The 72,089-nt window shown below is 46.6% G+C and overlaps 1 protein-coding gene, 1 long non-coding RNA gene, 1 other non-coding gene and 1 pseudogene across 4 annotated transcripts; 1 reads left to right on the top strand and 3 right to left on the bottom strand.

Annotated features, from left to right (window-relative positions):
• Nucleotides 1–16,108: 16,108 nt before the first annotated feature.
• On the bottom strand, nucleotides 16,109–28,804 carry LOC120673364 (phenylacetaldehyde reductase-like). 2 transcript variants are annotated; one of them, XM_039954167.1, is made up of 6 exons: nucleotides 28,599–28,804; nucleotides 26,699–26,766; nucleotides 25,274–25,462; nucleotides 18,688–18,850; nucleotides 16,961–17,150; nucleotides 16,109–16,575 (listed from the first exon to the last, which is right to left on the bottom strand). In XM_039954167.1, exons 1-6 carry the CDS (start codon nucleotides 28,735–28,737, stop codon nucleotides 16,416–16,418), a joined length of 909 nt encoding a protein of 302 aa, XP_039810101.1. In that variant the 5' UTR covers nucleotides 28,738–28,804; the 3' UTR covers nucleotides 16,109–16,415. The 2 variants fall into 2 exon arrangements, with proteins under 2 accessions (XP_039810101.1, XP_039810100.1); XM_039954166.1 differs by having other exon boundaries at nucleotides 26,597–26,766; nucleotides 28,599–28,803.
• Nucleotides 28,805–36,775: 7,971 nt separating this feature from the next.
• LOC120674725 lies at nucleotides 36,776–38,968 on the bottom strand (annotated as a pseudogene).
• Nucleotides 38,969–54,606: 15,638 nt separating this feature from the next.
• Nucleotides 54,607–54,710, bottom strand: LOC120677132. Its single transcript, XR_005676195.1, has one exon. It is a non-coding gene; the product is annotated as a small nucleolar RNA R71 (small nucleolar RNA).
• A 4,272-nt stretch (nucleotides 54,711–58,982) lies between these two features.
• LOC120673363 lies at nucleotides 58,983–60,603 on the top strand. Its single transcript, XR_005674630.1, has 2 exons — nucleotides 58,983–59,099; nucleotides 60,310–60,603. It is a non-coding gene; the product is annotated as an uncharacterized LOC120673363 (long non-coding RNA).
• Nucleotides 60,604–72,089: the final 11,486 nt, after the last annotated feature.

Genomic DNA, 72,089 nt, shown 5'->3' with positions numbered 1-72,089 from the left:
TTCAGAAAGAAATATCGCCGCCTGTAGGTCTGCCTGGTGTTGTACGTCCGCCGGGTGTAGGACTGGTAACCCTGGCACCCGGAGGGGCTCGAGTTCTTTTTGTTGTGTGCCAAGCTGAGGAATGGTCTTGCCACATTTTTTCTTCAGATGTCTCACCTTGTGTGCCTTTGTCAGAGTACGATCATAGTCCGAGAGTAAGCTTTTAGATTTTGGTGGGTTGTCTAGGTTTGCGAGAAGCTTTTTCCCTAATTCTAGAGGTACCTTTTCCCTCGGCGGGGGGACTTTAGGCTTCAACTGTTCTTTTATATATCGAGCAGTCTCCTCTTCCAACCCCTCAGCGGTCTTCTCGTAGGTCAATTTTCTTTCGACCGTTTTCTGCTTCTTCTTTGAGGGTCTAGCCACTGGGAGGGATGATGTCTTGTTCTTTCCTTTTTCTGGTGCAGGAGGAGTTGGAGTACTTGTAGCCCTTTGCCCTGGCGGAGACAGTGGTGAGGGAGGTGGTTGTGGGGACGTCGGTGAGGGAGACCGCGGAGACAGGCGATCGGTCTGCACGGGAGCTGTTGTACTTGCAGTAAGTTTGATGTCGGCCTTGCACCATAGAACGACCCCGTGTAGTGCGTCTCCCAATGTCTTCCCTCCATCCCCTCCAACAAAGTCGAGCTCAAGATCCTCATTATTTCCATCTATCTGCTCAACTGTGACGGAGGTGTAGCTAGGGGGTATCGGCCTTCCATGAATTGTAGTACAAGGATTCAGTGGCAGGGCTGACTCATATGGTACATGAATGGATATATTATTTGCTTGCACATGTAGCTTGCACGCTGTCGGCATGGTGAAATCATCCACTGGATACCTCTGGTCATCTACCGCCGTTGGCTCAATCTGGGGGTGCTGATCAGCTTGTACGTCGAGAGCCGCCGTGGATGCACAGCTGCTGCGTCGCTGAGAGGCCAGGCTTATCACAACATCCGGGTGCGACCCAGCAGTGCCCCTTTGGCTCAGAGCTAGCTGCACTGCCTCATTGACCCTGGTGTCCATCTGAGATTCCAAGGACGCAACCTTCCTGTTCATCTCTTCTAGTAAGGCACGGAGTTTCTCTTCTTGTTCGGCTTTGCTCTTTCGACGAGTCTTGTAAGAGGAATCTCCGGCCCAAGCAACTTTCCATGGGACCACGCCAATGCCGTGAGCTTGTCCAGGGTGTTCCGGATTCTTTAATGCCCTGGTCAGTTCATCATTCTCCCTTTGAGGCTGGAATGTTCCTTGTTGGGCCTCATCTATTGCTGTGACCAGATCGCGGGACACTTCTTGCATATGCTCTGGCACGACCAAAGTTCTATCCAACTGGTTTAGTGTCACACTATTAGCAAATAACCACCACTTGGATCTATCCAGCCAATCCCAAGTCGCCGGCCTGATGCCTCTGTTCATAAGGTTCTGCTCCATCTTCTGCCATTTTTTTCTGCCTTCTTGTACCCATCAGCCCCAAGGTGGTGGCTATACTTCTTATTTGTTGCATTCCCTTGGCCTGTTGGGATTTTCTTTGGGCTTCCTCTGATAGTTTATATTGTTTGAACTCCTCCCAGTATGGTTTAACCTGAGGAAGATCATCCCAGTTTGGCTCCTTATCCTTCTTGATGTAATTGTTGTACAACTTCTTCTTGAAAGTTGCAAAGGCAAGGGCCATCTTTTTCACGGCACATTTCTTCACAAGTTATTGGTCAACTCCTTCAGGAAGAGTGAACATATCCTTGAGTTCTGTCCATAACATTTCCTTCTAATGTGGAGGCATGGCGTGTTGCTGTTCTTCTGGTTTGCTCGATTTCAATAGACTTGTGGTGATCGGAATTCTTGCATGAATAATAACCCCACGTTGGTTAACAAATTTTGTGCTAGCAGCCTCTGGAGCACTTGGACAGCCCTCTGCGTCCACTTCTATGATGACCTATCTTCCCTCCATTTTCTTGGTTGGCCGGCATCTCCCTTTTGATTGGCTCAACGAAGTCGATGCGGAGGTCGACTAAATTACAGAAAGATATGTTAATCGCAAAACTAATCTACCTAAGTCACCATGCATATATAATTAAGATACGTACTGGAACATGCTGCTAAAGATTGGGCGGCAGCGCAAAGTCATCATCTTCTTCATCAGCATCTCCAGACATATTCAGGAAGGAATCAGCTATTCGAGCATCTTCTTCACCGATTGGCTGGGTGGTGTTGGCCCTCGTATCTTCGTTTATTGCGTCCAACATGTATTTCCTGGCGGCCTCATCATCACCGAAGGGGTCCATCCTTAACTAAAGCCATAAAAATATTTAGAGTATGTGACCATCCAGAACTGAAGCACGAGAATTCAATTGTTTAAACGAATGTGTGTGTGTGTGTCCATGAGTGAGTTGGAGTGTGTGTGTGTGTGTGTGTGTGTGTCAGTGTGAGTATGTGTGCATGAGTGTGTGTGTGTGTGTGTGTGTGTGTGTGAGAGCGAGAGAGACCGAGCGTTGGTGAGGAGACAGCGAGAGAGCGTTGAATGAATGTGTGTGTGTGAGAGAGAGTGAGCGAGAGACCGAGCGTCGGAGAGGAGACAGCGAGAGTTAGCGAGAGACCGATCACCGGTAAGAAGGAGAGAGCGTCGTGTTTAATTTCATAATTAAGAATGAAGAATTCATAATTAAATAATCAATACATGATTTTGTGAGTCTAACCATTTTGTTCATTGGTCGTCTTTGATTTCACAGTGCGTGAGTTACAGAAATACATGATAAATACATAGATACAAGCATTATTCACTCTCTATTTAAATACATGATTCAATGAAGTCTTTGAATGACACAATTATACACTACATAAGACATAATAATAGAAATTCTCTCTAATAACTAAATTCTACACTATATATAATGAAAACATTGTAACTATAATAGAAACACTATATCTATTATTGTAACTAATTAAATGCTAGAAACACTATAATAGAAAACATTGTAACTAAATTCTAAAAATATATCTATAATTAAATGCTAGTTAATATCTAATATTTTTAGACTTCTCGAACATTATCCAAATAGTAGGTTTAATATTTTTTCTAAGTACTACATGTCAAAACAAAGCTAAGCCAATGGGTTTTATATTTTTCTCATGCTCCTAACTCCATTTATGCATTTAACAATCTACAAAAGCATTTATCTATCATAAATAAAATTGCACAGCAAAAGTTATCAAACATCACATCTCATGGTTCTATCATATAGAGAATAAAAAGATGAAGCTAACAAAACTAGTTTTGCATTTTTATTCTATTTTCTACGGATTTTCAAAGTTTCAAGTGTTTTGGTCCCTAAAACACTATTCCTATGAGTATATGACATTGCAGAAAACCCCCTGCACTTGCTTGAATTACTGCACGTGGTCCCTCACATTATTTGGGGGCAGAGAAAGCACTCAGGGAGCTCGGGTCCGGCAAGAGGAGGACATGCCGGCTGCAGGGGAGTGGTGGGGAAGCACGAGGGGCTCGCCTGCGACCGATTTGAGATGAGAGCTAAGGCGGGAGGCGGTCAGGAACGGGGTGGTCTGTGGAGGTCAAGGAAGAGGTCGGGGAGGATGATGAGGGTGTAGGGGCGCTAGCCACGGGCTCGATCCGGGCGGAGGATGACCAGAGGGAGGGGATCGACGGCGGCTGGAGCTCCGATCGAAGCTCCAATGGTGGCCGGCGGAGGACAACCGGGCACGGAGGGGGCGGCGGCGGAGGTCGACGATCGGGCGCGGAGAGGGCGGCGGCGGATGTCGAAATCGGGTGTGGAGGAAAAGTGAAGGAAGAAGAACAGGGGCATGGCTTATATATGCTGACCCCTTTGGTACCGGGTCAAAGCTTCACCCGGTACCTAAGAAGGCCTAAGGCACCGGTTGCACAACCAACCGGTACCTAAGGCAAGCCATAGCCACTGGTTGGGATGTCACTATAGTTGTCTATGCAGCCTGCAGCCCGCCCAAAGCACGGCAAACCTGGCCCGGCCCAAGCAGGGTCCGGCCTGTTCGCCACTGTGCCCGGGCTGGCCCGGCCCGTATACCGTGCCCGGGCTTGGGCCGTCACCCCCGCCCGTGAGCTGGCACGGCCCGGCACGGAGTTAGCAGGCCGGCCAGAAGGCGGCCCGCTAACTCCAAACCAAGCTGGCCGGCCCAGCCCACAGCCAGGGAGCAGACGCCGGCTCCCCTTATCCCGTCCGTGCAGCCCCCCTCCCCCCGCTCCACCACCCTAACCGTAGCCTCCCGCCCGCCGGCCGCCACTTTGGCGTTTCGCCCGGACGCTGGCTCGCCCCACCGCCGGAGGGCGAGCGCAAGACGCGGAGAGCACGCCAGGCGCAGCCTCCTCGTCTCCGCCCCGTCGGGCATCGCCTCCTCGTCTTCGCCCCGCCGAGCGCCACCGCCTCCTCGTCTCCTCCCCGTCGAGAGCCGCCGCCTCGTCTCCGGCCCGCCCCGCCGGCCGCCACCGCCGCCTCATCTTGGCTCTGCGCCCCCGTCGGCCCCCGCCGCCTCCTCATCCCCGCAGCGCCGGCCGTCGCCGCCGCCTCCTCGCCTCGGATGGGCTTCGGGCGGCCTAAAGTCTGCTGTAGTGCCGGGCTCTATCGGGCTGGCCCGGCACAAAACAGGCCCGTGGGCCCATGCCTGGGCTGTCGGGGGGGCCCGTGGGCTAGCACAGCACGGCCCGGTAGGATATTGGGCTGGGCTAGGCACGGTCCGGGAAAGAACGGGCCAGGGCGGGCTCGTGCCAGGGCCGGGCCGGGCGGCCGAAATGGCCATCTATAGATGTCACTCGGTACCTTAGGTCCTCAACGGGCGGGAATGGAAATTCCCCTTTGGTACCGGGTGGACACCACCAACCGATGCCTTAGGCTGCGAAATCCTTTACTTTTTTGGAATTTTGCTGCGCACCCTATTTTTGCCAAAAGAAAATGGGCTTCGGTACCGGTACCAATAGGATTTTGGTTTTCATTCCTTTTCTCCTTTCTGTTAATTTGATTATTGCCCGGTAAATTTGTTAATTACCCAATAAATCACTTAATTGCCTAGTACTTTATTTAGTTGAATAATAAATCTGATACTTATAGTAATTGCCTAGTAATTTATTTAGTTGAATAATAAATCTGATAATTATATTAATTGCCTAGTACTTTATTTAATTGAATAATAAATCTGATAATTATATCAATTGCCTTGTAATTGCCTAGTACTTTATTTAATTGAATAATAAATCTGATAATTATATTAATTACCTAGTAATTGCCTAGTACTTTATTTAATTGAATAATAAATCTTATAATTATATTAATTGCCTTGTACTTTATTTAATTGAATAATAAATCTGATAATTATATTAATTTCCTAGTAATTGTCTAGTACTTTATTTAATTGAATAATAAATCTGATAATTATATTAAAGTCCTTGTAATTGCCTAGTACTTTATTTAATTGAATAATAAATCTGATAATTATACTAATTGCCTTGTAAATTTATTAAATTCCTAATAATTATATTAATTGCATAATAAATCATTTATTTGTCCAAAAAATATGTTAATTAGTTAAGTGAATACTAAATCTGATTATTGCCTAATAAATCAATTAGTTGCCCAATAATTATATGAATTACCTAAAAATCATTTAATTACCAAATAAATCAATAAATGACTAATAAATCAGGTCATTGCATAACAAATCTGATAATATTCACGGAAAATATTACAAGACATAATCATTCAACTAAGGGAATATTAACGATGATTCGCTTTACAATCGTCCCTTCATTATGATCATGACGTGCGTAGGGAGCCTCGTCTTTGGCTAAAAGAATACTTGTGTCCACCTCCACTGTGAACGGAGTCATATCTTCAACCTTATTGTATTCTTCTTCCTTTTGCCTGCCAGAACAATATGGCGCTTTGGCTCATCTCCGGCACCTAGAAAACTTGATTTATTCCTGGAGTCGTCCTTTCTCTGTTTGCTAGACATGTCCTGCACATAGAAAACTTGAGGGACATCTTTAGCTAGGACGAATGGTTCGTCTCGATAGCCAAGCTCATTGAGGTCTACCATTGTCATTCCGTACTCGTCGATATCGACACCTTTTCCTGTCAGTTTAACCCATTGGCAATGAAATAGAGGGATCTTCAACGGCCCATAATCGAGTTCCCAGATCTCTTCAATGTAACCAAAATATGAGTTCATTTGGCCACTAGAGTTAGTAGCATCTATACAGACACCACTATTTTGATTGGTGCTCTTGTTATCTTGGGCTCTTGTATAAAATATGTAACCATTAATTTCATATCATTGGTACATCAGGATTGAATTTGTCGGACCCCTAGCCAGCCAAACTAGCTGCTCATGAATTTTATCGTTGGCCATGACTTCCTTCTTCAACCAGGTGGCGAATGTATCGTTATGATATTTTGTAATCTATGTATCAGACTTCAAAGGGTACATGCTTCTCACAATTTACATGTGCTCCTCCATGTATGGAGCCACCAAGGTTGATTGTTGCAGAACTGTAAGATGTGCTTTGCTCAACGTGGCATGATCTGTAGCATTTACTGATTTTTTTTCAAGTGTGCCCTTTCCAATCAGCCGCCCCTCATGATGTGATACTGGAATCCCAATTGGGCAGAGTTCTTCCACATAGTGAACACAAAACACAATGACCTCCTCTGTGACGTAACCCTTCGCAATGCTTCCTTCTGGACGAGCCTGATTACGAACGTATTTCTTTAGGACTGTAAAGTATCGTTCAAAAGGGAACATATTATGAAGGAAAACAGGACCGAGAATACCAATATCTTTGACCAGGTGAACTAGAAGATGCGTCATAATATTGAAGAATGATGGAAAAAATATCATCTCAAGACTAACTAAACTTTAGACATCATCCTCTTGTAGCCTACTTAAACTCGATGGATCGATTGCCTTCTGAGAAATTGTGTTGAGAAAGGCGCATAGCTTTATGATTGTTGCTCGAACATTAGCTGGTAGAATACCTCTAAGTGCAACTAGAATCTATTGTGTCATCAACGCATGACAGTCATGGGACTTTACGTGTGCCAATTTCTTCTTTTTCAGGTTCAGTAGCCTCTTTATGTTTGAAGAGTAGCCTGATGGGACCTTGATACTGTTCAAACAGTCGAACATACTTTGCTTCTCTTCCTTACTAAGAGTGTAGCACACATGATCTAGGTAATGACATCCTTTATCCTTTTTTTCTAGATGTAGGGTGGCCCATTTTTTTATACGTTGAAGATCTTGCCGCGCTTCCAATGTCCTTTGGCTTACCGTAGACACCAAGGAAGCCTAGAAGGTTCACACAAAGATTCTTTGTTAGGTGCATCAGATCAATTGCGTGGCGGACCTCTAAGACTTCCCAATAAGGTAACTCCCAAAAAATACTCTTCTTCTTCCACATAGGTGCACATCCGTCATCACTCTGCACTGATCAGCTGGCAGATCCTTTTCCAAATACTACTTTTATATCTTTGACCATTTCAAACACCATTTTCCTACAACGGTGCCTAGGTTTAGTACGATGATCTGCCTTTCCACCGTAGTGAGCATGCCTCCTCCTTAATGGGTGCTTGATCAGAAGAAATCGACGATGACCCATATACACGATTTTCCTATAGTGCTTGAGGTATGTGCTGTCGGTTTCTTCTAAACAATGGGTGCATGCCCTATAACCCTTATTGGAATGTCCGGAGAAGTTGCTTAGTGCTGGCCAATTGTTGGTGGTTACGAAAAGCAATGCACGAAGGTTAAAATGTTCCTCTGCGTGCGCATCCCACATACGAACACCCTCCTCTTTCCACAACAATAGAAGATCCTCAATCAGTGGTTTCAGATACACATCTATATCGTTACCAGGTTGCTTCGGGTCGGGGATAAGCACCGACATCATAATGAATTTCCGCTTCATACACAACCAAGAAGGAAGGTTGTATATACAGAGTGTCACAGGCCAGGTACTATGGCCACTGCTCTGCTCACCGAAAGGATTCATGCCATCCGTACTTAAGCCGAACCTTATATTCCTCGCATCATTTGCAAATGTTGGGAATATTCTGTCCACCTTTCTCCACTGCGACCCATCAGCGGGGTGTCTCAACATATTATCTTGCATACATTCTTCTTTGTGCCATCGCATCAATTTAGCATTTGTTTTGTTCATGAACAAACATTTCAGACGTGGTATTAGAGGGAAATACCACATCACCTTGGCAGGCACCCTCTTCTTGACCCGCATCCCCACAACGTCGCCTGGATCGTCTCGAGGGATCTTATACCGGCATGCGTTGCATACAGGGCAAGAATCCAAATTTTCATACTCACTTTGATATACGATGCAGTCATTAGGACAAGCATGTATCTTCTGTGCCTCTAATCCTAAAGGACAAACAACCTTTTTTGCCTCGTATGTTGTCTCTGGCAAGGTGTTACCCTCAGGGAGTAAGTTTTTTATAAGTTTCAGCAACTCCTCGAATCCCTTGTCGGATAAACCATTTGATGCCTTCCATTGCAACAATTCCAATGTGGTACCCAACTTCTTTTGGCCTTGTTTGCAATCTGGGTACAACAATGTTCTATAGTCCTCCAACATACGCTTCAGATCTCTCAATTCCTATTCTATTTCGCAAACTTCCTTAGCTTCGCGTAGCATCTGACCCAGATCATCTTCTACATCGTGTCCTTTAGCATCTTCTTCAGGATCACCCATTGCAGTGTCATAAAAAAGGCACTGTAATTGCCTGCAAAGTCAAGAATCATGTCCTCTTCTTCTTCATTCTTATCCAGCATTATTGCTCTTTCTCCATGCTTGGTCCAAACATAATAGTTTGGCATGAAACCACTACTGAACAAGTGACTGCGGATGGTTTTTGATGATGAGTAATTCTTCTCATTCTTACAATTTTTGCATGGACAGCGAACGAAACCACTGTACTTGTGGTTCTCAGCAACTTTTATGAATTCATGCACACCATCGATGAACTCCATTGAACGCCGGTCCGTCATGTACATCCATTGCCGACTCATCTGGATTCAAATTTCATTTATTAACATCAAATGATTGTCAACATAAACCATTTTTAAATAAACATTGGAAGTAATAATAATAAATTGAATGAATCAATGATTGATTATGAAACAAATTAAATTGGAGTGTCATCAAAATTATATACTATAAATATATATTATGCATGCCTAATATAAAAATAAAATAATCCAAATCCTAACTATATATAAATAAATAGTTATCTTATGCCTAATAATTTATATAACAATAATATAATACCATAAAACTAAATCGGGTCCAAAATACATCTACAAATATTTATCATGTGTATAAACTAAATCAAATGCTAACTACATCTACAAAATTAATTTGCTAAAGTATTGAAAACAATATTACTAACCTTTTAAAAAAATTAAAAAAATTCGCCCTCCCTCCCCTCACTCAGCTGCCATGAACAGTGAGTTCACGGCAGCTTGGAGGGGGGAAGGGGGCGGGGTATTTATAGTGGGGACACAAAGGCACCGGTTAGTGCTCTTCAACCGGTGTCAAATACTAAGCATGGGCACCGGTTCATGTTACCAACCGGCGCCTTTGTGATGGGCACCTGGCGGCACCGGGTCATGGCAAAACCCAGTGCCATTGTCCGCTCCTTAGGCACTGGTTGGTGCCTCCAATCGGTACCTATTCCTCCTTGTTCTTTTGGTACCGGTTTAGGTACCGGTTGGTGGCACCAACCGGTGCCTATACGGGGGTTTTGGTACCGGGTGATGCTTTAATCCGGTACCAAACCCCTTATCTTTGAGCGCCGCAGGCCAAAGATACCAGCTGCTGTTGTAGCCGGTACTGCTGTTGTAGCCGGTACTGCTGTTGCAGCCGGTACTGATGCGTGGCATTAGTACCGGCTGCAACAACATCTGATACCTTTTGCCAGGACCTTTGGCCCATTTTCTAGTAGTGGAGAGACCTGTGGAAGGGACAAAATCATATTTACCTAACCTTCTTGGGGCAAATTTTCTTATATAAGCCATATCAAAAGATTCCCGTTTTGTTTCTTGCAGACATAAAACAGAACAAGAGATCTCATCAATTTTATTACGTAGAGCATCCCATTTGTCCTGACTATTAAGCCCTCTTATATTTCAGCATAAGATATTCCAGCTTCTATTCATGGGTTACCAAAAGACAACAGAAAGCAAGACATCAGTATATAATAATGCTGTAACGGAGACCCAAAACAATAACATCACAGCCACATAGAAATACAGTAGAGAGAAGACCATAATCCACCAAAAGGCAAGTCATAACAGACAGCACCAGGTTCACAGTACCACAAATACCACGGTCACACAGGAAAACAAGTCTAGACCACCACCAGATAGCAAAGTTCAAGTACCACATAAACAAAAGACAACTAGTGACATCACTAAGCACTTTCTTCATTGGAAACATCATTTTTCTTCTCAGCAAGGAGAGGTAGTACTTTGTTACATAGGGAATCGCCAAGATCAAGAACGCGATGGTGCAAGCAACACAAGGGTTTAGACAGGTTCGCACCGCAAGTTGCGTAATACCCTACGTCCTGTGTGGTGGTTTGTATTGTTTGAGGGATGATCTATTAGGCTATGCCTTGGAGGGGTCCCTGCCCGCTGTTATATAGGCCGGGGAAGCAGGGTTACATGGAAACAGTAGGTCGGTGTTGCACCTAGAGTCCTCCCCGAGTACTAGTCGGGTGGTTTCTATCTAAACTAACTAGTACAAGATTGATACGAGTGGTTACATGACGTATAGATACAAAACAAGCCCTACTCTTCATCCCTTCTTTAGAACCACCCACTGACACAGGTTCCGGCTGGGAAATTTCTTTAGAACCACTCGCTGGTGCTGTTCGTTCTGGCAAAGTGGCCCTGGCATCACTTGACAAGTCCGCTGGAGCAGAGGATACGACTGTACCAGCCCCAGCATCATCCCTGATTTCTTCAATCCTCGGCATCGTGCGCCTTGGGCTGAATTAGAAAAGAAGAAGAAAACAAAGCAACTCGATAAAAACTAGAGTACTCGATAAAGGCTCATTGCACCAAGAAGACGTCGTATATCATACCTGGATTCTCCAGACAAGGTCGACGCCATGCCCTTGCATGATGCTGTTCACGGCGCTTTAGGGTGGCTGGCCCCTAAGTCAACGCTAGGGCTAGGACTCGTATCCTCATCACCCGCACTAGTCTCTTCCTCAAAGTCTACAGAGGAGAAGCTCTGGTCAGATTCAGTGTCTATTGTGGCACCCACGTCATCGGGATCTTCATCCAGATGACGGACTCCTGGTTTGTGCACACTTGGAAGAAAGGTGTGCGGGACAAGTGATCTCTAGGAGTGGTAGGCTACTAAAATACACATTTACGTCATCCTGTAATAGAAGTGCAAACTTCAGTATACATGGCACACAAGCACAAGTAATCAATTTATTCAAATCAACTGCTTTCACGTACCTCTTTTGGTGGATCATTCATGGTGAAGGCATCAGGGACTATCGGGACGCAAGGTACTCCATCGAGTATTCAACGAACCCGACGAAGAACTTCACTCTCAGTAATCTCTTTGGATGAAAAGCGCGACACATCCTTATATCCAAGATAATGAAAGCCAAAATGGTTGCGCTTCTACAACGGCTGGATTCACCGCTGCATCAAGGACATTACAACTGCCGCTCCGGTCAACTTCTCCTTCCTCAGATCTTTGATCCAATTCAACAACCCATTTACTTGAAACTTGTTGAGAGGAGAGGTTGACCATTCACTGTGGATCTTGGGAGGACTAGGTGTCCTCTCAGGCAATGATGGAGCATGGTTTTCAATATAAAACCACCTCGATTTCCAATCCATCACCTTGCTCGACAGCTTGTATGGGATATATACTTTTTTCATCCCCTGTTGCAGCTGAAGCCCGGCACCACCTACATATGCTATTTCCTTCTCGCTTGGTTGGGACTTATGGTGGAATAGATAACGGAAAAGATCGGAATAGGGCTGGATGCCCCAAAAATCTTGCAAAGATGAACAAAGATTGAGATATGAAGAATGGAATTTAGGATCAAGTGATGTGCTTGAATCCCCCAGTGATAAAGAAGGCCACAGATGAAATTGCAAGTTGGAACTGCAAACCCACGCTCAACAAATGGAGTAAAAGCAACGACTTCATCCGTCTGTTCATATGGTCGCCTATGACCCAAGGCGGATCGCCAAAAAACTATGGAGCGAGACTGGATAAGATCCTCTTTCACAAGAGAAAGGATATTAGATTCAATGCACTTACTCATAAGCCATCTATCATCTAGTGTGGGAGCAGTACTTGTGACCTCCTTCTCCTTCCCTTTGTACAACTTCTCCAGTGCCATGCGAAAATCCACCAAAGTCATCGAGCGCATACACTCGATGGCTCCGATAGTTTGCGAGATGAGTGCGAATCAACCAAATAGTGTGGATCAGGAGGGGGCCTGGGCGCAAGATTGGAAAGAGCTCAAGAACATATCTGAATCTAGAGGCGGAAAATGCAAGATGGCTAAAGGTGGCCGGAGCAACGGATGAATAGGATAAAAAACCCTAAGCCGCACGGTTAAATAACCAGTGATGGTGGCAATTTGGTAAATCGTTTGAAGACCAGGAGAGACGTTTTAATTTATTTTTGAGCAGTAATTCAGGGATTTTTATTTTGTTATCTGTTTAACCATTTTTCTGGGATTATATTTCGAAAAAAGAGGGTTTTAGACTCCAGAATCAAGCTACCCATCTATACCATCAGGATAAATTATTTTCCACGAGTTCAACCTCAGGCTTGGGGGCTACTCTATATGGAGCGCTCTCGTCGCGCACCATATAAAAAGAAGATATTCAGAGTTTCAGCACCTCACAGCCTCAATGCATACTCAAAACACTCGACGGGAAGCTTGGAAACACGCGATGGAGCACTTAGAGTACTCGAAGCACTAGAAAGACGTCTTCATAAGTGCTCGACCCCTGCAGTACTTGGCTACGAAGAGCTCAGTAGCTTGTCAAACCCGGGGCAGCTGAACTGCTCAAAGGCGTGAAATATTCTAGAATAAGAGATATCGCATGGCATGTACCTTATCCTATTATAACTACCCGTACATGAGAAAAACTAGTCGAATAAAAGGAAACTATCCGATAGGCATTGGGAAGAACTCATTGTACAGTATTTGACCAGGATTTCCATGTAACCTTGTCCCCCAGACTATATAAGGGCGGGCAGGAACACCCTCGAAACATAATCTCATCTAAGGCAATACAAACAACCAACAAGATATAGGGTATTACGCATCTCGTGGCCCGAACCTGTCTAAAACTTTGTGTTCCTTGCACCATCGGTTTCAGACCTCAGTGAAACCCCTCCTACAACTATACCCTAAGGTGGGCTTGGCGGCTAAACATTGACATAGCAGCAAGAGCTTATCCACCAGGAGTTTGATTCTTAGTGTTTGTCATTTGTTTTCTTTATTTTTTCCCTAATTGGAATGATGTTTCCTTTAATTTGTTTGATTCAATCGCATGATTCCATTCCTGCCATGGGAAGCAAAGCATTGGAGATCACACATTTACTGTTTTCTCCTTTCTTGCTCGAAATTGTTTTTTGTCGCGGCTGCTTGTGCTGGATTAATGTTATAGCTTTATCTTCCAGCCTTCACCTGCCCTCACGTCGTCCCTTGCATCGCTGTGCCGCGGCCTGCCGATCTCACCGGCTCACCCGCGGCAGCGTTGGCCTACCGTGTGGCACCGCTTCTCTGTAGCTCATGAGCCAAAATGAGCTGGCTCGAGCTACTTGCGAGCCGAGTTGTGTTTTCTACTGGACTTTGCCCCCCCCCCCCCCTAATATTTCCTGGTCCTGCCGTGCATAAGTTGGTACAAACAAAAAATTTCATACACATGGTGGTGAAAAACGAGTAAGTTGTTCATACTCGTAAGTTTGTATACAAATTCTCAGAAAATAAAAGTTATCACGTATGTAAGACAAAAGTTGTAAAAAACAGAATCTATTATAACATAAGTTGCCAGATATTTAAGATGGAAATTCCCATAAAAATATTTTTATAAGTCAACACAAAAATATAATTTGTTATAATCTTAAGTTATCACAAATAAAATCCGTCATATATGTAAGTTGTCTTAAATAAAAGATGTTATACACATAAGTAGTAAAACAATAAGTACGTTGTCGTACATAAATTTATATAAAAATTGTTATAAAATAAAAGTTGTCGCACATGTAAAATGAAAGTTACCACAAAAACACAATCTATTATACACATGATTTGCACACATATAAAATATAAATTACTACAAATAAAATCTATCATACATATAAATTTACGAAAAATGCTATACACATAAATTATCACCACAATAAGCTGATATACACATTAGTTGCTACATAAAGAAAAGTAAGTCATCACATAAGTTGTCATGAGCCATAGTTGTGACTCTAGACCAAGTCAAGGTCGCTTGCGGATTGTGAGATGGGCCTCGGAGCGAAAGGCCACAAAGGAATGAAGGGCCGCTCCAGGGAGCATGCGGGCCGCATGGGGGAAGGTATGAAGGCATTGGGCCATGGCCATGCAGATAAGTTGCTACTATACACATACTAGCAATTTATATGTGAATATTGTAGCAACTCATTTGATAACCTTCAAACTCACATTTACATATTAGCTGTTACTACTCCAAAACAACTTCAAAACATATGCAAGTAGGCTCTAGTTTTGTTCATCTCGTCGTTTAGAACACAATGATGCAATTGTCTCGAAACAGAAGTAATGTGATGGAGATTAAATATTTGTAGTAAATAAGTTTTATTGAAAAAACTCCCTAGATATACTGTATGGAGCTACTTTTGGTCAGACCGATACTCCCACATGTTCATATTCTTACGGTTTATCTATCTTGCACAATGATCAACATCCATCTATTCGCGCAAAAGCCCACCACGTACGCATTCTAATCTGCTATATCAAGCTTCTAGTCCAACGGGATAGCAGAATAGTTTGCAGCCTAGCATCTGGATCCTCGCAGGCTGCGCATGTTGGTCCACGTGGGGTTACGCGATCCAGCGTGAGCACGACGGTATGCGCGATAACTTTTTATATATTCTTACGGGTTATCTATCTCGCACAATGACCAAAGTCTATCTATTCACGCGAAAGCCACACCACTAGGCATTCTAATCTACTGTATCTAGCTTGTGGCCCAACAGGATAGCAGAATAGTTCGCAGCCTAGCATGTGGACACTCGCAGGTCGGGCTATGTGGGGTCGCACAATCGAGGACGAGCATGGCGGTACACGCGGTAGCTTTTTCCTGTATTTATTCTAGGGCATAAGGAATATCAACATGGACTAAAATTTGATGGGCTCTTTTTAACCAAAAAAAATGAAAAATGGCTTAGAAATTTTTGGCAAAGTTTTATTAGGAGCTTCCTCGCCAAATAAGGTTGGTGCAGGCCATTTCGGGCCCAATTGTACGTGGACCAAGCCCAAGCTCCGATCAGCTATATTTGATTAATATTGATATTCATCCAAAGCATTACTGCATTTCTTACCATATATTTAATGATTGTTGTTGATCGTATATACAGGTAAATAACAATACACAAGGTCACCGTGGTAATATGATCATCAACATATAAAAACCGAGAAACAATATTTCCATATTGTTCGATCACAATCACGTCATATACCAAATAGCACAAGTTTCTAGATAGCACGGAACGGCTCATAAAATAGTATTTCCCAACATCAACCAGATAGCAAACATAGGGGCTGTTTAGTTCCCAAAATGAAAATTTTTTGATGTCAAATCGACTGTTTGACCAGATGCCGGGAGGGTTTTTCGGATACTAATTAAAAAAACTAATTTCAGAACTCACCTGGAAACCGTGAGACGAATTTTTTGAGGTCTTTGACCGAGGTCTTTGACCGCATCATCACCACATGTGAGTTACTGTAACACTTATGAATAATTATGCACTAATTATATTCAAAAGATTCGTCTCGTCATGTACATTCAAACTATGCAATTAGTTTTATTTCTTAACTATATTTAATACTACATGCATGTGTTCAAAGGGGAGGTAAAAAATTTTGGGTGAAAATTTTTGGTAACTAAACGGGCTCATACATCATTATATCATGCCTCTGTCTAGCCTAAGAAAAATATAACAAGTCCAAAAACTACAGAATGCCTCGTTTATTTCAGGTCACCTTACAGTTACAGGCCACGATACTACTTGGCGTACCATACAATCATGTGAACTGCGAAGTCTGGTACAGACCACTGATCTTGTAACATCAAGCTTTTGCTTTCTTTCACAGATTGCTCGAGTCAAAACTAACAAATCCCTTCTCTTTTAAGCTCTCGATGGTCTCCCTGATGCTCGTCTCCAGTGGAATCAACTCGATGCCTAAGCTTCTTATTTTCTCCTTTGATACCTGGTATGTTGGGACAAATGGCTTGTCATCTGCACACCTGCAGAGGAGCGCACTTAGTTTTTACTTATTCTGTAGACAAATAGTGCAAGTAGCAGTTTGTTGATCCTAATAGTTAAATGCTTATTAAGGAATATGGAACCCTGACAGTGCTGACAGTCTTTGGCTGGCGCCCACTGCCAGTAACTCCATGGTAGGACCGCACTGTTAGCACAGGCCGGCACCCTACCACATTTTTTTAGGGAGGCACGACAAGGGGATTTTTTTGTTTGTGCAACCTCGATTTGAACCCTGGCTGGCAGGTATCACTATTTTCGTGACCACCCACCTCCAAACAAGGCGTATGTGTAAAAAGTATTGTATTAGATAATTGTGAGTCCAGGAGGCATCACATTTGATAATTGTTTCAATGAATATTAACTTACTTGTCTGCAAGAGGAATTGTAGGATACATCTTTCGTATGATGTTGACAACTTCTGAGTAGTGAACAACTCTTTCCACCATGCAATATCTTCCATTTGCTGAGGGAACTTCATATGCAAGGATATGTGCCAGTGCAACATCTTTAACATTCACCCATCCAAAGCTGAAATTGGGATATGTAGACCATGACCCTGTAATAAGATGGGATGTATTTGCATTAATCTCTCCATTTTGATGTTGATATAGAATCATCTGTTTTTCTTTTTCAGCCATAAGCATACACTCTCTTCAAATTTTTCATAAATCACCAAATCACCCTCACAGCTAGATGCATATATGTTTTAACACTCATGTGGAATAAAGACAGTAAACAGCTGTCCAGAAATTGACAACAGAATAATACAAGAATAGTAGTGTCATGTAGCACAGATACAGATACGCGTAACGGTATCGGAAGGATACGGATAGGCGGATACGGCAATTTTCTAAAAAACCCGATACGCAGAAATGTTTTACTATTTTTTAAAATAAATAAATAATAGCACATATGTAAATTACCTTGCAATAGTAATTACCAGCCAAAGCCAAAGCACACAGGAACAGCCGAACAGGACATCAAATTCACAAATCACAAGTGCAGAGTAACATAGCAACAAGTCTCAAATTCTCAAAGTGGAGCCTTGACATAGGGAAGCCTTGATGTCTGTTGTGTGTGTGCCTTCAGATCCTATGCTAGCACTAGCACTACTCATATTTGGGGACGCCATCTACGGCATACAAGAAATCAAGCAACAGGAAGTCACTAACTGCGCGTCTGGACTGCAGAAATAGAATAGATCGAGAATGGGGACAGGAAGACGAAGTGGGGAGCAAAGAAATCAAGCAACAAGCGGCCACGAACTGAAGAAGAGGAGATCGAGAATGGGGTAGAGGATTAGCTCACGGGAGTTCGCTGGAGCTTGGATCCGTATAGCAAGGGCGGAAACTCGTCGTTGGCGGCCGGTGGGTGAGAAGGGACGGAGGCTCGTCGCTGGCCGAGCGGAGGCGGAGGCTCGTCACTAGGCGGAGATGCGGCGCGAGAAGGTTAGGGCGTCGGGGCGTGCGGCAGGTTGGGCGTCATGGAGATAAGGGGTCTTCTTAGTGGGCTGGGCCGTATCCTCAGGCCTGATACATATCGGCCCACGTATCCAATATTCGCGAAAATAATAATAATAATTCGGATACTCGGAGGATACGTATCCATGGCCTATTGAATACGTATCCATATCCGATACGTATCGGATAGGCGATACGCTACTAAACTACGTATCCGTGCAACAGAGGTGTCACATGTGAAACAATAGTCATATACAAGTATGATGAATGCCACGGCAATAGAAACTTATAGAGCCGTTGATATAAGGGGTAGCACAGTCCAAGCTGTTGATCTGGGGGTACAAACTTAAAGACTGATGACATCCACACATTCAAGTAGCTTTGGAGGATAATGAGGTTATATGTGTATTTGACCTGTAGCTATAGAAGACATGATTATTATGGCAGACTTAACAGTATTTTTCCATGCGTCCCAGTACTTGCAGAAACAGGAACTAAATTCCTGAGCTCGAATGCACAATTTATAACGGATGCAAGTGTAGCTACTATTGTTACAGATATTGTATAACACATAACAAATAAAGAACGAATGTGTTTGCAAGAGTTTAAAAATGAGTTGGTCCAGCAACATACCGTTAATTAGCTTTAGGATTGCTTCAGCACTAGTATTTAGTGTAGGCTGCAAAAGGGGTCCAATAACCATTGCTGGGTTTATCATAACAATTTCCAATCCATTATCTCTAGAGAACTTCCATGCAGCCTCCTCTGCAAGCGTCTTGGACACAACATACCATTGCTGCCAAAGAATGAACAATTAGACAAGAAGAAATGATAACAAATGGTAAAACACCCTGAGATCATTGATATAGGACAATGGAACAAAGCAATCAAACCCTGCTACAATGGTCACATGCAAAATCAGATTAACAAATGTTGGAAGAACTCACCCTAAGGCAGCAATGCTAACTATTACTGAAGTCAGGATTTGGACTGCAATTTACTAATTACAACAGTGGCATCAATCAAGTGGATCAATAAAGAAGTCCACTTGTTCCCAAAAAAAAAAGTAAAGAAGTCCACTTCAACATTCACCAGAAAATATTTAATACTAATGACAAGAGCAGCATCAATTAAGTGGATATGTAAAGAAGTCCACTTCGACATTCGCCAGAACCTATGTACTAGTAGTCTCTGTTAGATGTATATATGTATCTTGTAGTTTTCCCATTGTATAAGAGGTTTTGTGCATATTTCCTAAACCTGTACATATATATATTCAAGCCTAGAGCCCTCATGATGAATACAAGTGCTATACATAACATGGTATACAAAGCCAAAATTTAGGGTTAGGGTCCGTTTTCCCTCTCCTTCGATCTTCCCCTGCACGTTGCACTTGCGTGCATCTCATCTCCACTTCAATCGATTTGAGCTCTTCCTTTTTGAGCGCACAATCGATTTTCTTCCCGGCGTCGTCGATCTGCGCCAGGGGCCGCGCCGCTGTCCACAGCCGCGCCACCGCCCCCCTTCCACCATCCAGGGGCCGCACCGCCGCTCCTTCTTCCAGCCGCCGCCAAGACGCATCCTTGCCGGGGTCTGTGCACCCTCCCGCCCGCCTGCCGAGATCTGCCGCCCGCCGGGATTCGCCCGCGCCTGGCTTCCCTACGGACGTGCCCTCGCCGGGACAGGGCCACTGCTGGGACGCACAGCCCAAGCCGCCGCGGTCCTCTCGCCGGGACGGCCACCGCTGGGACGCGCCGCCCAGGTCGCGGTCCTCTGTTTTTTCTTCTGCTCCCCTGTTTCCTGTTCAATCGAGCTCTAAACAAGGGGTAAGCCTCCTGTGTGTAAAAAAAGAAAAAAAAAGAAAGAGGACTACTGTTTTGTTCGGTGGCTTCTTGTGACTCTATTTGTCGCTTTATTTTGCCCCCGAATTTAACAGTAGGGTACTAAAAAAAATCAAAAAAAAATTGTTGCTGCCGCCGCCGCTTTCATTTGCGCTCTCGCCATCGACCGCTGCTTTTCCTTTGCGCTCTCGCCGTCGCCCGTGGCTGTTTGGGATGTCATCCTCTTCCGTTCCGTCATCTGGTGGTGTGCAGATTATGCGATGTCCGGTGCTTTTCAATGGCACCAACTATCGCGACTGGGTTCCTCGTCTGCGCTGGCACATGCGTGGTCTTCGTCTTTGGGAGTTTATTACTGGTAATATACCCTGCCCATCTCCTCCTGTTGTTCCTATCAGGCCTACTATTCCTGATAAGGCTACTGATGATGTGAAGACAAAGATGCTTGATGATTATGATGCTAGTATGGATTCCTATGCATCTCAGTTTGTTGCATACATGACATGGTTGGATGAGGATGCTTGTGCTAGTGCTGTTCTTGCTGCTAGTATGGAGGAGCAGATTTCTGCAGAAAATTGTTGGTTTTGAGCATGCACATCAGATGTGGGTTTTTCTTCGTGGGCGTTATGAGTCTACTGGTCAGTCTACCTATATTGCTGCTCTACGTCAGGAGTAGCTCTTGTGCTAGAGTGATTCTATAGTTGATGATTTCTATGCTCAGATGTCTGCAGTGTGGCGTCAGCTTGATTCGATTGGTCCTCCACTATCACCCAGCACTTGTGACTCGTGTAAGGCTCAGAAGGTTGCTCTGGAGACTAGGCGCACTTATGACTTTTTGAGTCATCTTCATGATGAGTTTGAGTAGCTTCGAGCTCAGTTGGTCTCTCGTGTGCCTTGTGTTTCTCTGATGGAGGCTCTTGCTGCTGCTCGTAATGAGGAGCTTCGTCTTCGTAGTGCTGGTCTATTGCATTCTTCGTCTTCTTCAGTATTGGCTGCTCGGTCTTCTTCGTCTACAGCTGTCACCCCTCCACCTAAGGCGCCTCTTTCAGTAGCATCTTCTTCTGAGGGAGGAGGGGGTAGTCGTCTTTACTGTGACTATTGTGGTAAGAAAACTCATGTGGAGGCATTTTGCTTCAAGAAGATCAGTCTTGCCGAGGTGGTAGTGGTCGTGCTTCACAGGGTACAGGTAGTGCTGGTGGTTCTGATACTGGAGGCACTCAGCAGAGTTCTACTGGTTCTGAGACACAGGAGATGCTCATGTTGCTTCGTCGCCTTGCTGCCTCTGCGCCATCGGGAGCTGCTGGTTCTGTTACTCAGTCCTCTGCACAGTCAGATGCTGCTACTGCTTCTCAGTCTTCTTCAGGTAATTTTCCTTGCATTCTAGATTCTGGTGCTTCTTTTCATATGACTCCTGATCGCACTAGTCTTTCTTCCATTAGTACACCATCTATTCCTATCACTGTTCAAACTGCGGATGGATCGTCTCTCTCTGTTGCAGGGCAGGGAACTCTTTCGTCTCCCTCTTTTCATGTCCCTACTGTTTCTTATGTTCCCAAACTAACCATGCAGCTTATCTCTGCTAGCCAGCTCACTGATCATTATTGTCGTGTGATCCTTGATTCTGACTCTTGTTGTATTCAGGACCGCACGGGTCTTCTGGTTGGTACTGGCCCTCGTCGGCGTGATTCTCAGCGCTTTCGGAGCTTGACTGGCTTCGTTTTCCTTCCGCTGCCTCTGCCAGTCTTGTTGGGTCTGCTGCATCTACGTCATCCACATCGTTTTTTTGCTCAGTGGCATCATCGCTTGGGACATCTCTGTGGCTCGCGTCTGTCTACGCTCGTTCATCGTGGTCTTTTAGGGTCAGTCTCTGGTGATGTATCTCTAGAACAGTGTCAGGGTTATCGTCTAGGAAAACAGCTCCAGCTTCCTTACTATTCTAGTGATTCGGTGTCGAAACATCCTTTTGCTCTTGTTCATTCTGATGTATGGGGTCCAGCTCCCCTCGTTTCGAAAGGAGGCCATAGATATTATATCATTTTTATAGATGATTTTTCTCACCACACATGAGTTTACTTTATGAAAAATCGTAGTGAGGCTTTGTCTATCTATAAAAATTTTGCAACTATGATCCGTAGTTAGTTTGATACTCCTATTAGGGTCTTTCGTGCTGATTCTGCTGGGGAGTATTTATCTGGAGCACTTCGTCAGTTCCTTTCTGAGCAAGGCTCTCTTGCTCAATTCTCTTGTCCTGGTGCTCATGCTCAGAATGGTGTCGCTGAGCGTAAGCATCGTCATTTGCTTGAGACTGCTCGTGCTCTTATGATTGCTTCTTCTATTCCACCCCATTGTTGGGCTGAACCTATTTCCACTGCCACTTATCTGATTAATATTCAGCCCTCATTCTCTCTTCATGGTGGGATTCCGTATGAGCGTCTTTGTGGCAAGCTTCCTGGCTATTCTTGTCTTTGCCTTTTTGGATGTGTGTGCTATGTGCTTCTTGCACCTCGTGAGCGCACTAAGCTAACCGCTCAATCTGTTGAGTGTGTTTTCTTGGGATATAGTGCTGAGCATAAGGGGTATCGTTGTTGGGATCTTGTTGGCCGTCGGATAAGGGTTTCACGGGATGTTACTTTTGATGAGTCTCGTCCTTCTGATGCTTCACATGCATCTGTCATTGAGCCACTCTCTTTCCTACTGTTTCCTGATACTCCTATTGCCCCTCCACACCTAGTGCCTTCCTCTGAGGTTTCTGTTGAGTCTCCTATAGTTCCTTCACCTGTTGAGCCTTCTTTTATGGCTCGTTCATCTGTGGTCCCTTCTTTTTAGGAAGATATTCCACCGGTTCCTGTGGGCACTGCTTATGACAGTAAACCGCCTGTCACATGTGTTTACACACGTACTCGACGGGTTGCGAAACCATCTTCTGATGCGCCATCTCCTTCTGATGAGCCATCTACCTCTGTTGCACCTTCTCCTCTTGATGATTCATCTTCTTCTGATATATCATCTCTTCCTGATGAGAGAACTTCTGGTGTGGGTTCTACACGGTATGCTCTTCGTGATCGGCAGTCGATTCGGCCTCCAAATAGGCTTGGATTTGATGGTACTGTTCTTTCTGAGCCTACTTCTTATCGTGATGCCATTCATCATCAGAAATTGCAACATGCTATGGCAGAGGAGATTGCTGCTCTTGAGCGCACTGGCACATGGGATCTTGTTCCTATTCCTACACATGTCCGTCCTATAACTTGTAAGTGGGTTTACAAAGTTAAGGCCCGCTCTGATGGTTCTCTTGAGTGCTACAAACCTCGTCTTGTAGCGCGTGGTTTTTAGCAAGAGCATGGTCGGGACTATGATGAGACTTTTGCACCTATAGCTCATATGACCACGGTTCGCACTCTCCTTGCTGTGGCTTCTGTTCGTGAGTGGTCTATATCTCAGCTTGATGTGAAGAATGTCTTTCTTAACGGTGAACTCCGTGAGGAAGTGTATATGCAGCCACCATCTGGGTATTCGGTCCCTGAGGGTATGGTTTGTCGTCTTCGCCGCTCGCTTTATGGCCTCAAGCAAGCTCCTCGTGCTTGGTTTTAGCGTTTTGCCTCTGTGGTCATTGCTGCTGGCTTTTCAGCCAGTACTCATGATCCTGCGCTCTTTGTTCACACTACCTCTCGTGGTCGGACTCTTCTTCTTCTTTATGTTGATGACATGATCATGACAGGAGATGACCCTCAATTTATTGCCTTTGTGAAGATACGTCTCAGTGAGCAGTTTCTTATGTCTGATCTAGGTCCTCTCCGTTACTTTCTTGGGATCGAGATTTCTTCCACACCTCAGGGTTTTTATCTATCTCAATAAAAGTACATTCAGGATCTTCTTGATCGTGCTGCTCTCACTGACCATCGTACTGTAGAGACTCCCATGAAACTTAATGTTCATTTTCGTGCCACTGATGGGGAGCTTCTTGCAGATCCCACTCGTCATCGTCATATTGTTGGGAGTCTTGTCTATCTTGGTGTTACTCGTCCCGATATCTCATATGCTGTACATATCCTGAGTCAGTTTGTGTCTGCTCCCACTCAGCTTCACTATAGTCATCTCCTTCGTGTTCTACGTTATCTTCGTGGGACCATATCTCGTCGCTTGTTCTTTCCGCGCTCCAGCTCTTTACAGCTTCAGGCATATTCTGATGCTACTTGGGTTAGTGATTCCTCTAATCGTCGATCTCTTTCTGCTTACTGTGTTTTTCTTGGTGGTTCTCTCATTGCTTGGAAGACTAAGAAGCAAGTAGCAGTTTCTCGTTCGAGTGCAGAGGCAGAGTTGCGAGCTTTAGCTCTTGTGACAGCAGAGGTTACTTGGCTGCGGTGGTTGCTTGAGGATTTTGGTGTCTGTTTTTGGGTCGACTCCTCTTTTGTCTGACAGTACAGGGGCCATCAACATTGCTCGTGATCCGTTGAAGCATGAGCTTACTAAACACATTGGTGTTGATGCTTCATATACACGACCACAGGTACAGGATGATGTTATTACTCTTCAGTATGTGCCTTCAGAGCTTCAGTTGGCAGATTTCTTTACGAAGGCACAGACCAGAGTTCAGCACAGGTTCTATCTCTCCAAACTCAGTGTCGTTGATCCACCTTGAGTTTGAGGGGGGGTGTTAGATGTATATGTGTATCTTGTAATTTCCCCATCGTTTAAGGGGTTTTGTGCATATTTCTTAATACATGTACATGTATATATTCGGGCCTAGAGCCCTCATGATGAATACAAGTGCTATTCATAACAGTCTCCTGTACAATTTTGTGAGTCTCATCACCTATATCACATAATATGACCAAACTCTGTACCCAAACCTAATCAGGATACACATAGAGCAAGATATTAAGTGAATTTTATGCAACTAGGATGACCCATGCATTTTGCAATACGCAGGCCTCAACCCAATTAATAGGCTTAACTAAGAAAAGTAACAAGCGTCAACACTAAACGCAATGAAGCCATCACCCATTATCATTAGAAACAAAATGATGCAGTTAATGGTGAAGGTGTATTGCACGATATACAAAGTGTGATGGGCATGGTAACCCGAATAAAAAGAAAACAATTGAAATACAATTTAAATCAATTAGTTTGATTGAGCAAAATCTTCAGGTATAAATATTTCTAAAGAGAAAAGAAAGTCAATACGAAAGTAAATAAAGCGAGGAATTGGAATGCAAGCAGATTGGCAGACATTGAGACATGCAGAGGAACCAGAATCAGAACCATGTACATGATAATCACTCCACCATGTGTGCGAAACAACTAAAACAGTACCAAATTAATTTATCTACATAAAGGCATGTGAAGAAATAATTATTTATGGCAGAAAGGTGGTATAATACCTTATTCTTTTCACAAATTTGTGGATCAGAAAACCATGTCTCATCAACTATAACTTCAGGAGTTCTTGGCTTTCCATTGTAGGCAACAGCAGCAACGGATGATGTCACAACAACCTTTTTAATAGAAGCTTTCGTGCATGAACCAAGAACATTGAGCGTTCCCTTAACTGCTGGGTCAAGTAACTCAGCCTGAACGACACATAAAATAAACAAATAGAACTCCTTATATAACTAGAAAATTTCAAATTCTTAGCAAAGTTAAAATCCGATATGTAGATCCACCTCCAGCAAGGTGATATCACTAGATAAATTGTTGAGCACCTCACCTGATATTGTTAAGCATTATGTCTGTTCAAAAACTATGAATCCTGTTTTGAAATAAATAAATTCTCTGGTTGAATCAGATGGAATAAATAAGAAGGATCGGGTATTGGTATGGCCAGTGAAAAAGTCCCAAGAAGAACTTTGGGACTAAAAAGAGGAGTGAATTCCCTCGATGCCATTAGAAATTATAGGACTTCCCTCAATACCATCAAAATTCTTAGGTTCCCATGTGTGCTACTAAATAAAAATTCACCTCCCTCCTATGACATTTCCGTTAGCCGGCCGTTAGAAGAGAGTTAAGTGGCAAGTGAAATGACAAGTTTGGCCTTATAACATATTTCCCTTGTATGTTATTACTGTGGACAGCAAGTGAAACAGACTGGAAGTAGTGGCAGTGGTCAGTGGGAGCAACTTAATACTAGTAACGGAAGTGGCAACTGAGGGAATAGAAATTTGAAGTAGTGGCAGTGAAAGGAATCAAAAAATTTAAATGGCAATGAGGGAAGTCATAATTTTCAGTGGCATTGAGGCAATTTGCTCTAAAAGAACCCACAGCCAAATAAGTTACTAAGAAAGAAATACTAAGAGAAGTGCACACTGGATGACAATGCCCCCAACATATCAACCAAGGAAATGGCTGGTTGCAAAAACCTGAAGTACATGTCAGTTCCTAGGGGAAGAAGAACAGTTATAAGTCGAAGTGAGGTACAGAAGCTAAATATACATCGCTTTGTCTGAAGATACCATTAATCCTCATGGGAAAAATGAAACTACTCTGGCCCTTACAAAATATAAGGCGTATTGTTCAAATTGTATCAATAAATTAATAATTCAAATATCTTTTAATATGAATTAATTTTGTAGAAATTGATGATATATTATAAGAGTAATTGATGGTCAAATTATACTTCTGAAAACTTTTCTAAAACGGAGGGAGTACATGAAAAATGTAAAAGCATAGGGCATCTCTTGTTTCCATCACATGTCCATAATACAAACCTTAGGATCCTTGACATTGTGATAAAAGGGAGAAGCAGTATGGAACACAGTTTCACAGCCCTCAACTGCAGCATCAAATGATCCCTCTTCTAGCAGACTTGCTTTAAAGAAATGCAGCCTATCCTTAGCTCCATCCAACGCACTCAGGTGCAATGTTTTCTTTGGGTCAGCTGAAAAGTTAAGGTAAGAACGTAACTGTATCTCAAAGGTAACATTATCAAATAATTAGGTCACCTATGAAATGCAGTGGGAAAAAAGCTCAGAAACAAGGGGGAAAATACAATAGTATGGTAGGAGGTAGCAGCACAATGCAAGTGCAAAACAGAGAACTGTGAAGTTGCAGAAAATTGCGAACAGACACACTTGGAAGGGGAGTAGAAAAAAAACATGAAATGGAAGAGAGTGGAAATGAGGTTGGACCCTACGACAACATATTCCTGTTCCTTTGTTCCTGAAGAAGGTTCACGACTGACACAACATGAATTGTGTTAATATGCGTGGTTTACATTTATACAGGTACAAGGTTGTTAGCCACATCTAATCAACTAACAAACTAACAGCTATCAGTTAGCTAAATATAAGGAACAGGCAATGGATCCTCAAAAACTCACAGCAGTTTGTATATCGTTCCTTGCACAAACACACGGACTGGACAGGAATTGTTCAAAGACCTTTGTGGATAGCCCATTTGTCATAATGTGTGAAAATTACTGATCAGTGGGTAAATAAGTAACTCTGAATTGACCAAGAGCACCTTATTACCTGACAAAGTGAATGTCCAACTCAATATTGGTGCTTTGTGAAGTAATAGATTACATGCCATATAAACTGCAGAGACAATGTCACAATACACAATTGTAGCCATGTCACCTTTGCAACCAAACTCAACAAGTAGCTGGCATAGCCGAACACATTCTGCAACAGCATTAGCCACTCAGAGGTGCCTTCAGCCTCAGAGCTGTTGATGTGGTCAAGCAAGCCAAACTTGGTGATGATAACGAGGAAGCAGAGATGCCATTGGCTATAGTTCACCTCATCAAGGTTGAGGACTATGGGAACGTGAGTTTTGATGTTGATCAGCTGAACATGAGAAACCAGAGCGGGGTTCGTGATGACCTGACACACGTCGAGCTCCGAGGAGCAGAGGAGGATCTAGACGGTGGGGACTGGGGAGGATCAGGAGGAGGAGGAGGCTATGGTGAGCGAGAGGAGAGCACAGCCCGGAATTTGCATATCGAGAAAACTAAACTGATACCATGAAGGAGTTTAGAAGGACTGACGCAACATGAATCAACTATGCGTGTGGTTTACATTTATACAAGGCTGTTAGACACGTCAAACAAACTAACAAACTAAGAGCTAACAGTTAGCTAAATATAAGAACTGAACTAATCAAAACAGTTTCAGCAATGGATCACCAACAGTTCCTAAGGGATCCATAGGATGCAAAGAGTTCCAACTTCGTACACTGTTCCTGTTTTCCAAAGAGGGAGTTATCTCTCCCTTTTGGAGTTGTGAGACGTTTGGGGATACAGAGTGCTATTGATTTTTTAAAAAATGGAAATAGTGAATCATCTTTGCAGTAATCAAATGGAATTGGGACCATGCCCTCTTGTTTCTAAAACATAAACAGTCAATAATCATTTCCTATCATCACTAGCTTGGGTGAGTCGAAATTCTAATGAGAAAGTGAACTCCAGAGAGCTGAAGCACCTAATTCTTGAAGCCGACAGATGGGAACAATAAAAGATGACTAAGCGACTTGAAATTTAGCAGCTTTAATCGGTGTTCAAGTCTAATGCAGATTTCGGGATGCTCAGACAAAGGGGACCAGATGGTGGAAGCACAATAGCACCAAATCTACGACCCCAAATCCCAAATTTACTGGCATCCAACATCTGGTCTCGCACATAACAAATCGTTCCCCAAATGTAACCAGCAACCAAACACCAATGGCAGGGAGGGGAAGTAAGGGGAGGGAAGACAGGTCGGGGGCGCGAACCGGTGTCCCGCACGGTGGCACGGACGGTGTATCCGCGGGCGAGAAGCAGCTTGACGATCCAGGACGCGATGTACCCCGACGCGCCGGTCACGCACACCACCTTCCCCGCCCCCGTCATCGCCGCCGCCGCGGAGCTCATGCCGTGGAGTCTCGACTAGAGAGTGGACTTAGCAGGCCGTGCTGTTAGCTGCGAAGAATCGGAGGAAACAGGGGTGCGGGTTGGTAGGTTTTAATGGCACGAGGAAGCCAGCGGTAACACTGTTCGATTTATTCGTAAAAAAATATATTTTTTAATTATCAGCATTATCTCATCTATAATTAATTTTACTACACTTATCATTCTATTTATCCTTACAAGTCAGGTTTTTTATCCACCTCCTCCACTATCTATCTGTAAGGAAAATGGCCCCATTAGACTATGATTTTGTGATTTTAGTGATTGAGTAACAACGTAATCAATGGGATTAATGAGTTTGTCAAGTGAATAACTATAGATCCCAGGGATGAAGCAAAAATCCAAGTAAAACAAAACACGAAGAAAGAACTCAAAGAAAAATTGAAATAGACAAGTTCTGCAGAAACCAGTGGCACCGGATGAACCGATGCAGGGGCACCGGAGTATCCGATAGGCATCGGATAAACCGACGCATAGGCTTCGGTACAATTTGCAGCACTGGTGGAAGACGACCAAGTGGCACCGGATGATCCGACGATGCCAAGTTTGGAGCATCGGAATAATCACCGGAGGATTTACCAGAGAGCATGTCAAGCGCGTTGAAGCCAAGTCTTCAGCACCAGATGATCCGACGAGGCACCAGTGTAACGCGTCGGAGTAATGACGTCAGCGCCTCACCTGAAGATTTCTTCAACACCGGATAAACCGACGGCCCAGGATCGGTTTATCCGGTGACTGCCACATCAGTTTTTTAGAGACTCAACGGCTACCCTGTGGCTCAGTGTGACCGGATGAACTGGTGTCCTACCGTCGGTCTATCCGACGCCACGAAAAAAGTTGGGTAACGGCTCCCCAACGGCTCTCTCCACTTGGTGGTCTATATATATGGATTCCCCCGGTCATTTGAAGTTTGCTGGAGTTACTACAACTCTCATACACACACAGGAAACCCTCCAAGCCTACCCAAGTGCATATTGATCAAATCCTTAGGTTTAGCACTAGCTTTGAGAGTGTAAGTGCTAGATTAGCTCTTGAGTGAACCAACTAGAAGATCTTGGTACGCTGGCCTCTTAGAGCATTGGTGACTCGCCGACACATCATCGACCCCCCGACTTGGTGTGGAGCGGCGACAACATCCTTGTACGGTGGACGTGGAGACTTCTTTCCTTCGTGGACAAGCTCCTTAGTGGAAAACGGGATCGAGGTGACCGTGGTTGAGTCCACGGAAGAGACTTGATTGCCGGGAAGCGATACTCTTAGCGAGTGCTTCAACAACGTGGATGTAGGGGGGCCTTTGTGGCTAACCGAAAAATGGCATAAACACCCGCGTCGAGAGTTTGCTTCCTCCTATCCCGCTCTTTTCGTTTCCGCATTTCATACTAGCAATTCTTGTATGCCTTTACTTTCATAGAGTAGTTTCTTGAGAGAAAAGGCCATAAGTTGCTATACTTTTTTGGGATAGGGGTTTCACACTAGAACAATCTTAGTTGCACATTTAAATAGCATATTTTAGTTTTATATTGTGCAATTTAGTTGGAGCCATATGTTAAAGTTTTAAGTTGCCTAATTCACCCCCTCCCCCTCTTAGGCTAGAGCACACGATCTGATCACTTTCAATTGGTATCAGAGCCGGGACTCACTTCTCTAAAAAAACCAATTCCATTGGCAATTTGTGTTTACCGGCTCATTTGATTGGTTAGGCTTCACCGCCTAGTGAGTTAGCTCTTTGGGGAAGAGATGGATTCATTAGGACCTCCTGCACATTTCGATGGCACAAGCTTCCAATGATGGAAGATTTTAATGCAATCACATCTCCAAGCAAAGAGCCTAAATATTTGGAGAGTAACGAGTGAGGGAGTGAAGAGCAATAGTCAACAAGAGAGACAATATGATGCTATTGCAAAATGTGCTATTTTGAGCTCTCTTGGTGACACCGTGTTTAAACGTGTGTTTGCTTGTGAAAATATTAAGGATTTATGGAAAACTATTTGTGAGAATCATGGGGGCACAAAAGATGTTGCAAATGAAAAATACCATGTTCTAATAGATAAACTTAATAGCTTTAAACAACTTGATGATGAGAATGCCGAATCTATGTACTCACGGTTAAATATTCTTGTGAATGAGATCAATTATTTAGGTGTGAAGAAAATTGATGATATGGAGCTCATTCGTAAGATCTTTCACTCTCTACGAAGGCCGGACTACGATTTGGTGATCATAATTCTTTATAAGAAGAAAATCGACACATTGACACCAAATCAAGTCCTCAATAAGGTGATCGCCCACGAGCTACGCCATGACATTAAGCCAAGAGCGCCACCTTCTTCACCAACACATAGTGTACTTGCATGCAAGCAAGTAAAGAAGTTGAAGAAGATGGCCATTCAAGATAGTTCAAGTGAAGGGAAAGAAAAGAAGGCATGCCAAAGCCCCTCAAATGATGAAAAAGAGCCAATGAACCCCAACCTCTACAAATAAGTCAAAAAGATGAACAAATGCTTGAAGAAAATCAACTCAATGGGGTATATGGTCTTCCTCAAGGATGGGCATCACCATCAACTCATGTAAGGTTGAGAAGAGGTTTAAAAAGAAACAATAAAAAAAGTAGAAGAAGCCCAAATGTGAATCATTTGCCATTTTTGCTAAATGGGTTAGTGGTGGTCAAGAATCAAGCACAAACTCAAATGATGAATCAAACAAAAAATTCACCATCCGCATCAATATGGTATCATCATCAAACACTTGCCTTATGGCCCAAGGTATGGAAAGCGATGTAAATGATGATGACTCTGACTCTCCTTCATATGATGAGTTTCTTGACCTAGTTCATGAGCACCAAAGAGTAATTAAAAAACAAGCTCAAAAATGTAATGCACTCAATGATCTTAATGCTACTCTTGCCACAAATTATGATGATTTGTTGTGCAAATTCAAATTGCTTGGCAAGGAGCATGAAGAGCTCAAATTAAAAATTGAGAGCATTACAAAAATTAATGACTCTTTAGAAACTAAGCGTTCAAATTCTTGCATTAATTTAATTGATGAATCTAATCCTTACAATGAGAAATGTTTTGAGGATGTTATTGTAGAATCATGTGATGACCTCATTGCCAAGGAGAATGATGAGCTTAAGCAAGAAGTACAAAGGCTCATGAAGTACTTGGCTAGATTAAAAAGGAAGAGCATAGAAAGCAATGTCCAACCTTCTCAAGATAACCGGATGACATGGTGAAGAAGCTTGAGAAGGGGTCCACCGTGACTTGCTCAAAATGCCATAAAAAAGACCACAAGTCCAATAAATGCCCTCAACAAAAGAAAAAGCTTTCGGATGAGAAGAACAAGAAGAAAACTCACAATCAAGACTTCTCTCATCTACACCAAGCCCAACCGAAGGAACAAAAGTAATAGCACTTCCTATATGATCAAGAAGAAAACCAATGGCAAAGTGGTTGCTCACAAGGTTGGAAAAGCATGAAAGGAGTTGGAATCACTCCATTTGGGTGCCCAAAAATGTCATAGCCAATATGAAGGGGCCTCAAATGGTGTGGGTTCCAAAGGAGACTTAAAGCTCAAAAATGGCAGCGGGGGATTTGGAGGCTTGGCTAACTAGAAGATGAAGGATTCAAGATAAAGAATCCAAGCTCATATCTTGGACATTTGTTGCCCAAGTCCCTCATAAAGTAATGGTAGCTAGATTTAAATTCAATCATCATATAGCTCCATTGCCCTTGCTAGGTTGTTTGCATGGCATTGCCTAGTGCTATATATGGTGGGTTACTTGTGTCATAACTCTAACCCATGAGCAATCTATATGGTTTGATAAGTGTGTAGAAAGCTACACAAGATTACCCTTCATGGTACATAGACTTCATGAGGTATGTATTTCATTTGTGTACTATGAGCACAAGCTATATGGTAAACTTCCCATTGTTATCATAAACAATGTGCATACATTTGGTTGGTGATTCAAATACTAAATACACACATTTAGGGGGAGTTCATCCTATAGTTTATGATTTTGGAGACTAACATGTTTACAAGTTTATCTTTTGTAGTCTCTTTCCGGAGTAAACACTCTAAGAGAATGTTCTTCACGCTCAATGTGAATTAACAACTCTATAAGAGTGATTAGATAAAGTAGTGTGCTTTCATGCATATTGAGCCATGCTCTATTGAACCTAAATTCTCATATCTAAGTTCATAGGCTATGTGCTCATACATTTGCTCACCTTGGTGTACCAAGTGCTCTTCACTTCAAGACTTTCAATTTGGTACATGCAAGGTAACTTTAATCCCCAGGGGGTATGCAAGGTCTAAAATTCCTTCAATTGGTATTCTTGTCAATCTTTTTTTCTTTTAGAGCTACCTCTGTGCATGATATGATCTAAGTTTTCTCATTCGAATGTCTAGTTGTGCACATAATTTTCACATTATCACTTTACGCACACACTTTGTGGAAAGCATAGCTCATGTCATGCTCGTGTTTTTATGATCCACCTTAGTAATTGCTCAACTAGTATCTTCATTGATATCATACAATTGGATCATGATTCATGGGACTAACTCCCTAGGCTACTAACTTTTCTCTTTGAGCTATATTATTTTGCAAGGTCATTTTAGGTGATTTGATTCCAAAGGGGGAAAAGTTTGAATCAAAGCAAGGTTGATCAAAGGGGGAGAAGTTTGCATGCAGCAAAAATGGGGAGAAACAAAGGGGGTGATGGATTTAGGGGGAGGCCAAGCCAACATTGGATGATGGTAAGCATCCAAGCAACTGTAAGTGGTTCAATTTTTCAATTTTTGCAAAAAATTATGCTTGCTTTGATTTTGTTGTCATCAATCACCAAAAAGGGGGAGATTGTAAGGAAAATGGCCCCATTAGGCCATGGTTTTGTGATTTTGATGATTGAGTAACAACGCAATCAATGGGACTAATGAGTTTGTCAAGTGAATAACTATAGATCCCAGGGATGAAGCAAAAAGGCCAAGCAAAGCAAAACACGAAGAAAGAACTCAAAGAAAGATTGAAATGGACGAGTTCTACAGAAACCAGTGGCACCGGATGAACCGATGCAGGGGCACCGGAGTATCCGATAGGCATCGGATAAACTGACGCATAGGTGTCGGTGCAATTTGCAGCACTGGTGGGAGAAGACCAAGTGACACCGGACGATCCGACGGTTCCAAGTTTGGAGCGTCGGAGTAATCACCGGAGGATTTACCAGAGAGCATGTCAAGCGCGTTGAAGCCAAGTCTTCAGCACCGGATGATCCGACGAGGCACCGGTGTAACGCATCGGAGTAATGACGTCAGCGTCTCAGCTGAAGATTTCTTTAGCACTGGTTAAACCGACGCCCACCGGATAAACCGACGGCCCAGGATCGGTTTATCCGGTGATTGCCACATCAGTTGTCAGAGACCCAACGGCTACCCCATGGCTTAGTGTGACCGGATGAACCGGTGCCCTACCTTCGGTCTATCCGACGCCATGCAGAAAGTTGGGTAACGGCTCCCTAATGGCTCTCTCCACTTGGTGGCCTATATATATGGGTTCCCCCGGTCATTTGAAGTTTACTGGAGTTACTATAAGTCTCATACACACACAGGAAACCCTCAAAGCCTACCCAAGTGGATATTGATAAAATCCTTAGGTTTAGCACTAGCTTTGAGAGTGTAAGTGCTAGATTAGCTCTTGAGTGAGTGAGCAAGCAAGATGTTGTGCCTTGTGGTTGGCTCTTGAGTGAACCAACTAGAAGATCTTGGTACGCTGGTCCCTTAGAGCATTGGTGGCTCACCGGCACGTCATCGACCCTCCGACTTGGTGTGGAGCGGCGACGACATCCTTGTACGGGGGACGTGGAGACCCCCTTCCTTCGTGGACAAGCTCCTTAGTGGAAAACAGGATCAAGGTGACCGTGGTTGAGTCCACGGAAGAGACTTGATTGCTGGGAAGCGACACTCTTAGTGAGTGCTTCAACAACGTGGATTTAGGGGTGCCTTTTTGGCTAACCAAACCACGGGATAAACACCCGCGTCGAGAGTTTGCTTCCTCCTATCCTGCTCTTTTCGTTTCCGCATTTCATACTAGCAATTCTTGTATGCCTTTACTTTCATAGAGTAGTTTCTTGATAGGAAAGGCCATAAGTTGCTAAACTCTTTTGGGATAGGGGTTTCACACTAGAACAACCTTAGTTGCACATTTAAATAGCATGTTTTAGTTTTATATTGTGCAATTTAGTTGGAGCCATAGGTTAAAGTTTTAAGTTGTCTAATTCACCCCCTCCCCCTTTTAGGCTAGAGCACACGATCCGATCACTTTCACTATCTCTCTTGCTCCCACGTGGCCGACTCCTTCTTCACCAAGGCTACATCATACATGCTACAAATGCATGATCCATCGCCTTAAGCGACGCCAATGGCCATTTCAGCTCATGGCGTCCTAGGTACGGCCCAATTACGTCTCCTCCTTCCTCCACCATCTCGCCGTAGTCGTGCGCCGCCACTCACCATCGTTCGTTGTCGTGCTAGGTTAGGGTTTCGGAGTTCGGGGTTCAGGGTTCGAGGCTGATGGGGGGCTACTGCTCACCGCCGGTGGGGTGATTGGTTGTGAACGGGGTGGCGAGGCTGTGGGACGCCGCCGGTTGCGAGTGGTGGAGAACATCTAGTGGGCCGGGTAGATGGGCGTGGAGCAGCCCTTCTCGACGGAGGTTACGCCGGAGCTGTTGGCGGTCGGTGCGGTGGATCCAGCGAGGAGGATAGGGATACGTGAAGCGGGTTGCTCTGCACTTGATGCCTTGATCCGAGCGTCCGCCGTTTGGTCTTATCTCGTGTGCCGCAGGCCGCGTCCGCTTTGCTAACACTAAACCTGTAAACGGATCAAAGGCTTGCATAACAGGCTTGCTGATGCACTCGTTAGGTTAGCCTGTGCCCGACCCCTTGGTCAGGGCACTCCATGTTAGATCTGTGTCATGTCAGGTATCTCGTGGCCCCAGGTCTGGCAATGAGCATGTGAAATAAAGGAGGTTACCGATCACTTTGTGCCAAAGAATTGAAGTCTAAGCCGAAGCAACCAATGGATCCAATACTCATTTCTCTAGCTGTTGCAATAGTATATATATAATTATATATAAAATTAATTTTATATGTGTAAGTATTTTTATTTATCAAATATATTCCATGTTTCAATCACTATGATATTCAATCGCAAACTAGCTTGATAAAAAAATTAGGGGAAATCTAAATTTTTAAAAAATAGTGGGAAACAAATTTGAAAATATCAAATTTAAATCGGTGAATTTTTTGTGGCCGAATATTTTCAAGGGCGGGTCATGCTCTAACCCACCCAAAACATATATTTCAGGGAACGTCGCACTATTCCTGCAAACAATATTTGTAGTTGCGACAAATTGAGGTGGGCAAGTCACCCATCCTAGAAATGTGTTTTTACCCTCTCTACAAACTGTTTTCGTAGTAGCGATATTAGAGCATCTCCAACCGTTTGGCAAATGGAGTTAGCATTCTTGATTTTTGGCAAAAAAACGCTTAAAACTTCTCCAACAGTTTGGCAAACGACTTGCCAAATTTTGGCAATTTGGCAAAATCCCTCCCTCACCGCGCATATATGGCAACTTGGGAAAGGGCTTGGCAAATCCTCTTCCTGCTTGCATGCTGCGTATGACCACGAAAATAAAGTCTTCTCCCTGCTTGCATGCTGCCTATTGCCTTTTTTTTTCATTTTGCTAAGTCCGAAATAGCAAACTATTGGAGATCGAACTGGTTTTTACTTGGCAAATAGTTTTGAGAGTTGGTAAATCACAAAATTTGCCAAGTAGAATATGACAAATTTTTGGAGATGCTCTTACTGCCAAAAGTTAAAAGTGGCTTCAATCCTCCGCCAACAATAATAAAGTAATAAACACATAATGTATTCTCTCAAAATGAAAAATAAATACTGACATATTGGCTTTATAAAATGATACACATGGTCGACAACATGACATCAGTCATGCGTTGCCAGGTGCTGGAGCGCCCGGGGCACCGGCGGCACGAGGACATCGACGACGCCCTCCAGCGCCTGCACGACCTGTGGCATGGTTGGCCGGTGCTCCTCCTGGTCCTGGATGCACCAGCACGCCACCCTGCAGGCGCGCCCCAGCTCCTCCTCGCTCACGTCGCCGTGCAACCGCGGGTCCGCCACATCTGCCTTGGTACTGATCGGTAGCCCAGAGATCCACTCCGGCGCAAGGTACCCTATGGTGCCCCGCATCGTCGTCAGGACCCGACTGAAGTCTCTCCCCACCAGCTTGGCCATCCCAAAGTCCGCGATCTTTGGGCACAAGTTCTTGTCCAGCAATATGTTCTCCGGCTTAATGTCACAGTGTATGATGCACTCGCGGCAGCCTTCGTGCAAGTAGGCCAGCCCCCTGGCGATGCCGAGCATGATGCCGTAGCGGTCGTGCCAGCTTGGGCACAAGCTGCTCCTGAAAAGGTAGGAGTCGAGGGAGCCATTGGGCATGTATCCGATGAGGCGGACGAGGTTGACGTGCTGGATGAGGCCTAGCGTGTTCACCTCCGTCCGGAACTGCTTGTCGCCCTGCCGGAGGCCCTCAAGCTTCTTGACAGCCACTTGGGTGTGCCTGTCCACGACGCCGCGGTACACCGTGCCGAAGCCTCCGCCGCCAAGCCTCTCCGAGAAGTTCTTCGTTGCGGCGCGGAGGTCTCCGTAGCTGTACACCACCAGGGAGGACTCCTTTTGGTTTCCCATTTCGGCCTGCCTTTTCCTCCTGGATAGAAGGATCCAGGCTGCCAGTGCCGATGTGCCCAGTGCGGCAAGGCAAGCCAAAACGATGCCAAGAACAAGCCACAAGTGCTCGTTCTTCCTCTTGGTGCCACGCACACGTCAGAGCTCAGAATCCGACAGCCGGACATACAAGCTCGAAGACGAGCCCCGGCCGTCCACGTAGAGCCGCTGAAGGTTGCGGAAGCCACCGTACAAGACGGCGCAGCCACCGCTGCTGGAGAAGGTGTTGGCCTCGCAAGAACAGTTCTTCAAGCAAGCCGACTCGCACTCGGCTTTGCTCTGTGCACTCACGGCGAGCGAATCGTCGGTGAGGTTCATGTACGGTAGCTCGATGAATCCGTCCGTTGATCCGTTGCTCGCGCACTGGAGCGATGCACTCCTGCGGCAACCACCGCTCCAGTCGTTGAGGCCCCACTCGCGCTCCGCCGCCGGTGTGAACCCAGGTGGGCACTGGCACGGCGGCTGGCTCCTCTGGCTGCAGATGCCGAAGGCGCCGCAGAGCGCGTACACGTCGCACTGCACGGTGGGCGCGGCCCAGAAGAATTGCCAGCTCTGGCTGTAGGGCACCCAGATGTACTGCTTGATCTGGCCGGTGAAGTCGAGCACCATGCGCGTGATGGTCGCGTTGTTGTACAGGACGCTGGTGATGCGCCGGTACGCTGGCGCCTCCACGTACGTCTGGTTGAAGAGCACGTTGTTCACCGCCTCGGGCATGTTGGCGAAGACACGGCCCGTCCAAATGCCGCTGCGCCAGTACGAGCGGGATCCGTTCCAGAGGAGGAAGAACTCGCTGCTGCCCTTGGGGTCCACCGTGCAGGTGAACATCCCGGGTGCGGGATCCTCGGTGTTGCGCCACGACGTCAGCGTCTGGTACTCGCCGGTGAGCTTGTTCTCCCCGAGCCACCCCTCCGGCACCAGCGTGTCCGTCGGGTGGTCGAAGCTCTGCCACAGCACGTTGGAGGAGTTGCCCCCGTCGAGGAGGACCAGGTTGCCGTTGTCGCGCATCACCGCGAGGTTCGACTCCGGTGACGACAACACTGACGAGGACGACAGGTTGGATGACCACACGACGCCCCGCGAGGCAGAGGATTTGCTCAGCCCGACGAGCTCAAGGTTGCCGTCGTCAGGGGAGACCCGGAGCTCCGCCGATGCAACTCCGGATAGGGGACTGACGACACGGTTGGCGACCCAGACGACGGTCTGCGCGGGAACGTTCTTGTACCAGATGCCAAGATAGAAGTGGCCGGAGCCATTGGGGCTAAAGAGGCCGAGCTCGAACTTGCCCTGCGCCGAGACCACCGTTGCGTTGCCTCGCAGCGGCTCCCGTGCGAAGACGGTGTCTCCGCCCGCCGCCAGGCTCGGACAGGAAAACGCGAGGACGGCAAGTGACATGGTCGCAGGTGGATTCTGAGGAGGATTGAAGATTAGATGGCAGATGTCATCGCAATTGCAGTACTAAACTACTATATATGATAATGACTTGCAAGTACTGTCGTACTCTATACCTCTTAGTCTAGGCGTCGCGTAGACGTCACCAAGGACGATATATAGGTCTATGCAAGCCATCACCCATGGTCAGTGTGCAAAGTTTTTGGTCTAGTTTGTGTGTTCCAACACAAATCAACAAAGACGATGGTGAGAACGAGGTCAGCGAGAGTCGTTGGGTAGTTGGTATTGAATGATTCCTTGCGTGCCTATGACCCGGCTGTGAGGACACATGACAAAATGTGGTTGTCTGGTGACGCCCGAAACCCAGTTTTATCTGCAGTTGGATTACTTACGGCTTCTGAATTGTTTGGTTGGATTCGTATTATCTCTCGTCTGCAGTTGAAGAGTGGTGCTAATGAGTCTTTGCTGCAGCTTACCGTACCTGCCTTGAGAAGGATGACATTTCAAAGGTAATTTTTTCGCTAATGTGAACAGATCTCTGAACATGCATGGTTCATTCTCTAAAAATGGCCCTTTTTACTTAATTAAGTTGAGTTTAGCAATGCAATTGTTATGAATGGATATGTCTATTGACAATCAAAATTGGCAGCAAACCATACCAACCGGTCTGGCCGGTCATTCCATGCGGTCTGACCGGTATGTGATGCTGTAGCCGATCCGGCTAGAACCGACCGGTCTGACCAGTCCATGAAGAATCCGAGTACAATTAGGAAATCTTATAGATTTAGATCTGTAAATATGATTTCATACGGGGTAAGTCTTCCTCACCCTATAAATATAAAGGGTCACGGCCGATTGAGAATCCAACCCAATCGAATCTATCAAAAACACATCTTTTATCTTTTTACCTTATTCTCTTTACCCTAGCTTTTCCAACCTCGACATGCTGTTCTTCCCTCGTCTCCATGGCGTTTGAAGACACCGTAGCTGGCCTGCCGAGCCTAGGGCAACCCTACGCGCGCTTGCCCCGATGGGGTCCCTCCCGGGCGAGCGTTCGTCGGATCGTCGTCGTTCTGCACAGCGACCGGTCTGACCGGTCCAGATAACCGGTCTGACCGCTCCACGCAAGAGGTGTTGCAAGGAGCTCCTCCTCGCATCACGCGATCTAGCGCGATCGTGTGTTGGCCCGTAAAAGGCGTCAATACAAATTGGCGACTCTGGTGGGAACGAAAATCTGGCTGTCATGGCACTTGAAGGGTTTCCTGAAGACCTGCGCAAGGTTATCAACATAAATTTGCATTCTCACTATTATTGGGTAACGGAATAAGGCGTCATTATGATGAAGATATCTGTCATCGACGAGTTGAGGATGTACAATCTACCAAGGCATAGTAAGTCCACAGCTACTTTTATAACTGGTTTGCTTACTTTTGTGGATGAGCTGATTAATAAAGAGAAGAGTGTAGATCTAATTCCTGTTATTCAAAAGTCGGCTATTGAAAAGCTGGTTAATAATCCTTGCAAAAATTTGCCTGATAGTGCAGTAGCAAAACGGTCCCAAACGCAACCAAACATTATGCAACACACTAAAACATGTGTTTAGGGTCAAATGTTGTGGATCGGGCACGTTCGCAGTGACAAGTTCAGACGCGGCTTCGTGGTACGAACTTTTGCATTAATTGTACCAGACTGGCTCATTTTGCACCGAATTTAGTACAGTGACAAAGCTGTCTCAAATGCACCCAAACATTACGAAATGCAACAACACATGAGTTTTGGATCCCATGGTGTGTCTCGGGTGTGTTCGTAACGAAAAGTTCCACTGCGACTTCGTGGCACAAACTTTTTGCATTAATTGCACCAGTTCGGCCCATTTTGCACCGAGTTTAGTGCAGTAACGAAACGATCACAAATCCACCCAAACATTATGAAATGCAACAAAACATGAATTTTGGGTCCATCTTGTGTATCGAGTGCGTTCGTAGCGAAACGTTTCGACGCGACTTCGTAGCACAAACTTTTGCATAAATTGCACCAGTTCAGCCCATTTTGCACTGAGTTTAGTTCAGTAACGAAACGATCCCAAACTCACTCAAACATTACGAAATACAACAAAACATGAGTTTTGTGTCCCATGGTGTGTGTCGGGTGCGTTCATTGCGAAAAGTTCAGTCGCAAGTTCGTCGCATGAACTTTTACATTAATTTCACCAGTTCGGCCTATTTTGCACCAAGTTTAGTCCAGTAGCAAAACGGTCCAGAATGCACCCAAACATTATGAAATGTAACAAAACATGAGTGATGAGGACATCACTCCTACGGATACAAACGACACTCCTCAAGATGATATACAAGGTCCTATTACTCACGCACGTGCTCGACAATTGAACTTACAGGTGAGTTCGTTCCTAAGTAATGTTTATTGTGAATCTGAGAATAGATTGCTACCTAATGACTTAATTGTACTTAGGAACAAAGGAGAGGACCAGCAAGGGTGTGGAGAAGGCCTTGGAGGCGTGGAGGACCAGCAAGGATGTCCGGATCAAGATGGAGGCCCAAACCGATTCGACTTCGTTTCAGTTTCGGACTCCAGGAACAGGCCGCACTAAAACGGACGCCCAGGTTGCATACGGAGTCGGATTTGGGCGCACTTGATATGGATGGAAAGATAATTTCAAGACGCTTCCAATGGCTCTGGTTTCAGGCTCAAATTCATCCGGAGTCGACGGGAATCGTCTGTGTAAGTTGGCGTCCAGAATCTGTCCCGGTGCTGCGTCACTGTTTTTGGGCCGATGGCCCGTGTATCGTGTTGGAGCCCAATAGGGGCGCGTCCAGGAGGTCTTGCGCGACCTAAACCCCTTATTAATAGCCGCCGCCGCCATCATGAGACTGGAGTTTTGCTTAGATTATTCTGTCGAGAACAGTTTTGCCGCCGTGTCGGTTTGTGAGACCCCAACTTGAGATTAATCTTTCATCTGCAGAGTCTCTTCAATTGAGCTGCGTTCTTTCGAGTTCTTGCTTGTGTTCTTCGTTGCGCTTGCAGGGATTAGCCTTCTTGGCGAGGTTAACCGAGTTGTGATACGGTTGATAACCAGAGGAGTTGTGGTGCTAAGATTGCTGGATTCGGGTCTTAGGATCTGAAGCCGGATCGGTGTGTCTCGCTCCGCCTACAACGAGAGTTATCCAGAACCTGACGGAAGATCGGGAACCCACGTCCCCATTAATGAGTATAGGGTCCCATGGTGTGTATTGAGTGTGTTCGTAGAGAAAAGTTCCAACACGACTTCGTGGCACAAAATTTTGCATTAATTGCACCAGTTCGGCCCATTTTGCTCCAAGTTTATTGCAGTAACGAAACGATCCCAAATGACCCAAATATTACGAAATGCAACAAAACATGAGTTTGGGTCCCATGGTTTTTATCGGGTGTATTCGTAGCGAAAAGTTCCAACGCGACTTCGTGGCACAAACTTTTGCATTAAATACTCCAGTTCGGCCCATTTTGTACCGAGTTTAGTGTAGTAACGAAGCGATCCCAAATGGACTCAAACATTACGAAATGCAACAAAACATGAGTTTTGTGTCCCATGGTGTGTATCGGGTGCGTTCGTAGCAAAAAGTTCCGACGCGACTTCGAGACACGAACTTTTGCATTAATTGCACCAGTTCGGCCCATTTTGCACCGAGTTTAGTGCAGTAGCGAAATGATCCCTAATGCATCCAAACATTATGAAACACACTAAAACATGTGTTTAGGGTCAAATGTTGTGGATCGGGCGCGTTCGCAGTGACAAGTTCAGACATGGCTTCGCGGCACGAACTTTTGCATTAATTGCACCAGATTGGCCCATTTGGCACCGACTTTAGTGCAGTGACAAGCGGTCCCAAATGTACCCAAACATTATGAAATGCAACAACACATGAGTTTTGGGTCCCATGGTGTGTATCAGGTGTGTTCATAACGAAAAGTTCCACTGCGACTTCGTGGCACAAACTTTTTGCATTAATTGCACCAGTTCGGCCCATTTTGCACCGAGTTTAGTGTAGTAATGAAACGATCCCAAATCCACCCAAACATTACGAAATGCAACAAAACATGAGTTTTGAGTCCCATCTTGTGTATCGGGTGCATTCGTACAGAAAAGTTCCGACGCGACTTCGTGGCACAAACTTTTGCATAAATTGCACCAGTTCAGCCCATTTTGCACCGAGTTTAGTTGTAACGACCCGGCTTGGGAGAACGGCTAAGATCTACTCTACATGTTGAGTAGACCACACCTGTTAAATAACTCTCTTGCGCTTTCGTCATCGCTTCGCGCAAAAAGTTCGAACCAGAGTTATCAACTCTCCTCAGGCTCGGTATTTAAGTTGGCTCACTCAGCGATCGGAAAGCAAGGTGGCGCTAACCAGCTGCTCCCGACGCGTTACAACATTTTTTTTGCGTGAACAATACTCGCGCTACAGTAACCCACAAACCCAGCCCACAACGCAGCCCAGCCCGTTTGGTGCTACAGTATTACGATGCTACAGTACCGCTTACAGTCCACGCGGAAGTGGCCCAGCCCACTTAGCTCGTCGGGCCGATTCCCTGGGGCTGTTACATACACCACCCTAAAGGATTCGACGTCCTCGTCGAACAGCGGAGCCAACTTACCCTGACGGGACACTAAATCAGGATCTCCTCTCTTGGCCACGTCCCATACGTCTAGCGCTAACGGTCCCATGTGCCACGTCCGTGCGTTCAGTGCCAACGGTCCCTGTGCGACGTCCGTGCCTCGCACGCGTCCGTCCACATGCCGGTGGCATCTGCAACCACGCGCCCGTATGGTCATGCCCAACACTTCTGCCCATATGTGGCGTGAAACTGCGAGAGTCGGCTCTGATACCACTGTAACGACCTGGCTCGGGAGAATGGTTAAGATCTACTCTACACGTTGAGTAGACCACACCTGTTAAATAACTCTCTTACGCTTTCGTCCTCGCTTCATGCAAAAAGTTCGAACTGGAGTTATCAACTCTCCTCAGGCTCGGTATTTAAGTTGGCTCACTCAGCGATCGAAAAGCAAGGTGGCGCTAACCAGCTGCTCCCGACGCGCTATAGCGTTTTTTCATGTGAACAGTACCCGCGCTACAGTACCCCCCCCCCCCCGCAAACTCAGCCCACAACGCAGCCCAGCCCGTTTGGTGCTACAGTATTACGATGCTATAGTACCGTCTTACAGTCCACGCGAAAAGTGGCCCAGCCCACTTAGCTCGTCGGGCCGATTCCCTGGGGTTGTTACATTAGTTCAGTAACGAAACAATCCCAAACGCACTCAAACATTACGAAATGCAACAAAACATGAGTTTTGTGTCCCATGGTTTGTGTCGGGTGCGTTCGTAGCGATCAGTCGCGAGTTCGTCGCACGAACTTTTGCATTAATTTCACCAGTTCGGCCTATTTTGCACCAAGTTTAGTCCAGTAGCAAAATAGTCCAGAATGCACCCAAACATTACGACTAGTTGGCCAGGCGTATAGGTCAGGATTCTTTTGGCCAACAGCTATCTCGAACGCAGAAGACCTGGGCAGATGGTGCCCTAGCTGCCAATTCTTTGGCAAGAAGACTCACGTCCTAGCACACAACTTGATAACAATCCCTCCATCATGGCCGTTCGCCTGTTGGAGTTTGGACATGATCAGACCATTAACCGTCGCTCCAGGAGGATTCAATCATGTGTTGGTTGCAGTCGACAAGTTCACCAAGTGGATTGAGTACAAGCCCATTGTCATGATCTCATCAGATAGAGTAGTGGACTTCATCTCTGACATTATCCATCGGTTTGGTTTTCCTCACACCATTATTACAGATCTTGGCTCCAACTTCACGTCACAATCTTTTTGGGATTTTTGTGACAACTCCTGGATCGAGGTCAAATATGCTTCTGTGGCTCATCCTCGGGCAAACGGTCAAGTTGAGCGCTTTAATGGTTTAGTACTCGACGGCTTGAAGAAAAGACTCTACAACGCCAACACCAAGAAAGGCGGCAAGTGGATTCAAGAACTACCTCATGTAGTCTGGGGGCTGCGAACCCAGCCTAGCAAAGCAACTGGACAATCTCTTTTCTTCCTTACCTATGGGTCAGAGGCTATACTACCCGCTGATATCATGTGGAGATCCCCAAGAGTAGAAGCCTATCAAGAAGGAGAAGCAGATGAAGCTCGACAACTAGAGTTAGATTTAGTTGAAGATGCCAGAGTCAACGCATTAACTCAATCGGCTAGATATCTTCAAGGAGTCAGACGCTATCAAGATCGCAACGTCCAGCAAAGATCCTTCAACATTGGAGATCTAGTACTTCGCCGGATTCGGGATGAGACAGGACTGCACAAGTTAAATTCCAGATGGGAAGGTCCCTTCATCGTAACTAAGGTTACAAGACCAGGTTCATACAGAATCACTGATGCAGATGGCAATGAGGTACCGAATTCCTGGAACATTGAGCAGTTGCGCAAGTTTTATCCTTGATCCAAGCAGACTAGTGGTGTCAGTTGACTTCCTTAATAAAGTGAGGATCCTTATTGACATATCGACTACATTAAAGGCAATCTGACAGCATCACCAGTCCGGGATAAGCTTACACAGTTTTCTATCAGAACAACTACACAAGCCGCATCCCTTCCCTTAAAGGGCACAACCTATTCGCCTAGCTCGAGAAGGTGAATGGATACCTTTACTAGTTGTCCATCTTGGATAACTCGATAGAGTTCATCCTAACATGTCAACTATGAGGAACACTAGCATTGTTGTCAATGCAAAACTACTCGCTCGCTCGAGTACGTTATGGATACTACTACATTTTGTCCATCTTGGGCAACCCGACGGGGTTCGCCCTAACAGGTCAATCTTAGTAGTTACTCTAGTCTACAAGTTGGACACCTTACTCGCCTCGCTCGAGTAAGTTTTGGATATCTTTCTAGCATCTACGTCTTGGACAACCCGACGGGGTTCGTACCTAACAGTTTTGCCTTAAGGATTACTCCAGTACTTGGTTAAAGGACACCTTACTCGCCTTGCTCGAGTAAGCCTTGGATATCCTTATGACATTTACGTCTTGGGCAACCCGACGGGGTTCGTACCTAACAGTTTTGTCTTACGGATTACTCCAGTCCTTGGTAAGGACACACTACTCGCTAGATCGAGTAGTTTATGGGTATCTTTACAAGTTTTTTCTATTTGGATAGTCCGACGGGACTCATCCTAACTGATTAACTTTAAGGATCACTCCATGCGGGTATTCAACTCGATTGATTGACTAGTTCATACTTATCCTACGGTATCATATTATGCTTCTGAAGACACACCAACAGGATACAAGCTATGAATAACGACAAGACCTCACTGAAGATTATAAGAGTTGTTACAAGCAGTCTACTCTGTCATGTTCTTCAGAATTTCCTCCGCAATGACTTCTGATTCCTTACAATACTCTCGGAATTTCTCATCAGAGCAACTGTGAGCTATTTCTTTAGCTATTGGAGCTAAATTAAACTAAGGCAAGTATGACTTGACAACTCCTATCATGTGGGTTAGATAATTCTTGGAAGTAGCCATCATAACGTCAAAATTTTTTTTGGGGAGCTTCTTCCAAACGCTCCACCAAGGACTTGCCACTTGACGACTCTTCTTCAGTATCAACCATATCCACAAGAGCTTGAGCTGCTGATATTAGTCGAGTTTGGTCTTCTGGAGAACATGATGGGAAGATATCTCAGAAACTGATATGACAAAGCAAAATCAAGACACAAAAATCGAGTACTTACAGGCTTGGGCAGTCTGCAATTGCTTCTGGAACCTGGAATTTTCCTCTTGAAGCTTTGATCTTTCTTCTTCAAGGTTCTTAATCTAGCGCTTCATGTCACAAACCTCCAGATGATGCTGCTGACTTGCCTCATAAAGTTTGTTCTGAGCAGCAAGGGCTTCATCCAGTCATTTGGCAATCATGGCTTTTTGCTCCTCTAAGATCTTCCGATTGTCTACAGTCTTATATAAAGCATGAGACTTCAAGAAAGATCGATTGGCTACATCCTGAGGCATACAAGGCAAACCTGGTCAGACATCAACAACTACTCGACAAATAGTGGCAGAAGACTCACCTTGGTAAATTTAAAGCTCCACTGCATACAATCTGCAAGTTTCTTCATGTTGTCTAGAGACAACAGCGGATCATCAAACAGTTCCTTTCCCAACTCTTCCTGGGCTGACTAAGGCATAGACTAGAATGGCACCAATCGAACGGAAGGACCTTTTGACCCTTCTGCTCCACTACTCCTAGATCCACCAGCTTTGGAGGCTCCTTCAGCAGCCGCAGGAGTATCAGATGTTTCAGGGCTTGGTTCACTTGGTTTCTCAACTATGTCTGCACTCGGGAAACTGGCAGCCGGGGTCTCGATCAACCCAATTACAGGAGAATCGGGGGCTAATCGACTAGTTCCGTCCGAGCCACTCGACACCCAGTTGTGGAAATCTTGGACTTGATCTTTTTTCATGCGCCGAAAGATGTGTGACCTAGCCAAGCAAGATTCTGAATAAGAAAGCTAGGGCAAACGGGATATAATCAACAAAATATTATATACTTACTGGCCGACATCAAGATGAGGAACTTTCCTCTGCAACATTGATTCGGGAGCCACCTTATGTTTCTTGCTGTCGTTAGAATCAGCATTTGCAGAAGTCGGAGGTATACAATACTAGGATTTATAATTCTTCTGCAGAAAGAAGCCAATACTTAGTCAGAAGATCAAAAATGGTTAACTACAAGTACTCGACATGGTATCCAAAGCACGTGCCCAGGCATTCTCGGGAGGATTTTGTGCCTAGAAGAGTGTTGGAAGTGTCAAAGACTTGTCGAAGTTATCGAGTACTTTGCAGCATCTCTTTATTACTTCAGACTGAGCCATTGGTTCTGAGGATATCCTAATGGGATCCTGCGTACCTTCATATCTAAAGGCAGGATGCTTTCGCAGCTGGAGAGGCTACGTCCGGTGACCGATAATTGAGAAGACCACATGATCTCCAGTGACTCCCTTTTTCTCAATAATGGCAATCGTACGAAGAATGGCTTCAACCTGCTTGCCACCAGGTCCTCTACTCGACCAGCTCTCCTGGACTTGGGGGGCACCAGCAGTCCTTTCTGGAAGTGGGGATTCAAAGTTCCCAATATGGAACTAGAACTTCTTCCATTTGGCGCCTTTACCCGCCGGATCATAAGCCAAGTACTCGCCTCGGTTCTCAGGGCGGAGTACCAATTCACATTCCCCGACGACGGCGGGATTGGTCCATAGTCGCCGATCCAACCCTCGCGGTTACTCCTTACCAACGGGATTCTTTGTAAAGGCCTCGTAGTGAGTTTGCTAGTCATCTCACCTACGGAAGTGTGATGAACAAATAGCGTAGCTCACGACTTGTGGGTAAAGATGTGCGGGAGGCAGGGCGAGAGCTCGATGGCGGCTGCGGTGTGGTGATGTCGTGGTGTTGTGGGTGCACAGAGAGTCCTCGGCCGCCAATTAAAAGGAAACCGGGGATCCTAGGCATGCGTGCCCGTTGCGAGTGCGGCGGAATCCTAGCGAGGATCACGGAATCAATGCTGCGCGGCCGGTGGAGAAGGCGGCACTGGCGTGTGGTCCTGCAGGCCGTGGTAGGGCACGGGTGGTCCACGAGCAGTGAGCGGGGCGTGAGGCGGAGCTGGTTCGGACGCAGAGGAGGGAAGCGCGGTGATCCCGGGAGGGCCGTTGCCGAGCGGGATCCCGGCGGGGACATCGGATCTGATCGGTGGGCCAACGATGGCAGCGACTGAGGCGGGGACGCGGGCGACGCGCGTGAGCGAGCAGAGCGGCTGGCTTGCGGGCTCGGGCTGGTGGGAGGGGGAAGCGTGCGCTGTGGAGCGAGCGAGACTGGGCCGCGGGAAACGGGCAGGCAGGCCGGGCCAGGGAAGAAAAAGAACGGGCCGAGCCCAGGGGAAAGAGGAGAAAGGGACCGTGAGCGGTTTGGGCCGAGATCGGAAAAGGAAAGGGAGTGGGCTGGGCTGCTGGGGTTTGGGCCGGCCCGGAGGGAAACGGGCTACCTGGGCTGGATGGGTTGCTGGGTTTAGGTCCGGTTGGGGTTTTCTATTTTCCATTCCTCTTTTCTTTTTCAAACCAACTCAAATCTATTTGAATTCAAACACAAGTTTGAATTCAAATCCTAGGCACTCAACCGAAATAAAACCATGCACCAGCATGAATGCACAAACAAGTTCAAACCTAGAAAAATTTTAATTACTCGTGAAACAAAATTAGATTAATTGCAAGACTAATCATAATAAACCTTAGAAAATTAAATAAAGCCAATTAAATTTATTATTAAATATTGAAATTTAAATTATGGTGTTACAAAATCCTACTGCTAAAGGTATCCCTGACCAGGTTTGGCGGTAAACACTGACATCGGTGCCTTAGAGGGGAATTCTATTCCTTTCATTGAGGGTGACCGTACGTATATCGACGAGGCTTATTTGATCCAAGGTCACACACTCAAGAAAGGCTCGAATGACTCTTTGATTTTCTTCTACTTGGGCTATACAAATGAGATTCCACTACCCAATGCGGAGTTCCATTTGTATAATTGCCATTCGCTAACCATCCCTCTCGTTCCACGAGAAGGAGGTCATACACATAGATCTTCTGGTTTGCCTGGCAGGATGACAAGAAGCAGGACCAGAAGGGAGGTAGAACCGACACCACCGCCTCATCAGCCACATCACCCACATCAGCATGAGGCCGATGGTTCGTCATGGCACAATGCTAGCACTGAGGAGTGGACACGGCAGGCACCAGGCCGTCGGTCCACCAGTTCCAGCTCCGGTGGAGCCCCGAATCTCATAAGACGGACGTCCTCGTCCCGAGGTTTCGGTGCCATCACCCAACAGCTAGGTGAGCTGCGGGTGCAGGGCGACAACATACAAGAGACGCTGAACCAACACATCGATACTACCCAAGCATGGCAGCGTCACACTGGTGAAAGAATCCACGATATGGAGCAGTTGCAGTTGCAGCGATAGGAGGAGTGGAGGGCATACTGCTGCTGGACGGCTTTCAACCCTGATCAGCCGTAGTAGGCCTGAAGCTAACTTGGGGAGGACCCCCACGAGAGGTAACTTGTATTATTTATCTTTACTGCTTTCATAACCTTGCATGAAACCCATAAAAATCTGCAAAATTAGAAAACCCATATAAATTTGCATAACTAAAAACAAATAAATTTTTTTGCAAAACTTAGAAAACACCAAAAATATTTCTTTTAATTTGTGAAGTAAGCATGGTGTAAGTTTTTCTTGTTGAGATGATGAATAGTTGCTCTGTTAGTTTCCTTCATATGCTTAGTTACAACTTTATGCTCTACCTAGTTTTGGGTTTATTGGCTTAAAATGTTCAAACCTTAAGCTTGAAACTTGTGGGTAGCAAAAAAGTAAGATCCGAATCTAAGTTGTTGTGAGCTATGATATGGTTAAGTAGAGTTGCTATGATCTTCTCTCATGTGATACTTGACATCCGGAGTATTTAATTTTGAAAATACAAAAAAATATAATAAAGTTCCTTGATGATATGAAATTCCTATCCAAAGTCATATGTTGTTTTTCATTGCAAAACCTTCCACATATGCAACTTGCTATCTCATTGAGTTTTTGTCAAATTGTTGTGACCCTTAGTGAGATTCATTTCATACTCCCATGATCAAGATCATGTACACGTTTCCACCACATGCTATGCTTCTACACTAGAAGTAAGCAAAATTTCATCCATCCTCATAATAAAACTCCAAGTCCATGTATGACACCACTCTCTCTCAAAAATATATCAAGGATATGGGGCTAAGCAAAAAAGAAAATAAAAGTTGCATACCCAAAGAAGGTATGCCACATGCTTTGGCATGTCAAAAAAATAAAAGATGCATACCCAAAGAAGGTATGCCACATGCTTAGGCATGTCAAAAAAAAGAAAGAAGATAGTCCCTTATCCAAAAAGAAAAAGTGAGATGGTGCATACAAAGGAGTTCATACACCATCCACCAAAAATATCCACACACTTGCACATCTTGATCAAGGTTTATGACTTGTTTCTCCTTTGGATCCTGTCTTTGACTTAGCAAAACATGAGAAGCAAGTATGCTTTCAAATCCTCCATACCAACAGCTCCACAAAAATAGCCATTATAGATAGGTTGAGCAAGTAAGGCGAGTAATCATACACATTGAGCGATCCGAGAGATCATCCGAGGAACTCTATAAATTTCTTTTGAAAACTTTACAAAACCTCCGGATTGATAGCTGAACTAAAGAGAAAGAAATATGAGCACTCTATGATATCGTTCTGACTCTCAACCGCCAAAGATAAGGTAAAGCTGTAAGCTCCACAGGAGTAAGGTAAGAGGTAAGAATAAAAGCCAACTTATTTAAAATCAAGGTAAGAACATTTAGTTGTGCCTAAGTATAAGTGGGTAATTTAACATTGTAGCAACTCCTGATCAACAACGAGCGCCTTGTTTTGCTCGGGATGAGCAAAAGGCTAGCTTGGGGGTGTTGTTGACGATCGTTAAGTGCGAAATATGACCGTCAACTATACTCATAAAAGAAGGAAAACTATACCTCTTACTCACATATTTGTATCACTAACCTAGCTCCACAGTTGTTTTCGAAGATTTATGATTTCAGGAGCAAAAGTCCAGAATAAGAAGAAAACACAACGAATACGCAGGACAGAAGTCACAGACGTTCGCGTCCTGCGTAACACAAGCAAAGGAGGCCCACAAACCAGACCAAACTGACCAACCAATCCCCGACACCGACCATCTGACATTAGGACCCAACAGGCAGAGTACCAGAGAAGGACGGTGGCCAGAGGCGGCACAGGGGGGTCGGCCGACCCCACCTGTCAGCCAATTAGGCTGAGTTTTGGCGGGAAGCTTGATCTTATCCTCTAGAGGTCGGTTAGGCATGTTTCAATGTATAGAATTGGTGGGAACCGACCTCAAGCACTATATAAGGGGCCTCCCACCACTCTCTCCCACACACACAACTTGAAGGCCTCTCTCTCACACCCACTTGTGACTTGTACTCCTTAGGGTAGTGGAGCTAGGCTAGTACTTCATCTTCCTTAGCGAATCCAGTCGTTCTCGGGGTCGGCGAGCAATCCTCGGCCTCTGGTATGGCTTTGTATTCCTACTTTCTTTATGCTATTCATATTGAGTTCGTTCTTGGTTATCTTGCTATGTTCGTAGCTTGCTTAGCCTTGATCTGTGTTTTATCAAGTTATAGTAGTTGCTTGCTTAGACCAGATGATCTGGGTAAGGATATCAGTTCGTTGTGCTTTCAGGCTTGCCATAGCATCTTACCTGTCCATCCCAAGGGTGGGGGACCTAGGGGTGCAATGGTAGTGACTTCATATGCGGGCATGGTGCCCAGGTATGCGGGATCCTTCGGATATGACGGTGCTCCATGGTGTGACTGGGGTAGACCGCAGGTGGTGACAGCCCTGTCGGTCCGCGGGAAGCTGCTTCTCGGTTAGCATAGTCCCCGTCGTTCGGGTATCGTGTAGGAGTTCATGCAAATATGAAACGGGACTGGATGTTCTCCAGTGCGGGTCATTCTCCCCGATCTGTAGTTCAAAGTGTTGACGGTGCTTAAGTGCCATTTTCAACCGTCAACTATACTCCATAATCAAGGAAAACTACATGCCTTACTCGCATATTTGTATCACTAACCTTCCTCCACAGTTGTTTTTGAGTTTTATACATTTCAGATGACCAGGAGCGGAATAAGACGAAAACATGCAGCAGACGCCATACAACTACGCAGAATATCGCATCCGGCGTCACACCCATACAAAGAGGCCCCACATGTCAAAGGAAATGGGGTCTCCACGCAAGATGCACTAGAGGATAAAGATAAGATCCAACGAATCAACCACTCAGCAAAGGATCGGGATGAGGGGCTGCCAGGTGGGGTCGGCCGACCCCCTGGGTCGGCCGAACCTGGCCTAGTTCCCGTCCAGGTGCACTTCGAGGAGGAGTAGTTGCCAAGGCACCTGATCACCTTCCATATGTGCGTTGGCGGGAAACCGACCTCTATAGCTATAAATAGGGCCTCTCTACACCCCCCTCAACTCACACAGACACACACTTCATTTCCACCATTCCAAGAAGGCTCTCCTCTCTCTTGCTCTCTTAGCTAGGTAGTGGAGCTAGGCTAGTTCTTCTTTAGCGAGCAAGTCGTCCTCGGGGTCGTTGAGCAATCCTCGGCTCCCGGTATGGCTTTGTATCTAATTTGTCAGACTTCTATTCATAATATAGAGTTATGCCATGGTTGCTTTACTATCCTGATAGTTTATCAATCCATGCTTAGTTCATTCATGAGTTATGCTAAGGTCTTGGTTAGGCCAGATGATCCGGGTACGGATAGAGGTTTGATGTGCTTTCGGGCTTGCTCTAGTGTTTTACTTGTCCATCCGAAGGGTGGGAGACCTGGGGGCACTAGAGTAGTGACTTCATACACGAGCATGGTGCTTGGGTATGCAGGATCCTTCAGATATGACCGTGCTCCATAGTGTGACTAGGGTAGACGGCAGGTGGTGACAGCCCTGTCCATCCGGCGTAACAGCGGTGTTGTGTTTAGCGTACTCCCCGACATTCGGGTTCGGTGTAGTAGTTCATGCAAAGAGGTAACGGGACTGGATGTACTCCGGTGCGGGACCTTCTCCCCGCTATCCCATTTTCCTGGCACCTGTAGTCTTAACCATGTCCTAACATAACCCAAGCTTTGGATAGAAGCACTAGGACACCTAACCTAGCCTAAGCTCCAGCTGACTTAACGTAGAGTAGTTCCTTTCTTTTATTGTTTCTCTCTTTTATTCCTTCCTCTTGGAGTGTGGATGTGTGATGTGTCGCATTACCCTTGATTATTCTTTACTTGGACTTACCCCTGTTAGAGCATTGCCTATTACTTGAGGCACAATGTCATGGTTAATGTTAAGTACAATACCTTTGCCACTGCCGTCCTTTGGGACACAAATAAATGACGATACCCATACTCTCTGGGTGAAATGCTACAACGTTATATCCGTGCACTTGCGGATCCTTCTGTAATCGTATTGATTATACCACGAGAGTGCACCCCTTGGGTGCAGTTGCTAGGATGGGTTCGGCGCCCTCATTACAAGTGATTGCACCAAGGAACCCATTCAAGAAGCACCACTTGTTCCTGAGGCTATGGCTGAAAAGACTCTCCGTGAGTTCTCCGTCCCCTCCACCGACAATGTGGCCACTGGCCCCAACATCAATGTCGGGGACGTGAAGTTCAAGCTAAAATCAAGCCTCATCAGCATGGGGCAGGCTAGCCCATTCTGTGGTAGCCGAACGAGGACGCAAATGCACATTTGCAGAATTTTCTGGAGCTCTGCGACATCGTTGTTATACGGGGTGTCCCTGCTGATGTTGTCAAGCTTCATCTGTTTCTCTTTTCCCTCCTAGGGAAGTCGAAATAGTGGTTTTATAAGGAAAAGGATATCGACACCTGGGCCAAATGCTCCAAGGCATTCCTCGCAAAATTCTTCCCGCTGGGCAAAACAAATACCCTGCGCGGGAAAATATCAAGTTTCCAGCAGACAGGGATGGAATCCATCCCAGAAGCTTGGGAGAGGCTACAGGAATACATCCTGGCCTGTCCTCATCACGGCATGGACGAGTGGCTCGTCCTGCAAAGCTTCTACAACGGGCTCACGATGACATCTCGAGCCAATATTGATGCTGCTGCTGGAGGAGCCTTTCTCGACCTGACTGTTGACGCTCACTAACGACCATTTCCAGGCGTCAACTTGATAAGAAAATCATGAGAGTTTGCATTTCTTACACGCATTCTTATCCAATAAAGTCCATAAACCAGACTTTACCTTTTAGAATATGCAAGTTGTATTTTGAAGCAAATATGCAGGTTACAAGCACACTTTGGCCCAACATAAAATCACAGAAATTATCAGAGCACCGATTCAGAATCAGATCGACCAAAAGTGATGCAAGAACCGAAATCAAACAAGTCAAGACAGGCCAACCCCAACGTGGATCAGACAAGGAGGCCCAATACAGCCCGCCAGAAGAAGTTGGGGGCGGTTGGTGGCCTGAGCAGGCCGACCGACCTACCTGGTCGGCCGACCAGGCCTGTGGGCCCCACCGCCTCAACCAGGGCACGTGGCATCTCCCTGTTGGTCCCCTATGTCAGTTGTGCAGGCTTCATCCCATGGCTCCCTGCTATAAATACAAGGGGGGGGGTGGAGAATAGGACACACACACACACACACACACACACACTCAACACACACCTCTCAATTCCTCTCTTGCATTCGTTGCATAGTCTTTAGGCTTAGTGGAGTTTAGGAGAAGTCTAGGAGTCATCGAGTCACCAGAATTGCTCGAGAGTCTGGTATGGGTTCATCTCTAGCTCTCTCTTGTAATATTCGGTCTTTTGTAATAGAATTAGACTATGGTTACTGTAACATCCCGGATTTTTCCGGAATGTTATAAAGTCGAAAAATGTGAATTTCAAAAAAAATTTGTGGCAGTGCTGTAATAATTTCATACAAGTAAGAATTCTTTCCCTCTAAAATTCCTAGTAATTAAAAACCTTGCTTGAATTAAGGTTAATATTTTGCTAGTGTGACAATGTTTGGAGTTACCCGGATTTATTTGCATCTACCTTGTTTATTCGAATCCGATTTGGATTTAATTTCTTGATTGAAATTGTGTGGAATTCAAATTTGATTTGTGCCAATCAAATTTAAATTCAAATGCTAGCTTTGTCGAGTGGAATTTAATTTGAGTCGAGCCACTCAAATTAAATTCAAAACCCTTAACACAGCCCGCTAACCCGAAACTCATGGCTCGTTTCGCGACCCAGACCAAGCCCGGTCCAAACCAGCCCTATACCTAAACCTTCTACGCAGCCCAGGAACCAAAACCCACACCGGCCAGCCCAGCACCCCGGCATGCCCCGCCCTGCTTCAGCCCAAACCGGCCCAGGTGCACGGCACCAGCCCAACACCACGCCGGCCCCTTCTTGTGCCACTAAAGGGCGGGCCCCGCATGTCAAGCGGCCCTGTTCCGATTTCCCCAACCTCTCTCCGCCTCCACTTTGTTCCGACGCCTCCGCTTTTGCCCCTCGCCGTCCCACCTTTGCTCCACGACAGCGCAAGGGAACGGCCGCGCTGTGCTCCCCGACGTCACACCGAACCACACCCTTGACCGGCCGCCCGCGGGCGCGCCGAACCCTAGCCCCGCGTCGCGCAGCCATGCGATGCGCGCCACGGGTCTGTGAGCCCGTGACCGAGCATCCTCCGCCATTCCTCGGCGTCCGCGCCCAGCCAAACCCTAGCGGCCGCCCCCTATAAATCCCTGTAGCCGCCGCCGTGGAACCCAAGCTACCCAGCCCTTTTTCTTGTGCGCCGCCACCACCTGAAGCAAGAGACACACACACACACAGAGAGAGAGCAGAGGAGAAGAGGAAGGGAAAGCCAAGGAGGAGCATGCCGCAGGATGCCACCGCCGTCGTCGAGGTTCGACGTCGATGTCACGCGAGGAGGAGGAGGACGCGTCGCCGATGTGCCACGAACCGAGCAAGCCCGAGCGCCGCCCGCAACGTGCCACCGTCTTCGTCAAGCCAGGGCCCAGATCGTCGACGCCGACGACGCGGCTCTGCCTGCACTGCCCCGGCTCATCTCTGCGCCAACTCGCCACGGCAACACGTGTTCTCTCCTGAGCCCGACCGGTAAGCCCGAACCCAAGCCACCCTTGCAAACCTCCTTGCTGCCGGCGTGAGCTTCGCGCCGCCGATGAGCCCACTGTAGCATGGCCCTAGGACCCCGACCCGTGTCTTTGTGCAGGAGCCCCATCGCGCCGCCGTGACCCACACCGCAGCCGCCGTCGCCATTGCCTCACCCTGCTCTGCAACCCAGCGCCGCCGCGTGTCTGGGATGCCAGCCGCCGCGCGTGTGCGTGTTCCCGAGCCCAAACCGGCTGCAAGGCCGAACCCTTGGCGTTACCTTGCCTCGCCGTTGTGCTGCCCAAGCTTGCTACTTGGCCATGGCTCTGGCCAGTAGAGTACCGCCGTACCCAGCATGTGCCGCCGAGCTACACCCCGACCATGCCGAGCGTGTGTGCGCGCACACCATCTCGGCCACACGACCGCACTCTTTTAGCCCTACTGAACACGCGCACATCTTGCCTCTGTTCCAAGCCATCCATCTCTGTCTTACCATGGCCACACCATGCCACACCATGCCGCACTCGCGACGTCGTGCGCGCGCACACCTAAGTCCCCTTCCTCACCACGCCTTGAAGCCAAACCAGACCGCCGCAATCGCGTTGGCCCTGCGCCGCCATGTTGAGCTCATTCGGCAGGGCCATGTCGCAGCCCTGGAAACCAGGTGTCCGTGCATGTGCGCGTGGCCCAACTCCGAGCAAGCCTGGGGCATTGCCTTGGCACACCATGGCGAGCTTCGCCACCGCCGACCTTGTGCGCCGCCGCTGTGGCCTTGGCTTCCCAAGTGCCCACGCGCGTGCGCCCCAGCCTCGCCTCCAGGCCGTGTTCTTGACCCTCGATCATGAGTTCCACAACCTGGCAAGCGGGACGGCCTCGCCTTCACCCTTGTCGCGGACATCCTTCGCCACACCGCCGCTGCGGTCCTAGCAGCCAGACCTCTGCCCCGCCAGAGAGCCGTCGTCAGTCGCAGCCACGGGAATACCGGGAGCCAGGGGGGAGGAGATGACGACGCCCGAAGATGGAGCCCCGTACATGCTGCCGCCGTCGCGAAGCTCGCTGGGATTTCTACCCGAGCCGCTTTCGCCATCGACGCCAATGCTGGAGAAGGAGGAGAGCCCGGAAGCCACACGCGAGCACCCGTTGAGCCTGCAGGGGAGTCCAGACCCCGAGCCTGCCCGAGACCGGACCCAAGCCGCCGCCGGCGAAGTATCTCTGCTCCACCGCCGCACCCCAGTCTCCTACCTTGTGCACAGCCATCCTCGCAAGCTCAGCCAGCCGCACTAGATCCATCCTGTGCCGCACGGGATCCCACCGCCACCGACACCACGGCCCCGCCTGTCCGTAACAGCGGGCGCGCCGACACCTTGGGCCCAGGAGCCAATGAGAGAACGAGAGGGGGAGGAGAAGCCCGTGGCCCTTTGGGCCACTTCCAGCCCAACGAGCCAGAAGACTCGAGCCGGCCTTGTTACCTGAGCCACGGGCCAAGTCAGCCTGTGAGCCATTTCCTGAGCCGGCCCACCTCCTTGAGCCGATCCGAGTTGGGCTCCCAAGCCGAGCCTTGTTGGGCCGCTGTGCACATCCGGCCCATAATCCTTAAACCCTTTAACTTTTTCTTTTTCTGGTTTTACCCTGACACGCGGGTCCCACTTGTAAGTCTCTAATATGAGACTGACCTGCGGGGCCCACTGACATGCGGACCCCACTGACCCGGTTGACCAGTCAACGGTCAACATTGACTTGGGCAACGTTGACTTGATCAACGCTGATGTCAGCAGGGCCCACTGCTGACGTCAGCAGAGCTGACCCCCAGGTGACATCATGATGATGTTGTGCTGATGTCATCATGCCACATGGCACGCTCTGGTGTTGCCACGTGTTACCTTTGTGTTTTCCCTTTTTCGATAATCATTTATTAATTCCAGAAAATGCTTTAAACTTAGAAAATTCGCAGTAATTCAACCGGAGCTCCGAAAAATATGAAACCCGTTTCATAATTCTTCTAAAATCATGATATACGTGTTAGAATAGGTTTTGTTGTTGTGAGTTGGATCTTATTTGATCAGTTTTGTGCATTTTTGTACTTTGGTCCTTGTATTTATATGTAATTACGATTAGGTCCTGATGTGGAGGAGTCGACCGACGTTCCGGACGATCAGAAGATCCGGAAGGACTACCTCGACACTCGGAGGACCTAGAAGGACGTCCCGGACGACCGGAAGATCCAGAAGGACTACCTCGACACCCGGAGGACCCAGAAGGACGTACCAGATGACTAGAAGACGTCAGAGATCAAGGAAGACTACGAAGACCTATCAGGTTCACGCCCATTCGCGATTGAATACCTATTAGGCATTGCTTGCTAGATACGCTACGCTCCCAAATTGAGTGATGAGATGTGCTTGCATGGCCATTTAATTTCCGTATTCCTTGTTTCCCGTACTTAGCTTTGAGTGATACATGCTACTGCTACTATGAGTTAGAATTGGGGTATGGGAACATATATATGATATAGTCCTTGCGTGCTGGAAGATGCCTCCACCTATATAGGAGTTGGGGATAGGTTACAGCGGGGCGAGCGGACCCTTTCTCTGATCTTAGGATTGGGAGCTTGGGGTTGTGTGTTGGGCACGACCTTGTGAGCACCTGTGATGGGTGACGAGCACCTGTGGCGGATGCAAGGTTGTCCCCGTGGGAACATGAGTTGAGGAGTTGAGGTGGCGATACCTGTAATGGGTGCCGATCGCGAACCGTATTTACGGAACGCAAACTGTGGATGAAGACGCTCGTCCTTGCGGGATTAAGGACTTGACTTTGTGGCCCTAGTGACGGAACTATGTCAAACGTGCACACCACTTATCCTTTATGAGGGGGGACCCAGCCCGAGCTAGATATGCGCGGCACCATTACTGCAGGAGGATAGTGTTTCAGTGTTAGGGGGAGTGGGCAGGACCCTTTAGCCCCCGATCGCAGGATCTAGGGAGATTCCATTCTAGATAGCCTCACAGCCCCGGGCGACCTACTGCGGGAGGACGCGCCCCAGACCGGGAGTAGGATGGTGCCGTAGCCATTAGTTTTGTTGACTGGTGCCTCGGAGTCAGTCGGTCGACGGGTCGGCTGGTGACGGGGCGAGTGGGTACAGGTGTACAACCCCTGCAGGGTGAAAACTATACGTATAGCCGCGTACTCGGTCATGTACAACTCTGGATCTGGCACCACACTGTAGGTAGATCCACATATACTTTTCTACCTCCCTCTAGTCTACTTTTCCTGCTTGGATAGCAGCTGAGGTGCGGAGAGAGGGATTTCCCGCACCGAAACAGGGTTGAGACAGTTGTAGTGGAAGATAGGAGACCGGGAGTCCGGGTTGCCGGAGCTGCCCGTGTTGAAAGGTGTTTGGATGACTTATACATATACTGCTTGCATAGGAAGACATAGCCTATCCTTGGCATTATCTTTTTACCGTTTGCATCCACCATAAAGCTTGCATACGGATGGTGACGTGAACCTATCCCATCCTTGCGGATAGCCTGATAGATGCAGGATCCGAGTGAAGGAGTCGACAGGATGACAAAGGAAGATGATGTGAAGGATGGCCCGAGCTACACTCCGAGCTGCCTGTGGAGAGGATTCGTGAAGATGAAGTTTGCCCAGAAGACTAGATATCGTTTCTGCTTTCTGTTTGTTTTCTTTTAGCCCAAGGGGCTTGCACTCTGAGATTCGTATTACAATCCTTTGGATTATGTAATAAATAAACCCATGTGATGTTGTAAACGTGAGTTATGTCTGTGATATTCAATTGAAATGAGTTCTGTATGTGATAGCTACTGATCAAGGGACTATCACGACGATACAGAGGGTCGGGTTCACCTTTCGGGAACCCGGTCTGTTTCAGTTACCGATATCTGCTTGAATTATATTCTAAGTTATCGAGTATATGCTTCTTGTCATGGTTGCTTTATTATTAAATGCTTGCATTGCATGATCGCCCTATGCTGGAGATGGTTAGTCTTTTGTTCTTAGAACTCTATCAACTGCTCCAGTATTCGTATGATTGCTCTAGTGTGATGTCTGTCCATCTGAAGGCTGGGGGCTCCGCGCGGGACACTAGAGTATCCCTTACTAGAGTAGACATGGTGTCTAGATTAGCTAAGAGTTGCTGGATGTGAACTATACCCACGGTTTATAGAGGTAGCCGGCAGGTGGTGACAACCCTGTCCGTGCCTTTTAGTAATCCTTCACGTTTGGTATAGGGGGTAGGAGGTACATAAAGTCGCCGGGGTGTACGGGCTCCTCCCATTACTTCGATAGCGATCTCCCCATTGTGTAGTTTAATCTCTGACGAGCTAACTAATGAGAAAGTGTAGATATAGCTAGCCTATAACAGCTGACTCGAGCTCTGACTTTTACCTTGCTCCCGGCCTAAAGCAATCTTTATTCTTTTATTTATCCAAGAGAGTAGTTTGTGTGTGTGTCACACTACCTCCTACCATGTTATTATCTTACCCCTGTTTATGCATGAGAATATCCAATCTCGATAGAGCTCACCAACTGATCTATATATTCTCTCACTCATCGCCTTTCCTACGGAAATATAAATGACACCCCGGTATACTCCCGGGTAAAATGCTATAGCGGTATTCCGTGCACTTGCGGATCTATTTGTGGTTCATGAAATACTGCCACCCCAAATTGGCGTCTGCGGGCGTCATCGCTAGGTGACGTTGGTAGGTGCCAACAAAGCATTTTTCGAGCCATTGCCGGGGAAGGCACAAAGTGAAATATATGGACAAAGTTGTGAACAAAATCAAAATTGGTATTCGCTTGCTAAACAGGCTAACTTGGCTTTGTTTTCTTGTCTTTGTTGATATGAAAACAGGGTAGTGTATGACCGGTTTCGACTTGCCGCAAAATTTTCATTCTGATCCAGAGTCACTTTTGAGGAGGACTCGAGCTCGTCTCGTATCACCTCGGAGATCACTCCCGGTAGTTGATCTAGTCATCGCATCATCGTCAGCTCCTAGAGCTATGGCCCAGAAGACACTCGTGATTACTCTGCTCCATCTGCTAGTCAGGCCCCGACCGGACCCGAGGTTAACACCGGAGGAGAAAATTTCGAGATCAAGACGGGTCTCATTACGATGGTGCAGGCCAGCCCATTCTATGGAAAGGCCAATGGGGATGCCAGCGCTCATCTCCAGCAGTTCCTGGAGCTCTGCAGTACTTTTGTTATCAAGGGTGTATCACAAGATACAATCCGGCTCCGTCTGTTTCCATTTTCTCTCTTGGGGAGAGCGAAGCAATGGTTTTATGCTAACAAGGCTGCTGTGGATACTTGGGACAAATGTGCCAAGGCGTTCCTCTCAAAGTTCTTCCCGATGGGCAAAACCAATGCTCTTCGCGGTCGGATTTCGAACTTCCAGCAGGCATCAAATGAGTCAATTCCGGAAGCTTGGGAGAGGCTTCAATCCTGGTGTGTCCACACCATAGAATGGATAATTAGCTCATTCTACGGAACTTCTACAATGGGTTGACACAGTCATCCCGTGATCATGTGGATGCCGCTGCGGGTGGAGCTTTCTTCTCGCTGACCATTGAAAGAGCTACATCATTGATCGAGAAGATGGTTTCCAACCAAGGTTAGAGCGATGATCGCCTCCAACCGTGCCAGCGAGGTATGCACTCCGTTCAGGAGGCCGACATGCTCACTATGAAGATTAATCTCCTCCTTAAGAAATTTGAGGATTATTCCCAAGATAAGGCTTAGATGCAAACACTTCAAGCCTTGGAAACTCGCATGACGTGCAAGGTCTGCGGAAATGTTCGACATTCGGGCGACAATTGCCCAAAAACCCAAGAAGAAGCTCTATTCCTCAATGGCAGCAATGGGTTTCGTCCACAAGGAGGTCAGGGGTGGAATCAACCACGCCCATATTACCAAGGAGGTAATAGGAATTCGAATTCTTTCGGTCCTAACTAGCCTACCTTGAGAGATCTTGTCTACGGCCAAGCGAAGATCAATGAGTCCCTTCAGAAGAAGTTGGCCGCTATAGACAAATCTATGGAGACTATCCATGCCAAGATGGATAGATTCTCCACGGCTATGAAAAACCAGCTGAGTTTCAATAAGGCGCTAGAAAGTCAATTGGCTCAACTAGCTACTGCTACACCTGCTACTGAACTAGGGAAGATTCCGGGGCAACCCGAGTCTACTCTAGAAAGTGTGAATGTCATCAATGCTATGTGGAAAGAGCCCCTTAGCGTGACACCCCTCAGCTATGTAGAGAAGATCACACGCCCAAGAAGAGGTGAGCGGGGCGAGTTAGCAGCCACAATAAGAGAAGATCCTAGAACCTCAGTGATCAGCTGCTCAATCTCTGATTATGAATTTGATCACGCCCTTTGTGACCTTGGAGCCAGTGTCAACATCATGCCCAAGGTGACTTTCGAGAAGCTAGGTTATCCATCAATTTCCCCTACCACTATGTGTGTTCAGCTGGCAGATTCCACGATAAGATATCCAGAAGGAGTTGTGGAAATGTTAATGGTCAAAGTCAAGAATACCTACATATTGGTGGACTTTGTGGTCCTTGATATGGAAGGAGATCTTGGAATTCCACTCATACTTGGGCGACCATTCCTCAAGGATACAAATGCCAGAATTGATGTGGGGAGAGGAAGAATCAGCCTCCGTATCATGGGAAAGACCATGAAATTTAAGTTCCAAAACAAGAAAGAGGTATTCCTGAATCATGAGGATAGTGAGAAACAAGGGCTATGGGCAGAGCCCGGTTGGGATGATCAAGACTATCACCCCTCTTCCAAGCCAGCTTGGGAGGATTGGGAAATTCATACTCCACCAACCGAGCCAGTGGAAGATGATCAAAAGATCCCTGATTTCATCGCCAATACAGTATGGGAAGATCTGGAAATCGTCTATCCAGCATCCGAGGATCCTATTCCTGCGCCGCCTACACCACCGAAGAAGACCAAGAAGGTGTGGCGCGAGAAGAACGAGACGTCATCGACCGCTACTACTTCTCCAGGTACGGACAAAACGACCTGAACCTGATCAGGTATAGAGAAAGGTCCTGCTTTTCGACCCTAAACCAAGAGCTACCTTGGGGGAGGTTCCCTCCCCTAAGTCAACTGTATCCCTTTATTTGCTTTCAATAAAATTTGATAAAAACTTTTAAAAACAAAATAAAAATTTACTGCTTTATTTCCTTTTCCATGATGTGCGGTAAGAATGTTTTAACTCCCTTTAGATAAGTTGAAAGGATGAGTTTTGCTTTGCTCTATCATGTCTGTGTACCTAGTTTGAAAATAAGAGTTCTCTTGAGTTTATATTCGTTGGTTATACAAATATCTTGCCAATGAACCTGAAAGTTCCGTGGGTTGCATATGCTTGATCCGAGTCTAAGTTGTTGTGAGTTTAGATATGGTAAATAAGGTTATGCAACCTTGTCCTAGTGATGCTTGAAGTCTAGAGTTGTTTTCGAAAAAAAAGAAAAAAAATAATTAGTTAAAAGGAAAGTTCCCCAGCGATATGCAATGTCCTACTAGAGCCATATGTCATATTCCATGAAAAACCCTTATACATATGCTGCATGATGTTCTATTGAGTTTTGTCAAATTGGGTGACCCTAGTGAGATACTCTTCATGCTTTCTCAATCATGAGCACGTACACATCCCATCCTTTTGCTATAATCCTACACTGGGAATTAGCACCACCATCCATTCCACATCAATAAATGCTCCATATCTCAGTGATTTCTCTTGTAGAACATCCCTGAAATAAAATAAATCAGATTATGGTTGCCCCAAAAAGAAGAGAAAAGATGGCATGCCAAAGAAGCATGACCCAAAAAAAAAGAGGAGAAAAAAAGGGGGGGTAACCATGTCTCAAAAAAAAAAGAGAGAGACATGGATGATTCGAGAGAGAAAAGCCATTACCTCAAGGAGTAAGCCATATTCATCCATTCACTCATACACTTGCACCTTTTGATCGAGATTGCATGACTTGTTTCTCCATGGATCCTCTCTTTAACTTTACAATGAATAGAATACTAGTGTGCCCTGTTCTTATCCTACCTTGAGCACCACAAAGGCTTGTAGTAGTAGGGAAGATCAAATGCAAACACTGCCCTGGTAATGTCATGTGGGGCAAAGTCTACAAACGTCGCTGCAGGAAGAACCAGGAGGTTGGTTAGGATTGTGTCATCGGCGTTGGTTGTTATTTGGAAGGCTATCTCCTAGATATTAGGGACTTGTTATGCAAGGCGCTTAGGCCTATATATATGTAACTAAAAGACTCGTGAAGGAAGCAATGAAAAGTATTAGCCTCTTCTCTCTTCTGTTAAGCCGTGAGAGCAGCAGGGTTCGACCCTGTCCTCCTACGAGTCCTACCGTCCATCACATCTGGTATCAGTTGCTTCGGTTCGATTCGATCACGCATTGTGTTCCGAGTTGGATCTGAATTACGCGTCCTCATTATATATTTACACGCCGCTGCCAAAGCCTTGCAATCTCCCCTCACCAGAACCCTAAACCACCAGCCGTGTAACACCCTAATTTAAATTTCAGCATTTTTTAATAAATTTAATTGGCTTTATTTAAATTTCTAAGGTTTATTGTGTTTAGCCTTGCATTTAATTTAATTTTGTTTCACAAGTAATTAAAATTTGTCTAAGTTTAAGAATTTGTGTTGCATTCATGCTGGTGCATACTTTTAAATTGAGTGTGGTTTGAATTCAAATTCATATTTGAATTCAAACTTTGTTTGAATTAGATTTAGAAAGGAGAAGAATAGGAAATAGAAATAGAAAACAAACCCACAACCAAACCCAACCGGACCCAAACTCAACTCAGGCCCAGCCCAAACTTCCCTGGAAACCCAACTCAAATCCCGCGCTAGGCCCAACCTGCCTGGCCCAGCTGAACCCGACGCGGGCCCAGCTCCCCTCCTCACCCGCGCTAGCCCAGCAGCTCAAGCCGCGGACCTCTTTTCCTTCTCTCCAGCGCGAGGACCGCTTCTCCCTGGGCCTGCCCACACTCGCGCGGCCCATCTCACCCGCTGCCTCAGCCGCGCGGTCCGCTCACCCGCGTCACCCGCACGCCGCGTTGTCGCCCCTCGCTGACAGGCCGACCCCACCTGTCGGCTCCGCCTTCCCCGTCGCGCCGCGCAGCAATGCGCTCCCGAGATCTCCGGCCGAACCTCCCGCAACTTTCCTTCCCTGCTCGCACCCCGAGATCACCGGCCGTCTCCTTTAAACCGCCCGCGGAACCCCTGCGCACCTCCCATCTCGCAGCCCAAACCCTAGCCACAGCCGCCCGCTACCCCGGCGCTCGAAGCAGAACAACCGCCGCCGTAGGTAAGCGATTCCTCGAGCAATTGCTCGCCGCCGGTTATACTCCGGTCACGCTGACCCTTCCACCGCCGCCGCAGGAGCACCCCGCGCCGATCCAAGGAGTCCAGGAGCCTGGAGCAGCCCCGATTCGACCTTCCTCCGCGAGCTCTGCCACATCCCGCCGCCGGCCTTCGCCGACGACCTTCCTACGCTGCATCTCCGGCCATCACAACCCCTAGGTGAGCATCTTCCCGGTCTCCTCTGTCGTTTGTGCTCGTCAATTAGGCCCGGGTTGCACTCTAAGAGCTTGTGCGCCGCTCGCCGGCGACCCTTGCCGCAGCTCCGCCATGGCAAATGCCCTGCAGCCTCGTACTGCCTCGCACAACCTTTGCACATGCTTGCACATGTCTTGCGCATGTTCCTCTGCATTGTTGCACACACGCCCGAGCCCCAGAGCGCACTGCACACCCGCTCGCCGGCGACCCTCAGGGCGCAGAGCCGCCCTCGCCGCCGCATCAGCGCACCGGACCTCCCCGAACCCCGACAACCCCACAGGTGGGTTACGCGTTCAACGCTGGTCCTTTTGCACCAGACCTCGACCCAAACGAGCCCCTGTAGCGGCCGAACGGCCAGCTCCGGCGAGCTCGCCGCCGCGGAGCTCTGCTCTGGCGGTTTGCACCGCCGCTCCCACGCCCGATGGCCCTAGGCCGTCAGATCTAAAATGAACGCGGGAGATTAGAACCCGATGCGAATAGATCTGGACCACCAGATCGAGATCCAGTGGCCGTGATTCGCGCGTAACGGTTCGGCTGGGATTTTTTGTTAAAGAGCCCCTGTAGTTTCCAAAAATCAACCCGCAGTCCACCCTTAGTTAAAAGAAATTGCAGTTTGGTCCAAACTTTAACACGCAGCCCCCTGGCCTTTCTGGAAATAGAACCCGCCGTCCGTTTCTGCTAATTTTGCGAGTTAGACCCTAGAGTTAACGTTTAATTACATTTTAGCCCTCGGTTTTAGCAGAAAAGCCCCTGAAACTTCAGTTTTCTTACAAATAGGTCCCTAGATCTTGTTTTTAGCCTAGATTATGCGTTTTAGCTCCGTTTTTAGCGTTCTTTTTGTCCACGCGACCGTTGTAATGCGTAGAATAGCTTTATAGTAGTTTAGTGTGATGTTGTTATGTATTGATGTACTGTTTCTTAGTTTTTGTTAGTATTTGCTTGTATGCTTATTATCGTGCATTGTTTTGGCCATGTGTTCGTGAGTAGACGTTGATCCATCTGAGGAGCCCCAGTACCAGTACCAGGAGCAGCCGTCTTCCGAGCAGTTTGAGCAGCAGCCAGAGCAGTACGAGGAAGGCAAGTATAACATGAACAACCTATCACTTTTAAATATATTTTCATACTGCATTTTAATACTGTATGCCTATAAGGACATTCCTAGCCACTTTATATCCTTTATATATATCCTTTGGGTTGCATTTTGGTTAGTTGTGCTAGGTTGCTGCGCTATAACACACTCTGGTCCTTTTTAATTAATTTGATTAATGGTTTACTTGAACTTAACTCTGAGAGTGGCCCTCTGTGCTTCGTGCTTGAGTGGCTCACGTCTCGTTAAAATATGGTTTTTGTAGAAACATGGTTTAGGGGGCCAGCACGGTGCTTAGTGCTTGGTTGGCCACTCTCCATAAGGACCGGTTCATAGAGCGACAACCTGGGACAACAGCGCTACCACAAGGCTAGAATGGGATAGACTTGGCGTAATAATTAGATCTTTTTGGTTTGGAGTAACTTACCTGCGGGGTAGGGGCGGTAAGCTTCTATGGCCCTCGTGCTGAGTGGCCTCGTCTGTGCTTCGTGTCTTGACGCCCACTAGACCTGCTCCATAGTCGCTGATCCACCCTCGCGGTTACTCCCTACCAACGAGTTTCTTTGTAAAGGCCTCGTAGTGAGTCGCTAGTCATCTCACCTAAGGAAGTGTGATGAACAACTGGCGTAGCTCACGGCTTGTGCGTAAAGATGTGCAACCTCTGCAGAGTGTAAAACTGGTATACTAGCCGTGCTCACGGTTATGAGCGGCCCAGATCCTCCTTTTGATTAGTGGAGTTATCTCCTTCCGACGAGGGAGGTGCTTCTCGGGGTTACCTTGGTGGCTTGGTTTTGGTTTGGTTTTTCAGTAGATACATGATTAAACTTGATTAATAACTATGTAACTGGGTTAAAGGTAATTCATCAACTCGTAGTAAATAGCTTTAATAAAATTTTGCCAACACTTAAAAGCTAATGCAGTTGAGTCAGCCAGCCTAGAGCCTCATAGTTTGTGTTATACTTGTTGAGTACAAGTTGTGTACTCACTCTTGCCTCTTCTCTACTTTTTTTCCCTCTTGGCTACGCTACTGCTGCTCAGTTCCTGCCGACACGAGGGAGTTCGTCCAGCGCTACCAGGACTACGAGGACTTCTAGGTGTTCGTCTCCCAGTCGACGTCCATGTGGCGCCCTGCTTCAGCTTCAGAGAGCTTTATTCATATTTTGTACTTCGCTTCCGCTGTATCAGACATTTTTGTCATTATTGTAATAAATAACATTCGTATTCGCTTTATTATGTCTTTTACGTGATATGTGCTATGATATACTGTTCATTCTGTTGTATATACGTGTGACTTGATCTTGGCACGTATATGATTGCTCGGTTTATGTTCTTTTATAAACCGGGTGTTACAGAGTGGTATCAGAGCCGTATCGACTGTAGGACGAAGCCTAGATAGAACTGGTCGAGTTTTAGGACTCCTTCTCTCCAATCCTTGTCTGCTGAAACTATTTTACTATTATACCCCTTGAATTCTATGACTTTTTACCCGTCTTGCCTTGATTTTTCTCTCTGAAGAATAGTTTTCGTAGACTTTGGCCTGAATCAGTCATCTGACCACCATGAGTATTAGCTAGGTGACCCTTTTATAATAATACGATAGCACGTTCTGCGACGCGTTGTGTTAGTCGAGTCTTTTGCTAAACTCGGCTAAGTTGTGAAAAATTGTCTGCTTGTTATTATGCTACATGTTTGATTTGGATTTTTGACTGATTGCATAGCTTAGTTGTTTAAATTTTGTTTAAAGAAAATCACTCAGATGTTAAAGTTAACTAATTAATAAAATGAGTTAGATCGTTGGGGGTAAAACAGTCTACTCTATCCTGTCTACTTTATCATGGCTGAGTCTTTTTCCGCAAAGAGTTATCATATCCATCTGAATTTATTCCTGCAATATCCTTACTCGTGAAATCTTTTGTCCAAAATCAGATGGTGAACACCAGGCGTGGTTCTGACCAGCAGGGGCAGAACAACCAGGGTCAGAACACCCAGGGGACCGGGATCCCGATGCCGCCACCTTTGACTCCGGAGCAGTACTTCCAGCTCCAGATGCAGATGATGGCCACCCTGAACAACACTGTTCAGGCTCTTCAGCAGGCTCACACTCAGCCTCCGCCTCCTCCACCACCGCAGCCTCGCGACAGGTGTGCTGAGTTCCTGAGGGGTCACCCGCCGACGTTTTCTCACACGTCCAACCCTCTTTAGGCTGACGACTGGCTCCGTGCAGTGGAGCGTCAGCTGGACATCGCCCAGTGCGATGATCGTGAGTGAGTTCTGTACGCAGCAGGACAGCTGCGAGGGGCAGCTTTGGACTGGTGGGAGTCCCACCCAGTTCACGACCGCGAGGCTCTCACTTGGCTCCAGTTCAGGGAGCGTTTCCGCAGCCACAACGTCCCCGCGGGCGTTATGAAGATGAAGCAGAAGGAGTTCCTTGCACTGAAGCAGGTAATCTTAAATATAATCGTTCAACGGTTTCTTTTGAGCTAATGCCCCTTGTTCTATCCTTATGAATCTTGAGCTAATCTTCTGATATCTATCTGTCTTTGTGAATTCAGGGGACTATGTCGGTCACGGAGTATCGTGATCGCTTTCTGCAGCTTGCTTGCTACGCCCCTGCCGATGTTGCGGATGACCGCAAGAAGCAGGAGCACTTCATGGAGGGTCTTGAGGACTACCTCCAGTACGCGCTGCTCAACCTCCGCTTCGACGACTTCAACCATCTGGTTGACAGTGCGCTCAACACTGAGCGCAAGCACCTGGAGATGGAGGACAAGAAGAGGAAGATTGTCCCTGTTGCTTCCGGCAGCAACACTCGCCCTCGACTCCAGCAGCCCCAGCAGTACCAGCAGCAGTACCGGCCTCCTCAGCAGTACCAGCAGAGGCCGCAGCAGTACCCGCCTAGACAGCAGCAGGCAGGTCAGGGCCCGAGGTTACCGGCACCTCCGGCTCGTGCTCCACCCGCTCCGCCAGCACCGCAGGCTTCGACACTTGCACGCGTCTGCTATCACTGCGGCCAGCCGGGGCACTACGCCAACACTTGCCCCCGGAAGGCGCAGGCGGGACAGCAGGGATGCCCAGCTCAGCCCAGGGCGCCAGCACAGGGCAGGGTGAACCACATGACGGCCGAGTCAGTGGCCGAGGCTCCTAACGTGGTTATTGGTACATTCATGGTCAACTCTCACCCCGCTACAGTGCTTTTCGATACCGGTGCTACCCATTCTTTCATTTCCAAGTCATTTGCCGACCAGCATGGTATACCGGTTTCTTTTATGAGGACAGCTATGGTAGTTACCTCACCTGGGGGTCAGATTCGTACATGTTCTATATGCTCCAGAGTTAGTATTGTCATAAAGGGGGTAGAGTTCCGCACTGGCTTGATAGTTATTGACTCCTCGGGGATAGATGTGATCTTGGGCATGGAGACACTCACCAGATGGGGAGTCCGTATTGATTGTGCTCAGCGGACAGTTCACTTATCGGCATCTGATGGCCAAGAGGTGACAGTCAGTGCTTCAGAGCCTTCTGGATTTCTACATCAGATGGAGGCTAGACCCACGGACGGTATTCGCGTGGTGTCTGAATTTCCGGATGTCTTTCCGGATGATTTGCCAGGTATGCCGCCTGAACGCGCCATTGAGTTTTGTATTGATCTCTTGCCTGGCACAGCTCCTATTGCAAAGCGGCCCTACCGCATGGCACCTATAGAGCATGAAGAAGTCAAGAAAACTATTGATGAGTTGCTAGCCAAGGGCTATATCCGTCGCAGCTTCTCTCCTTGGGCTTTTCCATTATTGCTGGTAGATAAGAAGGATGGCTCGAAGAGAATGTGTGTTGATTACCGGGAGCTGAATGCGGTCACTATCAAGAACAAGCATCCACTGCCCCGTATTGAAGATCTCTTCGATCTGCTTCGAGGTGCTCGTATATTCTCGAAGATTGATCTTTGTTCGGGATATTTTCAGCTGAGGATCCGTCCTGGGGATATTCCGAAGACGGCATTCACCTGCAAGTACGGGCTATATGAGTACACGGTCATGTCCTTCGGCTTGACTAATGCCCCGGCTTACTTCATGCATCTGATGAACATGGTCTTCATGGATTATCTGGATGTCTTTGTGGTGATCTTCATTGATGATATTCTGATCTTCTCCAAGACAAAAGAAGAGCATGAGGAGCATCTAAGACTCGTATTGCAGAGGCTGAGAGAGCATCAGTTGTATGCCAAGTTCAGCAAGTGCGAGTTCTGGATTGACGAGGTTCCATTCCTCGGTCATGTTATCTCTCAGGGAGGCATTGCTGTTGATCCGAGCAAGGTGAAGGATGTGCTAGAGTGGGAGACACCGCAGACAGTAAAGGAAGTCAGGTCATTCTTGGGCTTAGCTGGATATTACCGGAGGTTCATTGAGAATTTCTCCAAGATCGCGAAGCCTTTGACTTCATTGCTGGAGAAAAATGTGGCTTTCGTATGGACTGATGAGCGTCAGAGGGCCTTTGATGAGCTGAAGAAAAGGTTGACTACGGCGCCAGTCCTGACTCTGCCAGACCAGACCAAGAGGTTCATGGTGTATTGTGATGCTTCGAAGGATGGTCTTGGGTGTG

Source organism: Panicum virgatum, chromosome 5N, assembly GCF_016808335.1.
Source record: "Panicum virgatum strain AP13 chromosome 5N, P.virgatum_v5, whole genome shotgun sequence".
Taxonomy (NCBI): domain Eukaryota; kingdom Viridiplantae; phylum Streptophyta; class Magnoliopsida; order Poales; family Poaceae; genus Panicum; species Panicum virgatum.
The sequence above is the reverse complement of the archived record's forward strand: the minus strand, read 5'-3'. Positions and strand labels throughout refer to the sequence as shown.

Coding starts and splice junctions, on each gene's coding strand:
- LOC120673364 (XM_039954166.1), bottom strand. CDS start 28,737: ATGAGCTCCGCGGCGGCGGCGATGACGGGGGCGGGGAAGGTGGTGTGC. Junction 26,767..28,598: donor TGCCACCGTGCGGGACACCG/GTTCGCGCCCCC, acceptor TTAACTTTTCAG/CTGACCCAAAGAAAACATTG. Junction 17,151..18,687: donor AATCCTAAAGCTAATTAACG/GTATGTTGCTGG, acceptor ATCTTATTACAG/GGTCATGGTCTACATATCCC.